This window comes from Podarcis muralis, chromosome 6, assembly GCF_964188315.1.
Source record: "Podarcis muralis chromosome 6, rPodMur119.hap1.1, whole genome shotgun sequence".
Taxonomy (NCBI): Eukaryota; Metazoa; Chordata; class Lepidosauria; order Squamata; family Lacertidae; genus Podarcis; species Podarcis muralis.
The window spans coordinates 17,934,745-18,006,833 of record NC_135660.1 but is presented as its reverse complement, the minus strand read 5'-3'; the positions used below and the strand labels follow the sequence as shown (position 1 = coordinate 18,006,833).

At 44.9% G+C, this 72,089-nt stretch overlaps 1 protein-coding gene across 4 annotated transcripts; it reads right to left on the bottom strand.

Annotated features, from left to right (window-relative positions):
• Positions 1 to 22,014: 22,014 nt before the first annotated feature.
• Positions 22,015 to 67,454, bottom strand: SLITRK3 (SLIT and NTRK like family member 3). 4 transcript variants are annotated; one of them, XM_028731465.2, is made up of 4 exons: positions 66,555 to 67,454; positions 58,995 to 61,808; positions 23,810 to 23,923; positions 22,015 to 22,977 (listed from the first exon to the last, which is right to left on the bottom strand). In XM_028731465.2, exons 2-4 carry the CDS (start codon positions 61,786 to 61,788, stop codon positions 22,922 to 22,924), a joined length of 2,964 nt encoding a protein of 987 aa, XP_028587298.2. In that variant the 5' UTR covers positions 61,789 to 61,808; positions 66,555 to 67,454; the 3' UTR covers positions 22,015 to 22,921. The 4 variants fall into 4 exon arrangements, 3 of the variants coding, with proteins under 3 accessions (XP_028587298.2, XP_028587299.2, XP_028587300.2); XM_028731466.2 differs by lacking the exon at positions 66,555 to 67,454 and adding an exon at positions 63,721 to 65,615; XR_003706923.2 differs by lacking the exon at positions 22,015 to 22,977 and having other exon boundaries at positions 23,818 to 23,923; positions 58,568 to 61,808.
• Positions 67,455 to 72,089: the final 4,635 nt, after the last annotated feature.

The following is a 72,089-nucleotide window of genomic DNA, read 5'->3' as shown; positions in this document are numbered from 1 at the left end:
TTATTTTGCATGATTGATTCTGCAGTTTTTACTGTTTTGAATAGGCACTTTGGCTCCTCTAGCAAGGAGTCATGCATAATTACTATCTCAGCCACAGCAAAATCTTATTCTCACACCACTTTTGCTTCTGAGATTTCAGCAAGCATTGCTCCAACATTGGGTACACGCACACATGGGGAGTACAGTCGTACCTTGGAAGTCGAATGGAATCTGTTCTGAAAGTCCATTTGACTTCCAAAATGGCTTCTGATTCCTACAGCCAATCGGAAGCCACGGAAGCCCTGCTGGACATTCAGGTTCCAAAGAATGTTCGCAAACTGAAACACTCACTTCTGGGTTTGCGGTGTCGGGAGCCAAAACGTCCGAGTACCAAGGCGTTCGGGATCCAAGGTGCGACTGTACTGCATTAGTTTTGCTGATTATAATACTTCTGCCCCATTTTCCAATGTTGCTTTCACACTGCAGTACCTGTCATGTTAAGGAACTGTGACTTTTTGACCAATATACCAGCATGTTGTATTAAATTCCATTCATACCAGTGGGCATGGTGTGGCACAACGTTACTGGACCACACAGCTATACAACCACCCTTGCATTGCATGGGTGCTTCTGTTGCCCCATGAAAATGCCAGGAAAGAACTATATGCTGGTATACCACCCCAAATTTCACCACTTTATTCCCATGTTTTTTCTGGGTCAATGTGGCAAACAGATTTTTTTATGGAATCAAATAACATAGAAGTGGGAGCTGAACTTCCATTTGGTTTCCGGAAGTGGCATCCATATCACCTGAAAGGTCAAATATGCAGAAATCAACAATTAGAGAAATGTTGGGGAAATGGAACAAACTGCCATGTGACTGCATGGCATTGTCACACAAAATCTGCCATAAGAGCTAATGACGTTCCCTTTTCAGAAATGAAACCTAAAACACCCAAAAGCACATTCTCTGCTTCTGCAGAATTACAGTCACATAGCTATATTCACCTTTCGATAGGTACTTTCCTGTAGATATGTACTATCCTACATAACCTGGGTGGGACGTGGGTGGCACAGTGGGTTAAACCACAGAGCCTAGGACTTGCTGATCAGAAGGTCGGCGGTTCAAATCCCTGCAACGGGTTGAGCTCCCGTTGCTCGGTCCCTGCTCCTGCCAACCTAGCAGTTTGAAAGCACGTCAAAGCGCAAGTAGATAAATAGGTACCACTCCGGCAGGAAGGTAAACGGCGTTTCTGTGCGCTGTGCTGCTTTGCCAGAAGCCACTTAGTCATGCTGGCCACATGACCCGGAAGCTGTACACCAGCTCCCTCAGCCAATAAAGCGAGATAAGCGCCGCAACCCCAGAGTCAGCCACGACTGGACCTAATGGTCAGGGGTCCCTTTACCTTTACATAACCTGGGTATGGAACAGGACTGGTTCCAGGTTCATCAGGAATGACTCTGAAGCAGTTACGACTAAATGCTCCATTCTTAGGCCATGATAATAGAATCATAGCAGAGTTGGAAGAGATCTGGATCATCTGGTCCCAACCCCCTGCAATGCAGGAATATGCAGCTGTCCCATTTGGGGAACGAACCTGCAAGCTAAGCTATCAGGTTATCCTAACCCCATAAAGTTTCTTTAAAAACAAAGCTACTGCAAATCTCTGAAAGGGTCGAGTAGGATTGTCTCCCTTGGTGGTTGCGCTGCTAACATGAAGGGAATTACTCTATGTTGAAATGGGTGGTTGTGCGCTAGAAAAAGGGGTTCTGTGGCAATCAGATTTGTGGAAAAGCAGAGTGTTTAACCTCATCGAGTAGATCCTAGTTTATTTTGCATGTTGAGCAACAGCAGCTAGTTCATACCTTATCATGTTTCCTCACTCTGATATGAAAATAGCAGCATTCAGTTTATCTACTTGTTACAAGCTAATGGGTGGATTCTTTTTCAGTTCACTTATTGAATACTCAGAAATTCTTGGGAGGGACAATGCTAATGGGGGCCTTTGAGTTCCAAAGCCAACCATTGCAGCAAAGCAATCAATACAACACCAGCCATCTATCTTCCTTTTCTGTGCTTGCGTGTGTTTGGTGGTATGGCAAAAGTTCAGCACAGATAGCTTTATTGCAAAGTCCTATTGCTGACTGCAATCTGTTGAAACAAGCAGATAAACAACCATCGACATGGTTATCAGGGCGAAACTACACTATAGTAGCAGACCCTTGTCTTTCAACTTGATACAAGCCAGTATGGTGGAGAGCCACAATGGTGCAGGAATGGTGGTGGTGTCGTGCGAGAGCTTCAGCTGTGGCAGACCTTGGGCTCTCAAATTCCAGTGGTGCCCTGTGTGATACTAAAACTTTGCACCCCTCGCCTCTCGCTCTCCATTCTGCAGCTTTGTGGTTGTGCGCCCTGCAGCCGAACCAGTCATGCTACCCTATAACCACCCCTGGCTTCAGGAATTTCCTATCCCGTTTGCGCATGAAAGTCCATCCTCAGATTGCAGCAGCCCCATGTTTTGAGACCCATTTCTGCCACAATTATCTACGACTGGCCCTTTCTCTTGCATCAAGAAGAAGAAGAAGAAGAAGAAGAAGAAGAAGAAGAAGAAGAAGAGGAGGAGGAGGAGGAGTTTGGATTTGATATCCCACTTTATCACTATCCGAAGGAGTCTCAAAGTGGCTAACATTCTCCCTTCCCTTCCTCCCCCACAACAAACAGTCTGTGAGGTGAGTGGGGCTGAGAGACTTCAGAGAAATGTGACTAGCCCAAGGTCATTCAGCAGCTGCATGTGGAGGAGCGGAGACGCGAACCCGGTTCACCAGATTACAAGACTACCGCTCTTAACCACTACACCACACTGGCTCTAACAAACCCCATGCTCTAATAATAGAGGTGTAGAGCTGGAAGGGACCCTAAGGGTCATCCAGTCCAACCCCCTGCAATGTAGGGGCTGGGGACAATGTTCAGCTCAAGGGCCACAGTCCCTTCTGGGGGCTGCATGCAAGTTGTGGACCGTACCAGAGGCAAAAGTGGGTGCAGCAGCTGATGTAAATGTTTCCCTTTTATGGTAGACTAATTTCTCAGTACATTGCTCTCTGCCTTCCATCCAGGCAAGCAAGGGACATTGTAAGAGTTCAAGGACAAATAGCAGCCAGGCAAAGACACCCAAGGAAGGTGGGGTGCAGGGCCAGAGAGGGGTGTGGTTGGGGAGGGGATATGGGGTGCTGTGGAGAGAGTCCCAAGTCCCAGATAGAGAGACTTGTAGGGTCTCATTTGACCCTTAGGCCTAAGATCCCCCACAGCTGATCCAACAGTAAAATCTGCCATAGAAATATGAGTGGAACTGAGAGATGACATTTTATTTTGACACTTCTGTGTTAGAACGTTCCCTTCAGTAGTGAAGGAAATGGGAACGGAAAGTCTCAAATTGCTCTGCAGGTACCGTGGCAAAAATAACATTGTGTGCAGCTGGCTCTTAAACCCAATTCAAAAGCATCAGAGTGACAGACTCTCAGGAAGCTAGTCCCTGTGGTTTTTAGAGGCATTGTTTCACTACTGCATCTGAACTGGCTCAAGTTCCCTTCTCCTCTGTGCTGAAACACACACACCGGAAAATGAACAGCAAACCTGGAACCATCTAATGCTGCAGGATACCCTGAAGTTAGGAATATTAGATTAGACAAAAGTTTGAAGCATGATAAGAGAATCAAACTGGGTCAGAGTGTACTTCTGTGCGACTTACACATACCTTTCAGTTATAGAGGGGCAAAGTAATATATCACCAGTTATTCTGAGCACAACAGAATCAGAAAGATATCCATTCTATTAATGGGTTGGGGAGCTTCTTTTATGAAGAAGAAGAAGAAGAAGAAGAAGAAGAAGAAGAAGAAGAGGAGGAGGAGGAGGAGGAGGAGGAGGAGGAGGAGGAGGAGTAGTAGTTTGGATTTGATATCCCACTTTATCACCACCCGAAGGAGTCTCAAAGCGGCTAACAATCACCTTTTCCCATTGTTGGCCAAAAACTGGAAATCACAAGGAGTACCAACAGTGGAGGAATGGCAGATGAAGATGATGGAATTTTTGGAGCTAGCCGACCTGACCGGAAGGGTCCACGACCAGGAGGAGGAGTACCAAGAGGAATGCAAGAAATTTAAAAACTATTTAGTCAAATATGTTACGCTAACCTAAATAGAATTACTTGCGAGTATCAGATAGGCCTAGGATTTAAATATGTGATGTTATAGAATACTAAGGTTAAAAGCTATAATGAAAAGGAAGAAAGATGTTAATGGACTAATAAATTTTTGGGAAATCGGTTTTGGAAAACCGCTAGTGATGTATATGGAAACTCAGCCAGGGGGATTCGAGGAAGTCACCCATCAATGTTAACAAAAATGGAATTTTTACAGTTAGGAATGTTTGTTTGTGTGTTTTTTTATGTTTGTTACAAATTTGGAAAATTAATTTTAAAAAATTGAAAAAGAAAACAAAAACAAAACAATCTCCTTTTCCCTTCCTCCTCCACAACAAACACTCTGTGAGGTGAGTGGGGCTGAGAGACTTCAGAGAAGTGTGACTAGCCCAAGGTCACCCAGCAGCTGCATCTGGAGGAGTGGGGAAGTGAACCCAGTTTGCCAGAGTCCACTGCTCTTAACCACTACACCATATGATGAATCACCCAACCAGTTCGCTTAAAAGCAGCGGCTTGACATATTAAGGAAACCCACTTCTTTGTTTGTATTTACATACCACCCTTCATAGGAGGCAGTCATTGGCTCATCTCGCTCAGTATTGCCCACACTGATTAGCAGTGGATTTCCAGTAGGCTTGCCATACACCTGGGAAATCCCAGACATGTCCTCTTTTGGGGGGGGGGGGGGCAGAGACATCACCTTGCCAACAAAGGTCTGTATAGTTAAAGCTATGGTTTTCCCAGTAGTGATGTATGGAAGTGAGAGCTGGACCATAAAGAAGGCTGATCGCCAAAGAATTGATGCTTTTGAATTATGGTGCTGGAGGAGACTCTTGAGAGTCCCATGGACTGCAAGAAGATCAAACCTATCCATTCTGAAGGAAATCAGCCCTGAGTGCTCACTGGAAGGACAGATCCTGAAGCTGAGGCTCCAATACTTTGGCCACCTCATGAGAAGAGAAGACTCCCTGGAAAAGACCCTGATGTTGGGAAAGATGGAGGGCACAAGGAGAAGGGGACGACAGAGGACGAGATGGTTGGACAGTGTTCTCGAAGCTACTAGCATGAGTTTGACCAAACTGTGGGAGGCAGTGGAAGACAGGAGTGCCTGGTGTGCTCTGGTCCATGGGGTCACAAAGAGTCGGACACGACTAAACAACAACAACAAAATGCCCATCCGGTGGGATTCTTACAATTTTAAGCAAATAGGTGGCCTTGGATGAGGCAAGCATGCTGGCCTGCCCCAGTCACTGCTGCCTTGGGGGGAGGCTAATGAAGTCTTCCAGAGGTGTGGTGAAGGCTCCTTTAAACTTCTCTGTTGAGGGGTGTGCAGCCACGCACCCCTCAATGGAGAAGTGTGATGGAGCCTGCACCTCAAAAGCCTTGCCAGGGACAAGGTCCATTAGACTTCCCCCCTCCCCGCCAGGACTCCCTCCCCATCCTCTTCTTTGGCTTTCAAGATATGGCAAACTATCTTTCTAGGAGCCTGGCAATGCTGAGGATTAATCCTTCTGCATAGATGGCAGATGTTATGCCACTGATATATGGCCATTCTCCAACATGGCCTACCAAATGTTTTGAAATCCAATTCCCCTCAACCTTGATGATTCAGAATGACTTGAGGTTACCAGTTTGGGGAAGGCTGGTACAAATATTACAGGCAAATGAGGGGAGGATCCCCATAGACAGCTGAAATGTAAACAGACCTTCTAGTTTTTTAAGAAAAACATTGGTGGATCCTTCTGTCATTCATTCAGCCAGTGTGGTGTAGTGGTTAAGAGCGATAGACTCGTAATCTGGGGAACCGGGTTCGATTCCTCGCTCCTCCACATGCAGCTGCTGGGTGACCTTGGGCTAGTCACACTTCTCTGAAGTCTCTCAGCCCCACTCACCTCACAGAGTGTTTGTTGTGGGGGAGGAAGGGAAAGGAGAATGTTAGCCGCTTTGAGACTCCTTAAAGGGAGTGAAAGGTGGGATATCAAATCCAAACTCTTCTTCCTCTGTCTCACACATGGAGATATGGGTGATATTCAATATTAGTTAAGCTCAGGGTAGACTGTCTGAAATCAACAGACTTACTGCTCTAAAGAAAGTCGCATTACCATTTCATGGCAATTGCAACTGAGAGAGGAAAACCTTTAACAATTTGAAATATTCATAATTACCCAGTGAAATCTACACTCTTTGAATATTTATTTCAGGCTGGCATCCTTTCGTAGTTTGTTCAAAGATTTAACTTTTGTTAAAGGAGGGGGAGAAATGACAACAAACAGATTTAAGGTATTTTGTATGGTAACTTTTATGGTATGTTTCAACAGTTTTAGGACCTTCTATAAAGAAATTTAAGAGGTTTTGTTTGTAATGTCTTTCCATTAAAGCTAATGTATTCTAAGAAGAACGGGTCTTCAGGGTGATCTGACCTTGCATTTATATGTAGTTCTATAAGGTCATTTCAGAGGGAGAGAGAGAGAGAGAGAGAGAGAGAGAGAGAGAGAGAGAGAGAGAGAGACTAATCTAACATAACTGAGCATGGCTTCAAAATTGTAGAAGTTAGAGCTCTTGGTGCTTCTTAGCAACTCCAGAAAAGTCTTCATTTTTAGACCCTCTGACTATTTGCATCTTGGGATATAGAACATTGGAGCAGAATTTCAAAGGAATTTACTGCATCAAGCCCTGGAATAGGTTGGGTCACAGACAGAAAACTAAACTTTTTTTTCTTCATTTTTACTCAGCATTTATGAATCTGAAACAACAATCACATCACTACTTTAACATTTCTTACACATAATGATTAACAACAGGGACTTAAAACAGGGGGGAGAAACCACTGGCCCTCGAGATATTGTCAGACTCACACTCTCACCAGCCCCTGTCAGCATGGCCAATGGTCAGGGAGGAGGGGAGTCCAGAAATATTGGGAGGGCCACATGTTCCCATCCCTGTTTTTATCTTTACTTTACTCCTGCCTCAAAAGAATGGGGGGAAAGCCTGTTAAATTGTAAGTACTCTGGGCTATTAGTGCCATTTATTGATTGGTTATTTGTTTGTCTGAAAGCATTTCTACACTGCTTACCATTTAAAATCTCTAAGTGATGTACAACAAGAATAAACAGTATCATAATAGCAGAGATTTAAAACAAACAACACCAAAATCTAGTAGTTAGGAAAAGCCTGAGCAAATCAGAATGCCGTTACATGACATCTGAAGTGACTGACGGATGATGGTTCACGTATGGCAGAGGGAAGGGAGTTCTACAGTGCTGAGTGCAATAGAAAAGTTCAGCAGGTACCTGGCCCCTGTCAATTAATCTGGAGATGGTGTCACTGTGTCTACAGTTGCTTTACACAAACTTGGCACCTGCCATTTCTCCTCCTCAAATTTGGCCATTTATTGAAGGAAGTCAAGTACCCAGAGCCGGCCCAACATTAGGCAAGGTGCTGCTTCTGCCTCAGTCAGGGCAAGCCCCTCAGGAGACATGCCCATGGGTGCCCCACCTGCCCTGCTGCCACTGCCAGAGGCAGAGAAAAGCCGCTGCCATCTCACCCAAAATCAACACCAAGATCTGCCAAAATCTGCAGGGATGTGAGCAGATGCTCAGAGAGAAGATATTAATCTTTCCGTGCTCATGTTTGTGAGTTCAGCAGAGTGCCATCCCTTTGTAGCTTAAAAGGGAAGCTTAGACTAGTTTTAGCCTTTTAGTTTAAGCAATCCAGGACGATTTAAGGCAAACAGGATTCTCCAGTCATTTCCCTTTTTCTCTCTCCATTAAAACAATAATCACACAAACAGTCTAGTAAAAGGTAAAATTAACATTTACTCATTCAGAATACTTGTTGAAGAGTAAGAGACAGGGCCAGATTTAGGTTTGACGAGTCCCTAAGCTACTGAAGGTAATGGGGTGCTTTTATATGTCCAGCTGTCCTTTGACAACAAGAAATTGTCACTGTTTTTTGTGCTGAATATATGCTATATGGTAATTTATGGACCTAATATGTATCTTAAAGCCAAAATACGTATTTTATGAAAGTAATTGTTGAACTGAAATACAATTAAGAAGAAGTATATTAATAGTGAAATACATGCCATGCAACCAGTCCATGCAGAATGTAGGCACCCTATATATAGAAATGGGCAAACCAGTGATAGTTTAGGGAGCAGGCTAGCAGGTGGGGCCCATGACTTACCGGTACATCATAGGAGCCTACACAACACAAAACACTGTTGCTGTATGTAGGTTTAATTTTATTTGGTTTTTATCTTATACAGTGGATGCTTCGGTTGCGAACGTGATCCATGTGGGATGCACGTCCACAACCCGCAGCATCCGCAACCCACAGCGGTGCATCTGCGCACACGCGGCTTGCAATTCAGTGTGTCTGCGCATGCGCAAAGCGCGATTTAGAACTTCTGTGAATGTGCAACTGCCGAAACCTGGAAGTAACCCGTTCCAGTTGGCGGTAATTCAGTTACAAGGACATACTTTGGTCTAGTTTAAAATGGTGTCTGGGCATTGGAGCTGAGACACAGCAGATGTTCTTCACATCTCTGGCTTGGTGGTGAGATGAAGAGAAGAAAGAGGATGTGCCCAGTCAGGTAGGAGAATATATGTCCTCCCCCTGTTTGGGCACCCCATAGTTCTCACCCCATAGTTCTCTCACATAGTTCTGTCTAGCAAACTTACAGGAAAACTCTGTGAGCTTCAGCTCCTATCAGGTGCCTATCTGGGAAACCTGGAGTTGCTGGTTTGACTGCATTGTAAATATCCCACACAATTGATGGTGCTGCTGCTTCTCTGCTAGGGTACGCAGGGGCAGCGGAGCAGTGGAGCAAGAAGATGATGGCAGCAGTGGTGAAAGTAGCACAGCAAAACAGCACTTCCTCTTCCACCTTGAGCAGCAAAATGGGTTGCACCGCCCAGATTTGAGCAAGGTGGGTGCGATTTGCCCCGGGTGCCATGCCTGGGGAGGTGACATCGCCGTGGGTGGCACCTCCCCCGGGATGTGCACCAAAGCTGCCCCCCCGGAATGCCCACCAAAACCACTAGCTCCTCCTCTGCCCATCCCTATGGGCGCCAGGTTCCACGGCCCGCCCCTAACCCCTATGGGCTCCGCACGGCATGCTCCACCCCTATGGGCGGTTCGCCGTGCCCCTGGGCACACTGCCCCAGGTGCCTGGGAGACTTCCTCCAATACTGGCATCCACCCAGCTGCAAATTGACATCTATGGGAGATTGTTTTGCCCAGTAATCAGGGGTGGTGTGATTGCTGCTTAGAAGACTTATATTGAGAAAATGGTGGTGGAATCATGAAGCCGAGCATGGATTAATAATTTCTGATGGTAGCCATAGGATGCTGCCTTATACTCAGTCACATCTGTGGTCCATCCAGCTCAGTATTGTTTACACTGGCTGGCAACAGTTCTCCATCCCTTACCTGGAGATGATGGGGATTGAACCTGATGCATTCTCCATGCCAAGCAGATGCTCTATCATTTAGCCACAGCTTTCCCAAATTGTCTGGTCCTTAGGTGCATGGTAGATGCGCCCACATTGGACTTCTGCTGCTCCTTAGTTACCAAATTCCTTTCTTTTTCAGTTACTGCTCAGCAAAGGCTACCAATCAATGAACTTAAAATGCCTGCAACTCTCACATTTCTTTCCAGAAGTGGACCCCAACCAGGCCATGGAAATTCTTCCTGAAGGATATACTAGTAGAAGTCTGAATAGCGCTATCACAAACTTCTTCTTTTGCCAGCTGTTTGGTAATAGTTTTTAAAGCTTTGCATAATAACAGTTACTCATCTTGCCTCTGAAATGCAGTTCCTCTTTTTCCATCAAAAAAGACCAGCATTGCGTTGTACATAACCTTTTAGGCCATCTATAGTCATTTAAATCTCATAAAAGCCTAGACTTTCTTCGGGGGTGGGGGAGCACAAGAGCAATGATTTGGCTGATAATTGTGGCAATAAATATTGGATGCCTTGAGCAGTGGCTGCACATGCCACAATGTGAACAGGCTTGATCCTTTTTCAAGAACTAAAATAGCCAGTGTTTTATTGTGCTAATTTTGAAGGGGAAAAAACCCCATAAAATGTTATTGTTTTCCAAAAATATTCTCTTAAAATGTTCACAGTCTGAAGTGTTTGTAGCTTAGGACTAGTCAATTTTCTTCCTGTTTTTCAAGATGTTCTTTTGCTCTCTTAGGGAGCGATTGTAAATATAGGAAGCTTAAGTTACACTGGTTTAACTTAAGCTGGTGCAAAAAACACCAGATCCAAACTCTGTTCAGGAGCAGGACTCCTGCCAACTGAGCTGGCCTAAACCTGGCAGAGGGGAAACAAGCCTTTAAAACAGTGTTTGAGTTAGACCACCCTCCTTTGCTTGCACTAAATTCCTCCAGGTTGCCAAACAGTGACTGAGCTGAACAGAGGTAGGATCTAGCGTAGGCTCCCACTTCTTAGTCTGAGCTCCACCACTATCCTGGAATGCTTTTTTTCTGGGCTTATGCCAGTGTAAGTTCCTCCAGGCTTGGCTCAGCCCCAGTTGAGCCAGGATGGGGGGAGCTACACTGGCGTTATCTCCAGCTGAGCTGGAGTTAGGGACTTATGATAGTGCCAAACAGTTGAGTTGGAAACCATCCAGCTGAACTACAGATCCACCACATCCTAACTTGCTCATCCAATTGGATCTAGGGTTAGAATTGTGCCAATGACCACCCCAAAGCCAATCTTTAGCATTTACCTTTAAACTTGGAATTTTGAAAGATTCTTATTGCCTGCTGTACATAAGGAAGCAACATTCAATCTGTTTAGGGAAGTTTTTAATGTTTGATGTTTCTCCTCCTCCTCCTCCTCCTCCTCCTCCTCCTTCTTCTTCTGTTGGGAGCCATCCAGAGTGGCTGGGGAAACCCAGCCAGATGGGCAGGGTATAAATAAATTATGATTATGATTATGATTATGATTATGATTATAAGTATGATTATTAAAACTACAGCAATTAAATTGTTCCAGAAATCTTTGAACTTTAAGATTTCTGGAACAATTCAATTGTTGTGTTTTTCTTCTTCTTACAAATTTGTCATCTATTTATCTCCATTTTACTTACAAGTGAAAGAATGGGCAGATCTTTCAACACACACACACATATTTGTTTTGCTGTTGTTGTTTAGTCATTTAGTCATGTCCGACTCTTCATGACCCCATGGACCAGAGCACGCCAGGCACTCCTGTCTTCCACTGCCTCCCGCAGTTTCGTCAAATTCATGTTGGTAGTTTCAAGAACACTGTCCAACCATCTTGTCCTCTGTCATCCCCTTCTCCTTGTGCCCTCAATCTTTCCCAGCATCAGGGTCTTTCCCAGGGAGTCTTCTCTTCTCATGATGTGGCCAAATATTGGAGCCTGAGCTTCAGGATCTGTCCTTCCAGTGAGCACTCAGGGTTGATTTCCCTCAGGATGGATTGGTTTGATCTTTTTGCAGTCCATGGGACTCTCAAGAGTCTCCTCCAGCACCATAATTCAAAAGCATCAATTCTTTAGTGATCAGCCTTTTTTATGGTCCATACATTACTACTGGGAAAACCATAGCTTTAACTATACGGATTTTTCTCAGCAAGGTCGGCATATTTGTTAGGGCCTGATAAAATTGCTTCAGGAACCTGATTTGACTCCACCAGGGCTGCATGCACTGTGTTGCTTGCCATGTGTGCCTGTCATATGCCGAGCTGACAGGATTTTTGTTGGTGCAATATACATAGAGAGAGTGTGTGTGAAAGAAAGGAGAATTCCTGGATGCAAAGATCCAATTAGGGACAAATACTATTTGGAGAAAGAACTCAGACAGAGATTTAAAATCACCAAACCTGCAGCATGAAAAAATACGCTGTAAACCCTTTAGAATGTGCCCCTCCAAATGTGTTCCAATTTTTTTCCTTTAAAAAGTTTCTTTCTGAAGTTTCCTTCTGCCAGCATAGGAAAAAGACCACATGTTTGGTAAGTTAAAAAATGATTTACTTACAAACTCTCCAAATGTCAGATTCATGTGCTTTTCCATACATCTGTACTGTATCCATATTCCATACATCTGTACTGTATCCATATCTAAGAATGCATTAGCCCCTTCCACAATTCCTCTTCAGGCATGTATGAATTTGCAGAGAGAAGTGCAGAGCACTGTCCATTGACCATACCTGCAGTATTGCCGTTCAGTTGGATCTACTGTCCATGCATTTGGTGCAAGAGACAGCTGATGCACATTAAGCTGAATGCCCGTAGGGTCCTCCAAGCAAACAAGCCTATATGCCTTTGACAGACATACAATTTATTAAACTTCCCTTCTCAACAACACCGTGTTGTTTTGAAATTTTGAAGTCTGAAAGCATGAGAGTGGGTGTGAAATGTCACAAGTGCAGTGACTTCCTCATGGAAGCTCAGGATATTAATATGTCAGAGTAAATTGCAAATTATTCAGCCTACACTATACATGCATTTTCCTCTTTTTCAGAGCGGTGCTGTGCTCAGTGCATGCAGAGCCTGGACAGTTAATTGACTGAGGAGGGCAACCTCAATTTTGAGTCCATGGTTTCAATCCCTCTTTTTCTACGGTTCATTTATATAAGCAGAGGGAAACCTGCCATGGTCCTCCAGATGTTGGTGGACTCCCATTCCTATCAGCCGCAACTAGCTTGGCCAAAGGTAAAGGATGATGGAAATTGTAATCCAATCTCTGAAGGCTTGTAAAGGCTGCAAATATAAATGCCCAATTTATATTATTCTGGGTGTTTTAACTGGTCCACGCCCTACACACTGTTGCTTTGCTTTCAGTTTGTCTTCAGATACCAAGTAATTTTTGCTTCTGGAAACTTTGTATCTGATGTCACAGAAGTAACACTCTCCGTGCTTCTCACATATGAAGGGAGAACTTTGCTTCCACCATAGCTGTCAACGTTCCCTTATTCTGAACAGGATTCCTCGCAAGAAAAGGGAAAAGTTGACAGCTATGGTTTCCACCCCTTTAGACTCTTCCCCCTTTGGGGAATCTGAGGCTCTCCTGATGTTGCTGGACTGTACCTCCTATGAGTTCTAGCCAGCATCGCCAATGATCAAGGATGATGGGAGTTGTGGCCCAACAGTGTTTGGAGGGCAACAGATTCCCTGCTACTGCCTTACAAAGACTGAGGCCTGAGATGCAAATGGAGAAGATCAGTCAGCAAGGTTAATGTTGTAATTAACTTTATTTTTGATCATATTTTGCCTATGTGGCACTTAAAAGTTATGCATTCCTATCCAAATATTGCATTAACATGCTTTAATTATTACTTTGCATTTAATGCCTTCACTGACAATCTTGGCCATAGTAGATCTCAAAGGTGTGTTAGAAACAGAGCTTTGAAAAGCTTCAACAGACACAGCTCCAAATTGCCTTCATAGCAAATCAGGAAAAATGAGGTAGATTTTGTCCTGTGTTTGGAAGCTTGTTTATCTGTGGTCTATCAAGTTCCTCCATTCTTGTGAATCCCGGATCCCTGCTTCTTAGGGGACAACATCTTCCTGGCTCCTGCAGGTTGCAGCTATAGCTATCAAACCCAATTTCTTTTAATTACTCAGAAGCATATTTTGCTTGGCTATGCAAGTAACCCCCCCCCCCCCATTGCAAACAGCAAGTGTGGAGGCGATTTTGATTGGAATCATGGAACTATGATTCAGGTTTCCCTTTGGCCCTCCATGATGCAGGTAAGCTACCTCCCACTCTTCTTTACTGGTTAAAGAAATGTCAACTATGCAAAGGGCAACCTTCGTGACAGATGTCATGTCTAGTTTGGTCCTGCAAGGAAACTTTCAAAGCCTTCCCAGCTCCTAGAGATGAACTAGGCAGCTCTTATCTACCACACCACTGAAATTCAAGCATTTCCAAACTGTTGATAGGCTCCCAAATAAATCAGCAGACAACAGTCATTATCAGAGCAAAATGTGATAAAGAACAATCATTGTCCTTTGTAAGCAGTATAAGTAACCATATCAAGAGAAGGCTGCCTTGTGGAAGACTATGTTTATTCAAGTTGTTACTTAGTCCCTGGAAAATCAGATCTCATTTCCGTATCACAAGGACTGAATACTCTCCATCGGTCAAGGCACACAATGTTGTCTGGGGCTCAGATAACAAGCTGATAAGGAGAAACAGTCTGTAGAGCATTAAAACTTCTCTCATCAATATGCAATTGCAAGGGAAATATATTGCCTCCGTCTTGGAGATGGATGAGTTCAGAAATCCATCTAGGATATAAGGATTTAAGGTGTCCTGTTCCCAAGTAGTTCAAGACTTTGTATATCAGCAGAAGAACCTTGAACCTGATCCAGTAACCTGTTGGTGGCCAGTGCAGATGTTTTAGTCAAGGTATCACATGCTGTCAGCCGTTTGCCCCCATTCATTCACCTTCTTGCATCCCATTGCAGCAAGGAAAACCTCGCTTACCAGTCACCTGCCGTCAAAAGCAGACTGAACTTGTGGGTAGGAACACATTTGGTTAAGTTCTTATTTTAATGGGAACCTACCTAATTTGCACTTCGCAGTACAATACAGGAACCAAAACGCTGCTTTGGATACACCTTCCAGCCCCGCCCCACTCCAAATCCATGTACAGAAGATAAATGTACTGGCCTTTCGACTTTACTTCAAGACTGATAGAGTTCCCCACTATGCGTAAGGAAAGCAAGTTAGTTTATTAGGTTTAGGGCATACCATGTGGATGGCCAGCCCAAGGCATTTTGCTGCCTGATGGAAAGGGCAAGATGGCGTCCACGCCCACCCACCATCTTCTATATGTAGAAGATGATTGGACTGTTGACTCTTTGTTTGACACCAGCAATATGATGGTTTCCTCCAATGCACCTGAGGGCAATAGGCTACTTCATGGTGGAGGGCATGACCCACACAACTCTGCTATTCAAGTGTGGCTAAGGAGAAAAGGCAGAAAAAGGTAGGGCTGCCTGCCACTGCTGCCTCCCAGAATTTGCTACCTAAGGCAGTTGCCTCATTCAGGATCATGGTAGTGCTGTGTGGCATGCAGTACTCTGTCTTCTAACAGAATGGAGTGGTTGGTAGGTAGGTTCAGGAGGAATGGCTGGGAACCATCCCAGCTTTTTCCCCCTTTGTTTGTTTGTTTATCACCAAAATACAGACTCCTAGGTGCTTGTACAGTCAGATTTGGAATGCAGGCCTTTCTGTTATGCTTTGCTAAATGAATACACAGTGCAAGCTGACATAGATATGGACCAGCTTCTTCTTCTTCTTCTTGTCATGTGTTGAAGCAGCATCCTCTATTATAAAAAAGTGAGTCTTTTCAGAAATTCACTGACTGTCACAGAGGCCTGATATTCCAGGGAGGCCATTTGAATCCCCTGTGGGGAATCTCCTCATGCGCCTCTGTAGGAACTCATTTGCACTTCGAATTTGATCGATTCCTAGCAATACATCAAGTTCATTCTTGAAATTTAATTGAGAATCGGGGAGTGGGGGTGGAATCAGGCTTCCCTCCTGAGGGATTACTGCCTGTATCACCTAGTTTCTGAGTGTGGGTTGTTTAAATTCACTTGGATTATCCCTGATGGTGGAATTTAAATTGCTATTATACTCTCAGAGAAGGAGTCATTTCAATGGGGGCACTGATGGTGGGAATGAAATACTGTGTGTCTGGATATATATATTTTAAAAAGTGTGCTTTTCATTTTATTTGAAGAGGAGGAAGGCGGATGCTCAGGCTGTGTGTGTACAGATTTGGGGAAACAGAGTACAGAGAATCCTTGTGGGAGATAGACTGCAACACTTGGGTACAATTTTCAAGTGAAAAATCTCTTATGGGTATTGCTTCCTTGAGGGATTTTCCTCTTAGTTTTAGCTCATTAATTAAATCTTTAAAGTGAGTATAACTCAATATATGATGGTCTCAGATTTTGTCTCCAAATAATTCATTTCCAAGTCCTAGCAAAACACGGGATAAATCTCCAAAGTTTGTCACACATACAAAGACAGAACAAACAGTATAGCAAAATACACAAAGACACCCTCTTCTGGCACAGGGGCTCCCATTCAATGGCCCACATGGCCCAGCCATGACACTTCAAGCTTAGTTTAGTGTCACAGCTGCTTTGACCTTAAAACTGCTTCAAGTGGCTACGCTATGTATAAACTCCAAGATCACTGCCTTTCAATCCAAGGTTATGGATCCATTCCAGAAGCTAAATAGCTGCAGGATCAAAAGGTGGAAAAAATAGAATGTGTTGTGGCATCCTGTTTTTCCAAGCAATTAAGGATCTGATGACACAGTTCCCAGGGAAGAAAGGAAACCCTTATTGGCTCAGTAAATATGAGCCAACAACTAATACAGAGGTATCTAACCACATAGGTCCTATACCAGTATAGTTCGCTTGTGTTGACTGATCATATAATTGTCATTATGGTATCCTGAGCAAAAGCAAGGACCACAAGACATCTTAGCAGCTATAGCATTTGATGATCACTGTATTATGCAAGAGGCCCAAGCTTCTTTCCTTTTAGAATTAGCTTTAACTGGTCTTTTTACCTTCTGTTTTGTCTCCACTGAATCAAAACTTTTTTGGTTACCATGCCTGGTGAGTATTAACAAGCTAGCAAGTACCTGAGAGACAGGAGATAACTAAGAGCAAACAGGACAGACTTTGGTGAGTCAAGATTTGTAGAGGTCAACATTCCACAGGAAGGACCTCACTCATGCTGTGTTACGATATGCAAGACCACCGCTTTTGAACAGGAATTTCAAATGTGAAGCAAGTGTTCAAAATTTGTCAATGTGTTCATTCTGTGATACCAACTGGTAATATCTGAGCGATGGCTGGCATATTGATAGGAAGGAAATGAATTTGGACTCTCCTTCCTTCCAGATTTTAAGCAGAGTTTGGATGGCCACGTGTCATGGATGATCTATTTGAGATTCATACAATGCAGCAAGTTGGACTAGATGAGTAGGAGGTCCCTTCCAAATCTACAATTCTATGATTCTAAGTTCAAAATGCTTTAGTACCTAATTTGGTAATCCACCTTGGGTTGAGGGTTTTAAAGAAAGTTGAGATATAAATATGGTGCAATGACAGAGAAAAGGAGAAGAAGTATAAGATAAAGAGAAAAACAGCTTTCAGACTTTTAGAAGACATCTGAAGGCAGCCCTGTTTAAGGAAGCTTTTAATGTTTAATAGGTTATTGTATTTTAATATTCTGTCGGAAGCCACCCAGAGTGGCTGGAGAAACCCAGTCAGACGGGCGGGGTATAAATAATAAAATTATTATTATTATTATTATTATTATTATTATTATTATTATTATTATTATTATTATGCTAATGTAGCTTAGTGGATGGATTACAGCAGAATGGAGCATTCAAATCTGTACTAAGCCATGATGCTTGCTAGATGTCCCTATTCCAAGCTGCTGTTCCACCCACATGCATAGACACAGGGGGCCCCTGCATCTCTCCCCCAAGTTTGGGAAAGCAGTTTTGAACAAGTGATTTTGAACAAATAGTAGGAAGAGAAGCGATTAAACAACTCATTCACAGTCCCATCATTGTTCATCTCCTGATAACAGCCTCTGAGTTTCCTTTTCAGTTAAGAAAAACATAAGCAGGTAAAAGAAACATGCGGCCTTTTATATTGTGGCATATAGTTGAACAGATAATTCCTCACCTGCCTGGGAGCACTTTTTGTGTGTGTACACATGTTCTAATGACCTTGTCTGATTGATTTTATATTGTGTCAGAGTTAATTGCTGGGCAGGTTGGTGGTTTTAATATATTTTAATACGGATGTTTAATTACATTCTGCTAAATGCTGCCTTGCACTCATGTTGAGACTCCTTTGTGATGAGACATCTCCCAAAGCCAACTTGGGTGAGTTCTCTCAGTTGCCAAACATTCTACTGTTCATTGGAGAATGCTCTGCCATACATTGATGACCGGCAGCAGTTTTCAGCTTTTTGATAGGCTATTGAGACTGTAATGACCTCAAGGAAATTAAAGAGAAATTACCCTTTGCTCCATGTTTGGTTTATGATGGACTATTTTAATTTTAAAAAACGTGCCTTGTTTGGCCAGGATTCCACACAGGTTATGCAGAATGATTGTTTCAAATTAAGTGTTCTGTATACCCGCTCTTAAATTAATAAGCTTAGCCCTTCATTTCAAAAAAGGTAAATGTTAAAGAGGAACAAGAGGATGCATGTTACATAAAGAAAATGGACAAGACTTCTCTTTTAACCATTGCCCCCCAGCTCCAAGCCAACTTGATTACATGCTAATTCGTTATTGAATTATAACCTCTTTTAGATAGACTGTGGATAGGCTTTCCCCTTTCCTATCCAATGGACAAGCAAAGAGTAGCTATTCGCCCCACCCATGGGTTGTAATGACCTTAAAGCCCTTGGTAAGTTTGGTATTACCATGCAGAGAGAAATATACCAAGACTACTCATTTTATTATATTTATCACTGTAAATCAGGCATAGGCAAACTGTAGCCCGCCAGATGTTTGGGACTACAATGCCCATCATCCCTAGCTAACAGGACCAGTGGTCAGGGATGATGGGAAGTGTAGTCCCAAACATCTGGAGGGCCGGAGTTTTCCTATGCCTGCTGTAAATGTTACATCTGGCAGTGATCCAGCCTTACGCTGTCACTCAATACACTCTCAAATCTGCTGACGGGACAAGAAAGAATTTCACATTCTCCTCCTGACAACCAAATCAAAGTATGATCTGGGTATTGTCAGCATACAATAATTTAGTGCTGCAGATAATGTTCTCTTTGATGCCGAGAAAGAACGGTAAAACAAAAACGACTGAAATACTTCTCTTGTTTTCAAAAGAGAGACTTCTTCTGTAGTGAGGAAATTGCTAAGATCGTTATTACCGTTTTGAACATGTGTTTTTTGACATTCGAGAAGGTGTGGAAGATCTATTGAAAACATAATAATTTAATGAAAAGATAATACAGGCCCAGATTTAAGGTTGTGTTATTCTGCGCAACAGTACAGTCATACCTCGGGTTACGAACACTGCGGGTTGCATGTTTTTGGGTTGCGGACTGCGCTGAACCTGGAAGTACTGGAACTGGTTACTTCCAGGTTTTGGCGCTCACACATGTGCAGAAGCACAAAATGGTGTCACACGCATGCGCAGAAGTGCTGAATTGCATCATGCGCATGCGCATACGCAGCACCTCAGGCTGCGAACACTGTGGATTGCGAATGTGCCTCCTGCATAGATCACATTCACAACCAGAGGTATGACTGTATTGGAGAACTGGGGGGAAACTGCATGAGGGTGCTGCAGAATGCCTTGGAATTCTAATGTTTACCTATAGAAATATAGCAATTAGTGCCAGCTGGACAACTGTAACAGCCCTGTCATTGTGACCAGCTATCTCAATGACTCATTGTCCAGCTGGCACTAATTGCGCTGTCTCTTTGGCCTTGCTTGAACCTATTTGGATCAGGTGTTTGGGTAGATATCCCTGTCCTCTTCTGGGTAACATATATTGACACTTATTTTGTAGTGTATGGACACTTGCATGCATGTACCAAGGTGCAGACAAACTGGATGGTATTCAACTAAATAGAGATGTTCATTAATTTCAGTTGATATACTCTCAGTAATACTAAATTGAATACCATCCACTGTGTACTGTGATTGCTCTGCTCTGAGTCTGAAACCCTGATGCAACAAAGCAAAGCTTTTGTTTCGGCAAAGAATAAGGGATCCTGAAACACTTATTGTGTATCTTGCAAGAAACTAATTGCAGTGCCTTAGCCTGCTTTAATTGCTATGGTAATTTAAATGACTTGTGCATTTTGCTGTAATTATAGTGTCATTCAGGCCACAAACCTTGCGGAAGCAAAAAATAAATATTGCCTCGTTGGTAAAGTTGTTCAGCCTATTATGCCAGCGATAGCGTTAAGAGACCAACAGGGGTTCATCAATTTAGTCCCCATTTAAGCAAATTATTTAGGATTATTTTTGTTCTATTTATGTTGAATAATTCACAGGAAATAATCAAAGTAGTGCTTGCTGAAGTCTGCTTTACATATTCTCCTTCTCCTCTCCATCCCCTACGCATCTAAAGACAAGTGTCAGTACAGTCGAGCAGCATAGCAGCACCCCTCAGAAGGATTAGACCAATTACTACTTCATTGTGCGCATTCTAGTAGTTTATTGCAGTTTATCGGCAATTGCAAGTGACACTATGATGAGGAGTTGCTTGGCACTGTGTGGATTAGTAAATTGGTCAGCAGTAGTAAGGAGAATTATGATGTGCATTACTTAAAATGGATTTATGCAAATCTTCCATTGGATCTGTGACTTCAAATGGAATCTACGCTAAGTACTAAATGGGGTGGTTGCATGGAGCTAGCAGATTAATAATTTAGAAAATCTTAACCTTACGACATGTGCATATCCATGATCCTGAATATGTGGCATCACTTTCTGGCGAGGCATACTTTTTTAAGGTAATAATGGAAGAATGGGATCTAATAGAATTAGGGGACTCTCCTAAGGCAAGATCTGATGGGATGAGCAGCTTAGGATGCAGCTGATCTTTGGCTCAGCTGACTGATTCCTAGCTCAGCTATGCTCAGCCAGCAACAACTTTGTTGGGTACAACCAAGTGGCTGTGGTTTCAGAGTTTATCCAATGCTTATAAAGGTAAAGGGACCCCTGACTGTTAAGTCCAGTCACGGACGACTCTGGGGTTGCGGCTCTCATCTCGCTTTACTGGCCGAGGAAGCGGACGTTTGTCCGCAGACAGCTTCCGGGTCATATGGCCAGCATGACTAAGCTGCTTCTGGCAAACCAGAGCAGCACACGGAAACGCCGTTTACCTTCCCGCCGGAGCGGTACCTATTTATCTACTTGCACTTTGACGTGCTTTCAAACTGATAGGTGGGCAGGAGCAGGGACAGAGCAACGGGAGCTCACCCCGTCGTGGGGATTCAAACCGCCGACCTTCTGATCGGCAAGCCCTAGGCTCTGTGGTTAAGACCACAGCGGCACCCATGTCCTATCCAATGCTATACGCTCTCACAAAATAATAATGATAATAATAATTTTATTATTTATACCCCGCCCAACTGGCTAGGTCTCCCCATCCACTTTGGGCAGCTTCCAGCACATATAAAAACATAAAAAACTGCCATACTTTAAAAACTGCCTCCAGGTGTCTTCTAAAAATTGTGTAGTTTTTTATCTCCTTGGCATCTGATGGGAGGGTGGTTCACAGGGTGGGCGCCACTGCCAAGAAGGCCCTGCTCCTGGTTCCCTGTAACTTCACTTCTTACAGTGAGGGAACCACCAGAAGACCCTCAAAGGTGGACCTCAGTGTCTGGGCTGAATGATGGGGGTGGAGACTCTCCTTTAGGTATACTGGGCTGAGGCTCTTTAGGGCTTTAAAGGTCACAACCAACACTTTGAACTGTGCTTGGAAAAGAACTTGGAAATATGGTGAAATTAAAACTAGGTTGCAATGAAACCCCTTTTGTGCGTGAAAACATTGAAGTGATTCCATCCACTCATGCACAGACCTAGAACTCTTCAACTCAAGTAAGAAACCATCTGCTGGGAAGTTTGTTTTCCTTAATCTCTGCATAGGGTGCCATTTCAGTTCTAATACCATTCTCAATTTTAATCAGTTACTGGATTTGTCTCTTTTGCTCAGCCAAGCTGCCTAATGGCTATTGGATAATGGTTAGAAGAATGCAAAGAGTAAAGGAAACCATGGCGGCTCATAAGGAAAACACCAAAATCCATATTATTGTAAGACCTTTATTAGGCCAACCAAAAATGTGTGCAAACTTTTGAGTTCTGCAGAACTCTTCATCAGGCTACATGATAAATGGGGCAAGGCTGGCAATGGAGAGGGGGGCACAAAAAAAAGTGAAACAGTGAAATGTGCATCTGGTCACACCTTTAAGATGGAATGAGGGAGGAGGTAGCAGACATGGAAATGGGGTTCTTTAGGTGCTCTGCAGGTTTTGGGTTGCACCCAGAGCTGCTAGGAAGACAAAACTGCTTCTGAGAGCCATCGCTCCGTGGTAGAGCATCTGCTTTTCATGCAGAAGGTCCCAGGTTCAATCCCCAGGAGCTCTGGGGAAGTCCTGAAGAGCTACTGCCCAACAGAGTAGAACATTTTGAGTTAGTTGGGCCAATGGTCTGACTCAGGAGAGGGCAGCTTCCCATGAAAATACAGTGGTTCAGGCCCCATATATGAAAATACAAAATCCAGCTGTTACTCAGGAGAATGCAACAGCAATCTTTTTAAAAAAAAAAAATCTGGAAATTAAATGTGCCATGTTGATAATGGTCCTGGTAGTAGCTGCAACCTGGAAACAAAAATCAAGATCTTCATAAGACAAATCCCCTGTGCTTTTGAAGCTTAAATAAAATAATATAATAATAGGCACAGTCCACAGGGAGCATAACCTGAGCAAACCATGAGTTTCTGCAGCTGCCATTCATTGCCCTGGAACTTCTGCAACTGTTCTGTTGGGTTGCTTCCCTGTTGGGTTGATTCACCATCGGGAATCATTGTAGAGCCAGAATTCTTCTTGGTATTGTTGCTCCACTGATGGGAGCAGGTATTTTGCTGCAGGATAGTGCATCCACCTCTGAAATGAAGATTCCCATCTTCATGATGAAATGGTAGGTCCCAGAATTATCTCCTTGATTCATTCCTTATCTTCTGCCTTGCCTTGATTGATCTGTAAACTGCTTTGGGCAGCTTTTTCTGGCTGAAGAGAGAGAGGAAATATTTAAATGAATAGTAATAAATAACCAAACTTTTTGTTTTGTTTTTTTAAGGATGAAATTACAGTTCTAGAAGTCAGCACCCCTCCCAGGCCTTAGTGCTTCCGAATGATGCAGTGATTGCATCCACTCATACTGAGACCTTGAATATGTCCACTAAATTAAGAAAATAACCTTGAATCAAGCTATCTTAAGTTCTCAAGGAATCTGTCTTCCTTAGTGCCTCTCCACACTTTGGCTTAATGTGGATGGTGAATCCTTGTGCCTTTTTGTCTGTGTGGGTTTCTCCAACTACTGCTGCTCCACACTTTCTCCCTCTAAATTAAAGGATTGCCTGATACAGCTCTCCAATTTGTAATTTGTAATTTCAGAGCATGCAAACCTCTGGATTTAGGGAGGAGAAATTGTGGAACAGCAATAATTGGAAGAGAAGAACACATGGATGAGGGGAATTTAAGGAGACAGAAGGGGTTCACAACCCATATTAAGCTGAGGTATGGATAGGCCCTTAATCTCCACATAAGTGGATGCCATTTCTTTTCATCATCTGAGTACTATTCTTCAGACTTTTCCCACTTCTGACTCTGTTCTGAGTTGTTTCGATTCATGGCAATGAAATGCAACATTTATTCTGTGGCCTGCAAGATTCATTTTGGTGCCCTTCCTTAAACAATTGACGCCATTGCTGGGATGTTGGTCTATGCAAATTTAACAACGTCATCATTTTTAACTGAAAGTTGCTTTGATTACATTTTGGAGAAAAGCCACACACAAAATACTACACATGAATGAGTACATATTAATTCTTGAACTGACAGGCAGTCTGGTCCAGTGCATAGAAAGCTTGCGTCAGATTCAAATCCGTCTTCAGCCAAAAGGTCATGGGGTATCCTTGGACAAGTTGCTGTCTCTCAACTTCTGGTGCATTATCTGTAAAAAACAGTAATTATTATTGCTTTACAGCAGTGATAGGCAACATTTTCTCTGTGGGTGCACCCCTCTCCCAAAGTTCATTGCCAGCTGCACATAGTTGTAATGCAACTGCTGGGGCTGGAATCAGGAATTCATGGCTACGCCTCAGGTGCTGAGCCAAGAAGGCAAAATGTTGGAGCAGATCCCTAGACCAGGGATCACTGGCATGGGACCCACTTGCCAGTGACTCCTCATGTGTTTGCAAAAGGTCTCAGTAAATATCCCCTCAAAATTATACAATATATGAGGAACTGCTTACTCTTCTAGTTTGCACCAGCTCAGCATCTCTTACACTGAACGCATATCACAGGAGCCTGCTGATCAATAATCACATAGTCCAAAATTGGAGTTAGTTGACTCTACAGTCATACCTCGGGTTGAATGTGCTTCAGGTTGACTGCTTTCGGGTTGTGCTCCGCGGCAACCCGGAAGTAATGGAGCATGCTACTTCTGAGTTTTGCCACTCACACATGCACAGATGCTCAAAATGACATCATGCGCATGTGCAGAAGTGGCAAAACATGACCCGCGCATGCGCAGACATGCCGTCGCAGCTTACATTCTATTCAGGATGCGAACAGGGCTCCGGAACAGATCCCGTTCGCATCCTGATGCACTACTGTATTAGCAAAAACACAATCTGCACAGACTTGGTTGAGCGCCAGGCCTAATGAGCTCACTCCTGGTGGTCTTACTCCATGAAAATTAGTTTCTGAGACTGAAAGCCCCCACATCCTCACAGCCATCTAAGTTCCCTCCTCTCCAGGGCTTTTTCCAAGCAGTCAGAGACTGTGCCTGAATGTAGCCAACCTCTCCTCCACCCTCTTAATGCCCCTTCTGGTTCTGGGAGACAAGGGTGGAGCGGAGCTTGTTGCAGCAGAAGAGGGAAACACCTGTGACTCTTCACCAGCCTGACTCATCTCTGCCTCTTGGGCTCCCTCATCCCACTCTCCTGCTTCAGCTTCTGCCTCTGATTCTAGACTTCTCTCTGCCACCGCCTCTCCCAGCTCACTAAACCCTGTTACTTCTTCAGCTTCTGACACCTCCTCTTCCTGGTCTCCTCTTCTCCCTCTGACCATTCATCATTGTCCCACTACCACTCCCCGGGCTCTGAGGATTCTTCCCTTGGTGGTTCTCCAGCTGGTTCCTCTCACCGTTCCTCTGCATCCAGCCATTCCATGACAACATGGCACCATAAACATGCCCACATGTCACTGGATGCCAGGAATGGACACCCACCTTCCCATCTCTTCTGAACAACAGAACTCCAAGAGGGTCTCTCTGTAAGTGAGTGCAGGGATGGTTGATGTAGGTCCCCATATTTATGAGATGGCTTACAGGGAGAGGGCATTCCCAAACCAATTTGTGCTATTATATCTATTTCTATTATTTGTGCCAGCCATTAGGCCACACACATTATGTCACAGTAGCTATTTTCTGACATGCCAACCCTCCTTGGTACCCATTTGGTGTTGTGCCATGCCCCCACAGCAGGCATGCTGTGGCTGGAAATCATGGCATTCTGAGAAAGTTCCACATGTGCTCACTGGCTCAAAAAAGCTTGGTGACCCCTGCCCTTGGCAGTAAAAGATGTTTAGATACTGTGGTGAATTGTCTCTCTCAGGCTGGCCATTGACTGTTCTCCACAAGAAGACTATAAATCCCAGTGTTGTACCAACATCTGTCCTCCAACATTTTGGAAGTATTTGTCTCCTGGGAAAGAAGTTTCCATTTTTCTGCCTCTTTCTCGGGGTTCTTTAGAATTTCTTTAGAATTCTGCAGACAGGGAAGAAATTGGTTCACTTGGCATTGGAATGTGAACTTCCCCAATTTGCAATTCCTGAACCAATAAGCCAACCAAAACACAGCTCTCCTTCAAAATTCGCACTTCTCCAAATTTTGTGATGCAGTTCTCTAACCCAGAAGTGTGCATCAAAATGCATATATTAGTGAAAATAGCATATAAAACATATCAGAGAAATTTGCTTGCAAAAAAGGTGTCTATTAGGCCAAATTGCAAACAAAATTGCATATGTTAGGAAGAATGTGTGCAATATTTCATGCTGTTTTTAAAGAAAAAAAATGCAAATTGATGTGGCAATGTGACAAAGCGAGTTTAAGATTGAGAAACTGAGAGAACTTAAAACTGACAATCCTATGCTCACTTAACTTGCTTCTGAGTACAGTAGACTGTAGTGTAGGATATTACTGTAAAGATATTTCCACACAACAGAAACCAAAATTGCACATCATGTAATAATAATTTATAATAATAATAATTTATTATTTATACCCCGCCCATCTGGCTTAGTTTCCCCAGCCACTCTGGGCGGCTCCCAATCAGTGTAACACACACACACACACACACACACACACACACACACACAAACACAGCCTTTTTGCTTCTTGTCCTTTAGATGGCCCTAATACAGGTGTGCAGAAATGGCCTCTCAAAATTCTCCCCCCTATTTGTGGGCAAAGAAATTGGAAATAACTTTTCCACTGAGTATCTCCAGTGTAGAGGTCAGGAGAGAAATTCTCCAGCAGTTTCTCAGGGGTGGATCTCATCATTAGCAGAGGCATGTCTGGCCTTAACACTAACCTCTTTCTTTCCTTCTTTCTTTGCTACTCCTGGACATGCCCAAGACCTACACCAATTCTCAGCCATTTTGTGAATGGTGGGGCAAGTAGCAGTGTCAGCCCCCACAAACAATGATGGAGAATATTCAGTGAATATGCAATGCCTTGAGGACTGCCTTGCCCCACATGAACCAACCTGGGTCCTTCTCCATGTGTCTCCTCAGGGGGTGGGTGGAGGGGGGCGGTGGCATGAGAATGAGTGTTTCATGTAATGTTGTCCCCAGTGGCCCTATCACTATTTGTTTTTAGTCAACAATCAAAATCATTTTTCTTCAGCAGGCCTTTGGACCTTAATTTTCTGGTTATTAGTGGGGTGGGATGTTAGTGGGCTGTGGACCAGTGGCGGAGCTTCATGCTCAGGCACTGGGGGGCGGAGAGCAGGCGGGGGCATGGCACTCCACCCGCAGAGGTGTGGCGCACGTCCTGGGGGTGTGGCGTGTTGCCCGCAGGGGCGTGGCGTGCGTCCTGGGGCCGGGCACACCGCCTGCAGGAGCATGGCACCCAGCTCGGATGGGGGAGCAGCCGTGATAGCACCCAACTGGGATCGTGCTGCTGGGGGCGGTGCGCTCCCCCCCCACTCCTCTTCCTCCGCCAGTGCTGTGGACCTGTCTTTTATCCATATTTTCAGTGAGTGGTTTCAGATGTTATTAACTCTTGTTTTTGCACTTGCTTTTAATATTAGGTTTTGTAAGTGTGGGGGGACAAGAAAGAGCTTTTAAAGAAATGTCTTCAGAAAATTATCTTCTGAGAAATTGTAGCCCACAGCACAGAAATGTGTTGATTATGGTATTGATGGCAGTGCTTCCAAACAACCAGCAGTTTTACACTGTAGAGGTGGTTTCCACATTACATCTATCTATGTATCTATTGGATTCATACCGGTTGGCCTTCAGTCTGCTCATCCCCCATGATTCACTTTTCAAAATGCAGGTCAGCCAGCTCAGAGTTAGTGCTGTGACATCATAAAACAGAGACCTGTGCATCAACATGGAATTACGGTGTCCTCGTATCATAGGATAACATAGGCCATGTTGATATGGATTGTTCCTGGCTGTGTGACAGCACCCTTAAAAAAACGCTTTTCTTCCTTCCTTTCTTCTTTGGCAAGATTCCCCGCCCAAAAGTGAGGCAGGTGAAGAATACGATTTGCTCCCTTGTTGCCAACAGGTTTAAGAATAATCAGCAGATGGTTTCTGAGTGAATAATCCAACTGGAATAATGTCAACACCACTATTGAATTTGCTCCTCTATTGGATTATTCTCAAGATAAACTACAACTTGAGCTCATTAGGTACATGAATTTCAATCCCCCTCCAAGTCGAGTGATGCATCGAGGAGAGAACAAATTAAAAGAAATGTGGCCAGCAGTGGAAAAGGATTTGCAGAAATGGCTTCTAAGAAGCTCTTAAATATTAAATGTTATGTTTAAATGTTACCAGCATGCATATAGAGCAATAAGTCTATTGGCACTGGGAATCTTTGTGGAGTGGTCTTAATAATTTAAGCAAAAGATGTGCTCCTTTTTTCTTAGACCAGGTGCAGGCAGTCCCTCCCCTCCCTCTGTTAAGGCCTTCATTCCCTTGGAAGTTACATCCCACAGGAAGTAATCTGTCAGGGGCCACATGCTAGTAATAGGTGGGGCCAGATGCCAGATACAAAAGTGGGTGGGGCTACCACATTTAACTCCTTCTTTCTAAGACCTTTCTTCCTGCTCTTTCTCCTCTCCCACTGGGCTGCTAGGCGAGGAACAAATCACTCTCACCAGGGAGAGATGGGGCAGTCACAGGGACCCAGTGAGGTAGAGGTAATTTATCTGCAACACAGTGGAAACATAATGGAAGCTGGCATGATAGATCATGTGGTTGTGCTGGATGTGGACATCCAAAACTTTTGCAACATATTATTTGATCCTGTTCAAGACATTGCCCAGCTGTGGATGAACAAATTTATTGTTTACACAATGGCTACAATTTCCTTTTTCCAGTGAGCATGTAAGTAAATCAAGCCATTCAGTTGTGTGTATTCAGTTCTCAAGCCCTCTTTAGCAGTTGGTTTCTTAATAGCTGAGAAGGTAGCAGGGTCCCAATACCTCTTAATGGATATATTCAAGATTAACAGTCATTCCTATGGATATCCTCTCAGAAGTAAGTCCTATTGAATTCAATGGGACATGGTAACTTTAAATCACCCCCAAAGAATTGTGGGAACTGCAGTTTACCTCTTTCATAGCTACAGCACCCTTAAGAAACTCCATTTCCCAGGAGCCTGTGTGTGTGTGCGTGTGTGCTTTAGATGTGATTTAAAGGCATGGTTTGTATTTAGCCTTATTCCCAGGTATGCATATATAGAATTGCAGCCTAAAAAGATGTCCACAAAAGCATTGTATTTCAAAAGCATAAGTTCCATTCAATTTTAAATTTATTATCTATAAAAATTGGGCATAGAAATGTGTTCACACACAGTATGAAAAACAGAGTTGGTTGGGTGAATAACCTGCTAGAATCTGGCCTCTAATTGTAACGGTTGTCAAGCTGGCAGTTAATTTCTTTCCTTTTCTGACAATAAAAATTCCTTCTTTTCACAAGGGAATATTAATGCTCAGAATTCTCTAGTGATGGCCATTAGCCTAAATGGCTTCTTCAAAAAGGAATGGACAAATTAATTGCAGACAGGTCTATTTCTGGCCACGATAAATGAACTGAGTGCCCATAGTTCTGAGGCAGTATATTTTTGAATAGCGTATTCTGGAGAAAACAAAACTGGATGACAGTTAGCTTCATAACCTCCTCCCCACCCCATCGCCTTTTGGGGAAGGGCTATGGCTCAGTAGCTATGAACCCAAGAGTTCCAAGGTTCAGTCCATGGTATCTCCAGGGTGAGGCCCTTCTCTGAAATTCCAGAAGAGCACTGCTATTGAATGTTGACAGGGTGCTAGACTACAGTTCCCATCATCACTGACCATTGACTATGCTAGCTAGGGCTGCTGGGGATTGGAGACCAGAAATATCCACCTCTGGTATCGACAATATTCAGCTAGATGGACCAATGGTTTTACTCTGCAAAACACAGCTTCCCACGTTCCTACTGGAACATGGATTCAGTCTGAAGAGGTAAGTGTAGGCTTTGCTTTACCTCAATGGCATAGTGTGGGTTGCCAGTGCCCAGGGCAATGTAAGTATTGCACCCATTAAGGCAAGTGTTGCACACCCTAACCGGCACCTCCATGTGGCAGTGCTGCTGCTGCCAGACAGAGCTGCAGAGCACCAGCAGGACATACATGTGCACCTCCTCAGGTTAAGGCACCACTACCACCACTGCTGTGAATCTCGCCATCTGCCCACCTCCCCTGCCATCAAGGAATGCTGTGCTGCTGAGAGATACAGGAGCCCATCCTCTCCCTGCTCCTGTTTGGCATGTTGTTCAGGTGCGGGATGGAGAGCACCTCTGGTTGGGGTGGCAGCTGCAGAGGTGTGCCCCTCAAAAATTTTGTGCTCAGGGAAATCGTCCTGGAAGGTACACCTCTGCTTTAACCTATTTTTAAAAGGAAGTTATGGTGGCATTTTAATTCGGCTGTTTTCATTTTCATTTCATTTTTTTTAAATAAAAAAGCACATGTTGAAAATGTTTTCCATCCCTCACTGAGCTTTATCTACTCACCTTACATAATCATGATGTAGCTGATAACAAAATGCCTTAATAATGTACTGAAAGTATGAGATACTGGATAAATACAACATTTCCCAGATTAATTGTGTTTGTGAGCATGTGTGCATGTGTGGGCGTGTTATAAAAAATAAACCCAAAACTCAGTGAAAGGTTTGCTTGGCACTGTGTATGCTATCTGCTTTCAGCATATTCTCCACATAAGAAGTCTGACATTTATAGGAAAATGGCCTATATTTTTCTTGAAAATGCCACATGTGCTAAATATCACATTTAAGCACAAAGCAAAAGGCAGCTGTTTGCAAACAGAGAAATCAGAAGAGACCTTAGGAGCTTCTGTTAACACCGAAGTCTTTTTTGCTCATTCAACCCTCAACCCCTTTCACAGTTTGATACTTGCTTTACACTTGCCATTTATAATTTACAAGGAGAGAAGGGGAGGGGGGATTCAGTTTATCTAAGTGAATCCGAAGCTTAAGATACTGCCCCGAGAAAATGTCACAGAATGGGATTTGTTGCTTGTCTCTTGTTCAACAAATCAGAGAATCACAGAAATGTAAAGTTGGAAGGGGCCCAGGGGTCATCTAGTCCAACCCCCTGCAATGCAGGAATCTCAACGAAAGCATCCATGACAGATGACCATCCAATGGGCTGCAGCCTGGTAGTACAGCACATGCGTTGCATACAGAAGGTCTCTGTTTCAACTCTGAGCATCTCCAGGTAAGGCTGGGATTGTTTCCAGTTTGAAATCTTGGAGAGTCACTGCAAGTCAGTGTAGACAAGACTGAGTTAGCTGGATCAATTCAGGATAAGGTAGCGTCATATAACCCTAAAAGGTCATTTTTGGATGCCGCAAAAAAGACCCATGCAAAGAGTAAAAAGGTAAAGGTAAAGGTACCCCTGCCCTTTCGGGCCAGTCTTGACAGACTCTAGGGTTGTGCGCCCATCTCACTCTAGAGGCCGGGGGCCAGCGCTGTCCACAGACACTTCCGGGTCACGTGGCCAGCATGACAAGCTGCATCTGGCGAGCCAGCGCAGCACACGGAAACGCCGTTTACCTTCCCGCTGGTAAGCGGTCCCTATTTATCTACTTGCACCCGGGGGTGCTTTCGAACTGCTAGGTTGGCAGGCGCTGGGACCGAGCAGCGGGAGCGCACCCCGCCGCGGGGATTCGAACTGCCGACCTTTCAATCGGCAAGCCCTAGGTGCTGAGGCTTTTACCCACAGCGCCACCCGCGTCCCCATGCAAAGAGTACATTTGGTTAAAAATGGAAATGGACCACTGTAGCCGCTCATGTAAAACCAAGGATGCTGGTCTGTATCAAGACAGCTCTAGAGAGTCTATGCTGATCAACTCCAGGCAGCATAACCAATAGTCAAGGATGATGGGAGTTGTAGTCCAAAACAGTACCCAGTTTGGGAAGGCTGATATGAGTTCTCTGGCGATAGGGGGGGGGGGAATAAGGGAATTTTGAAGAAAGACATATGCAGCTTCAGCTAGGAAGCTGGAGAGCTAAATCCCATGAATGAATAGTTTGGAGAAGCCTGACAATGCTTCATTTGATCTCTTAACCATGACCATTTTTAGCCAGGATAGATTAGAAGGAACCAGTCTGCCTCTAAGGCAGAGTCGATTTTAGGGCGGTTTTAGTGCAGCTGCACTGGGTGCCGTTCTGCAGGGGGCACCAAAGCAATGCTGTAGAATGTGTGGTTGCGCATCAAATTTTAGCATCACACAGGGCGCCACTGAAATTTAGGAGCCCAATGATCTGTTGGAGGAGCCATGTTGGAGCCTAGGAGAAGGATGGAGACCATCATAAGGGCTACTGGTACACAGAGAGGAGGTTTGTAGTTTGAGTCCTCAGCAGAACCTGAAGAGTTTGGATTTGATATCCTGCTTTATCACTACCCTAAGGAGTCTCAAAGTGGCTAACAATCTCTTTTCCCTTCCTCCCTCACAACAAACACTCTGTGAGGTGAGTGAGGCTGAGAGACTTCAGAGAAGTGTGACTAGCCCAAGGTCACCCAGCATGTGGAGGAGCGGGGAAGCAAACCTGGTTCACCAGATTATGAGTCCACTGCTCCTAACCACTACACCTTCAGTTGCAGAACTCTCCTGTCTTTCCCCACTCAGGACATTTGATTTAAGAGTTATATGCTGCTGCTTCAGCTAGGGGTATGGGAGGATTTATTTATTTATTTATTTTGTCCACTTTTCACAGCAGAGCAAGCTGATCCAACACTCCTGAACTTGCTTGCAGGTCAGAACACAGCTCCCAGTTGGACTGAGCACTTCTGAAGATTTTTAAATGCTGTTTTTGGTACATGCAAAACACCCATTTGATGTAAGAGGTGCATACAAAATGCATGTTTTATGGATGTAATGAACTGAAAAACGTTGGAAAGTGCCTATTTTTCATAAAGAAGAGCATGCAAAATGCGTATGGTTTAAAGGCAGATTTCCCATCTGTTCTTTGGGGGGGGAAATCCATCCAAAATGAGATGGAGCAGACTTATGACTGAAACAGAAAAGGGCTTTGTCCACCCTTTTTCAGCATGCATCTTTCTATACAGTATTGGCTTGAAAATAAAAACACAAAACACATCAATAATAAAACTCCAAAGCAGCTTGAAATAATGCACTAAACATTAAAATGCTGGGAGAATAAAAAAAGGCCTGTTTGCAGAAAGATATTGAAGTAGGCAAGTCTCCCTAGGGAGAGCATTCTGTAGGCATAGTGTCAAAACTGAGAAGACCTTTTCTGTTGTCTCCACCTTCTTCACTTCATCTGCTGAGGGCACCCAAAGGAAGATCTGGGATAGGGGTGGAGCCCACATTCTGGAGCGAATGTGCTTGTTCTGCAGCACCTGAAATAATGTGTGCTGCCCGAGATCTACCTTCTTGGTGGATTCTTCTCTGAGATGGTCCAAAGGGCTGCATGGGAACTTACACTTTTTAAAAACATAGGTAGGGAGGTCTCCCTTCCCTAAAATCGGTTTTTATTTTAATGAGGCATTAAACAGCCATGGAAAATACATTTTGAACCGATGGAACAGAAGAAACAACAGAAGGTTTTTCCAAACATTTTCTCTCACTCTTAAGAACAGAGTTTCCTCTAACGAAATTCTTGTGGCTGTTTAGCTGCTCTCTCTGGGCAAAGGTCAGAGGGGGCAGGGCTTCTGTTGAGGTAGGTGATTAGCTGTGGGAGGAGCTTATCAGAGCTTTAGGGCAGCAGCTGAAGAAGGAACAAAAAGGGTTTTCTTGTGTGAGTTTCTTGTGGCTGTTTAGCTACTCTCTCTGGGCAAAGGTCAGAGGGGGCAGGGCTTCTGTTGAGGTAGGTGATTAGCTGTGGGAGGAGCTTATCAGAGCTTTAGGGCAGCGGCGCGCGCCTAGCGGCGCACGCAGTTTGATCCATATTTTAGATTTAGGGGAGCTAGTCTCAAACATTTGTTGGGGGAGACCTAGGTTTTTTGGGAGGGATTTATTTGTCCTGTCTCCACACTTTTTATGATAGAGGACCACTGTAGTCACCCCCAATGACACGTTCCCAAGATGGAGGGTGAGGGAACAGCTGCAGTCGCCTGTGGTTCCTGCGCAATGTTTGCCATCTTGCCAAAGGTTGCAGGCAGCTTTACCTGCAGCAATTGCATGTTGATTGCCCTCTTAAAAGACAAAGTCCAGCAACTGGAGGAACGTGTAGCTACGCTCCAAAGAATTAGAGAGCTGGAACTCTTCTTGGAAGCAACAGAGCACACCGTCTCCACCAAGGAAGAGACAGGGGACTCCCCTGAGAAGGTGGCTAGTTCACCAACACAGGAGCCAGATATATGGAGAAACGTGACTCAAAGAAGTAGGAGGCCCAGGGTTCGCTCTGATTGTTTAGAAATACGCAATCGCTTTGAGGTCCTTTCCCCTAGCATGGAAGACGAAGAGCAGACTCCATTTGAGGATCTCTCCCTCATTACAGTCGATCAGGTATATGAAGACGAGGAGCAAAGGCAGTCCTCTGGGAATGTCCAGGCGACCTTGGAACCGACAGCTCACAGAAGAACCCCGACCCGACCTAAGAGGAGGCGTGTAGTGGTGATAGGGGATTCCCTACTGAGGGGAACAGAAGCAGTGATCTGTGGGCCTGACAAGATGTCTCGGGAAGTGTGCTGTCTCCCCGGGGCTAAGATCCAAGATGTAACTGAACGACTGCAAGGAATCATAAAACCCACTGACAAACCCCTTCCTCTTGGTTCATGTGGGAACCAATGACACTGCAAGCAATAGCCTCCAGAAGATCAAAAGAGATTACGAGGCTCTGGGCAGGAAATTGAAGCAATTAAATGCACAAATTGTCATCTCATCTGTCCTCCCAGTTGAACGACGTGGCCCAGGGAGAGAGGGAAAAATAGTGGAAGTGAACAACTGGCTTCGCAAATGGTGCAAACAGGAACGGTTTGGATTCTTAGATCACGGAATGCAGTTTCTTGAAGATGGACTTCTGGCAAGCGATGGGCTGCACCTCACAACGGTTGGGAGGAATGTTTTTGCAAAAAATCTCAGAAACCTCATCAGGAGGGCTTTAAACTGACTAATGTGGGGGAGGGAGACAGTGCTCCTGAAGGTAGGAGTCTATCAATTGATGAAGATGATCATCCAAATGTCATAGACCGAATGGAGCAAAGAGCATGCAGACCTAGTGGTGGGAGGAGAAAATCCTTAAATAAGAGACACGGGGGAATGATTAATGGACTTCAATGTCTGTACACTAATGCACAAAGCATGGGAAATAAACAAGATGAGCTTGAGCTCCTGGTACAGCAAACTAAATATGACATAATAGGAATCACTGAAACCTGGTGGGATAAATCCCACGATTGGAATGTAATAATGGAGGGATACAATCTATTTCAAAGAAACAGACCAGACAAGAAAGGAGGAGGAGTGGCGTTATATGTCAGGGATGTGTATACCTGTGAAGAGATCCAAGATTTAGAATCTCAAAGCCAAAGTGAGAGCATTTGGGTCAAAATTAAGGGAGAGAAGAATAACAGTGACCTCATTGTGGGCGTTTACTATAGATCCCCAAGCCAAACGGAGGACATAGATGATGCCTTCCTGGAACAGATGGCCAAGCATGCAAAAGGAAGGGAGATAGTAGTAATGGGGGACTTCAATTACCCGGATATTTGTTGGATGTCAAACTCAGCCAAGAGCATAAGGTCAAACAGATTCCTCACTGCCCTTGCAGACAACTTCATTGTCCAGAAAGTGGAAGAAGCAACAAGAGGAACAGCCATTTTAGATCTGGTCCTAACCAATGTTGATGACCTGGTTAGTGGGGTAGAAGTGGAAGGATCATTAGGCGCGAGTGATCATGCTCTTCTGAAGTTTACTATACAGCGGAAAGGAGCAGCCAAGCATACTAGGTCTCAATTTCTCGACTTTAAGAAAGCCGACTTCATAAAGCTTAGGGAAGTGCTGGGTGAGATCCCATGGACAGTAATACTAAAAGGAAAGGGAGTTCAAGATGGCTGGGAGTTTGTTAAGAGGGAGATAGTAAAAGCACAACTTCAGGCAATACCAATGAGACGGAAACATGGAAGGTGCCTAAAGAAGCCAGGGTGGCTATCTAAAGAACTTTTAACTGAGTTAAGATTAAAAAAGGATGTGTACAAAAAATGGAAAAGGGGGGAAACCACCAAAGAGGAATTCAAACAAATAGCCAGCACGTGTAGACACAAAGTCAGAAAAGCTAAAGCACAAAATGAACTCAGGCTTGCTAGAGAGGTTAAAAGCAACAAAAAAGGCTTTTATGGGTATGTTCGTAGCAAAAGGAAGAACAAAGAAACCGTGGGGTCACTCAGAGGAGAAGATGGTGAAATGCAAACAGGGGACACAGAAAGGGCTGAACTCCTCAATGCCTTCTTTGCCTCAGTCTTCTCCGATAAAGAAAACAATGCCCGACCTGAAGAATTTGGAGCAAATGATTCAGCAGAGGAAACACAGCCCAGAATAACTAAGGAGATAGTACAAGAATACTTGGCTAGTCTAGATGTATTCAAGTCTCCAGGGCCAGATGAACTGCATCCAAGAGTATTAAAAGAACTGGCAGATGTGATTTCAGAACCACTGGCAGTCATCTTTGAGAATTCCTGGAGAACAGGCGAAGTCCCGGCAGACTGGAGGAGGGCAAATGTTGTCCCTATTTTCAAAAAGGGGAAAAGAGAGGACCCAAATAATTACCGCCCAGTCAGTCTGACATCAATACCAGGGAAGATTCTGGAGCAGATCATTAAGCAAACAGTCTGTGAGCACCTAGAAAGGAATGCTGTGATCACCAATAGTCAGCATGGATTTCTGAAAAATAAGTCATGTCAGACTAACCTGATCTCGTTTTTTGACAGAATTACAAGCCTGGTAGATGAAGGGAACGCAGTGGATGTAGTCTACCTTGATTTCAGCAAGGCATTTGACAAGGTGCCCCATGATATTCTTGTAAAGAAGCTGGTAAAATGCGGTCTTGACTATGCTACCACTCAGTGGATTTGTAACTGGCTGACTGACCGAACCCAAAGGGTGCTCATCAATGGTTCCTCTTCATCCTGGAGAAGAGTGACTAGTGGGGTGCCACAGGGTTCTGTCTTGGGCCCGGTCTTATTCAACATCTTTATCAACGACTTGGATGATGGACTCAAGGGCATCCTGATCAAATTTGCAGATGACACCAAACTGGGAGGGGTGGCTAACACCCCAGAGGACAGGATCACACTTCAAAACGACCTTGACAGATTAGAGAACTGGGCCAAAACAAACAAGATGAATTTTAACAGGGAGAAATGTAAAGTATTGCACTTGGGCAAAAAAAATGAGAGGCACAAATACAAGATGGGTGACACCTGGCTTGAGAGCAGTACATGTGAAAAGGATCTAGGAGTCTTGGTTGACCACAAACTTGACATGAGCCAACAGTGTGACGCGGCAGCTAAAAAAGCCAATGCAATTCTGGGCCTCATCAATAGGAGTATAGCATCTAGATCAAGGGAAGTAATAGTGCCACTGTATTCTGCTCTGGTCAGACCTCACCTGGAGTACTGTGTCCAGTTCTGGGCACCACAGTTCAAGAAGGACACTGACAAACTGGAACGTGTCCAGAGGAGGGCAACCAAAATGGTCAAAGGCCTGGAAATGATGCCTTATGAGGAACAGCTAAGGGAGCTGGGCATGTTTAGCCTGGAGAAGAGGAGGTTAAGGGGTGATATGATAGCCATGTTCAAATATATAAAAGGATGTCACATAGAGGAGGGAGAAAGGTTGTTTTCTGCTGCTCCAGAGAAGCGGACACGGAGCAATGGATCCAAACTACAAGAAAGAAGATTCCACCTAAACATTAGGAAGAACTTCCTGACAGTAAGAGCTGTTCGACAGTGGAATTTGCTGCCAAGGAGTGTGGTGGAGTCTCCTTCTTTGGAGGTCTTTAAGCAGAGGCTTGACAACCATATGTCAGGAGTGCTCTGATGGTGTTTCCTGCTTGGCAGGGGGTTGGACTCGATGGCCCTTGTGGTCTCTTCCAACTCTATGATTCTATGATTCTATGATTCTATGAAATCAACTAGTTTTATTTATTTTTAAAAATTTGATTCTGTTTATTAATCCATGCTTTAGCAAAAATGCGGTTTTAAAAAACTTCTCTTGTCTTCACTAATAAGGTCTAGGAATGAGCCTATGGCTAAAATGAGTGAATATGTTAATACATTTATAGAGAAAGCTTTCTTTACAAAATGTGAATGTTAGTGTTGCAAGGGGGTTCAGGGCGATTTGAAAGATGCTCTCTGCGTCCTGTCAGGTTTCAGATTCACTTAGTGCACCAGCGAGTTTTAAAACAAGATTTCGCTACTTAGGTGAGCTCTGAATTGGGACTGAGAATGTCCTTGTGAGGAAGGATACATGATGAGGTATCATCTTTCACAAGAATTTTGAACGGGGGCAAAGATGGTTACCTGACAATTTTCAAAAGCAGTCTACACGCAGGATAGTGCAGTAAGCTAATATGAAGCTCACCAGGGCACGGAGAAAGATGGTCAGGATATTTCTGATGATATGAATGAGTGTTGGTCCCTATTTATAGCTGGTAACATTTTTCTGGAAGCTACCCAGGGTGGCTGGGGCAACCCAGTCAAGATGGGTGGCATATAAATAATAAAATTACTCTTCTTCTTCTTCTTCTTCTTCTTCTTCTTCTTCTTCTTCTTCTTCAGAGGGAAGGGTGAAAAAAGCTGGTCAGGGTGGGCTCCCCAAAAAGGGATGGCCCAATGCATTTTGCCGCCTTGGGTGAAGGGCAAGAGATCAACTTGCCCATTCCATGTACACAAGCCAAACGTGTCACTCCAACCTCATCGTTTGTGATGGAACAGCATCCTTGGCTACACTTAAGGGCTTCAGGCTAGCTTAGAGGAAGCAGGGCACAGAGAGCTCTGCCCACTATTTGCCACTCAGCATCTGATGCCTTGAGGTGGCTGCCTCACTCTGCCAAATTGTCCCTGTCCTAACCGCAGCAATAGATGGCAGGCTCCCATTGCACTTATGAGTCTGTTAAAGAGAGTGAGCGCTGTGTGTAGAATCATAGAGCTTTGGTGTGGATACACTTTCTTATCCTTATACAGCAGCATCTGAGGTGTAGACCTAATTAACTGGAGCTGCTGGACCAAGATGCTCGAGTCAAGTCAACATTTGTTACCTGTATGAGCCATGCAGGTCCTGTACATGCTTGAAGGCCCCAGGGATGTAGAGATGGGATTGGTTCAGAGTGGCCATGTGTCCTACTTTAGGAAAGACAGCACTCTATTTGACGGCTAAGGGGTGCCTAGTCCAAGTCTAGTTTCAAAATAAAACCATGAGAAAGACGATATATCTCACAAAATGAAGCAGGATCTGTGAAGTTGACCATCAGTGATTTGCACCTGGACAGCAGACTGAGCAGGTAAACAGACTGAACTAGTAACTCTATTTCCCACTCTGGTGATATGTATTACAGTTCTATTTAAATCACGGCCAGCTTTGTACCCAGCATTGCTCAGAAACTCCAAGAAACAAAAAACAAAACACCACACCAGTGCAGTTTTGAGATACTAGTGGTTGAAAGCATCACAGTTTTGAAAGGTTCTTGATTCAAAATGGCATCCATTAGTATCCAAACATACTCCTTGGTCCCAGGAGCCATCAAGGAAAATGTGGTGACAATATCTTAAGAGATGTAGAAATGCACAGTGATCAAGCAACTTTCCAAAATATATAAGGTATCCAATACTAGTCCTACTCAGAACAGACCCAATGAAGTGATGTGATTAACTTAGGCCCATCAAGTCAATGGGTCTACTCTGAGTAGGACTTAGTTTGATACAACCACCAGTAGATAGGGAGCAGTTTTGTAAACCGCTTTGAGAGTGCCTTTTTAAACAATCAAGTGGTATGTACATTTTTTGAAATAAATGTAGTCACTATTCTAAATTTGCACATCTACATAGAAATACCAATTTTATGCAAACAATGCCCCTTTTCCTCTTGGTTCTGTATTACTTCTTTTTCAGGGGGTGGGGAGTTTAACAGCCAATTGATCGAATGGTGCAAATCCCAGAAAGAAGCGCCATGTCCTTAAACTCTTGATACAAATGATATTTCGGCAAACACAATGCAAAAACGAAGGGCTCAGTTTCGTTAGGCTCAGAAATAAATTGTGATGTGCTTCTTCTTATAAGGCTAGGTAGCAGTGCAAAATCAAGAAAGAAAGTGATGATTTAATAACCTTTTATTTTTAATCCTGTGTAAATATTTCTCATCTCACTGATTCATTCCAATTGATTATTTGTTTTTCATCTGGAAGCCTGTAAAAGTTTGGGGGAAAATATAATCCTCTTCTCCCTCTGTGATTTCCCTCCCTGTCTCTCCTTAATAACATTAGAGTTTGCAAATGATGATAGATTGGCTCCAGCATGACAGTTTCATGATGCTCTGGCAACCATGAAATGAAGGCCTGCTTTACTTTATTTTTAAAAGAATCGTGGAAGAGCTTATTTTGTCCTGGTGGCACCTGCCTAGAGAAAACGTTTTCATGCTACAGCATGTGGTCAGATTATGACACTGATTCTCAGTTCAGGGAGAGACGAGCTTAGGTACCTGATCCACATTGCAATGACCTACTTTTAATCTGACACAAAGCATGTGGAAATTTAGCGAGCAGGAATAATTTCAAGTATGCAGCTTAGGGAGCCGCTTACAGAAGATACAAGTCTGCAGCCATTTCCTTTGAACCATTGCTTATTCTAAAATCCCCGTTCCTTCCTCTGAGCTGTCCCATAGGGCTCATTGGATCCATAGTATTTTGTGGGGTTTTTTAAGAAAAAAAATACCAGTGACATACCTTTGCTTTAAACACCTCCAATGCTCTCTTTTCAGTCATTCCAGCGGTGGCTAACTTGTGACCCTCCAGACCAGAGCCAATTTAATGCCTGCCAGATGTTTTTGGACCACAACTCCTAACACCACGGAGTTGTAGTACAGCAACAAATGGGGGCACCATGTTGGCTAGCTCTATCCCAGATGTTGTTGGACTACAACTTCTATCAGCCCTGACCATTAGCCATTAGATATGATGGATGTTGTAGTCCAAAAACATCTGGAGAGGCACAGCTGCCCCAGATTCATTGCATGATTAAGATATGACAGTGTTTAGGAGCTGTTTCACCACAACCCATACATAGTAGGCATTTACGTTCAACTATTGCCTGCCATTTAAGTCAAAAGCAAAATACCCATCTAAATTTCTCACTGGAATTTCTACATTACCTGGTCATGGGGTTATAGGAAGCTGCCTTAAAGGCTTTGAAACTATTTGTCCATCTATCCCAGTATTATTTATTGTAGTCTCCTCCGACCTGGTGCCTACCAGGTGTCTGGAATCCAATGTCCATCAAACACAGCCAGCATGGACAATGGTAAAGGATGGTGGATGTTACAGTCTAATAACATCTGGAGGGCACTGGGTTGGAGATAGCTGCTCTACTCTGACTGGTTTTGGCAAATAATCTTTTGCAGCCCGGTGTGATAATTCCAGAAATGGAACCTGGGCCCATTTACTGTCCAAGCAAACACTGGCTCCATCTGAACTAGACATTTGAAGTTGGATCATACCCCTCCAAGGGCCATGTATCTTTCTCTGATGCAAGATGTAACGTCTCATCATTTCCACTCATCCTCTCTCCCTGCAGAAATGAAGTGAACCGGTGTCTTCAATTTCTCTGCCCACAAACAGGGTGGAGAATTTTGAGAAGCTGTTTATGCACAGCTCTGGTGTGAGCAACATCCAGATTACATCAAGGCTCCTTGCATTTGACATTTGGAAAGCATTACAGAACACTGGTTTTCTGACAAAATACCCTCCCCGCCTCCCTCTCCTGAACTAAGGTGAACTTGCCCTAGTTTTAGCTGGTTGCAAATATAATTTTGGGGTTGGCCAGGATGTATGCATGTCCCTCAATACTTCCATCCTGATTGCTGTTAACACAAGTGTGGGGCAATGTAGCTTCCTGTGATGATGACCCCCCCCCCAACCTTTTTGCTGTTTGCTACAAATCATAAGAAGTCCTTAAATATGCTAGCATGCTTGCTATGTTGAATGAGGCAGGTCGGCTTAAATGAGAGCTGCTCCCTTACATAGGAATTAAGGTAAAGGTAAAGGGACCCCTGACCATTAGGTCCAGTCGTGACCGACTCTGGGGTTGCGGCGCTCATCTCGCTTTATTGGCCGAGGGAGCCGGCGTACAGCTTCCGGGTCATATGGCCAGCATGACAAAGCTGCTTCTGGCGAACCAGATCAGCACACGGAAACGCTGTTTACCTTCCCGCCGGAGTGGTACCTATTTATCTACTTGCAGTTTGACATGCTTTCGGACTGCTAGGTTGGCAGGAGCAGGGACCGAGCAGTGGGAGCTCACCCCGTCGCGGGGATTCAAACCGCCGACCTTCTGATTGGCAAGCCCTAGGCTCTGTGGTTTAACCCACAGCGCCACCCACGTTCCATACATAGGAATTAGAGATACTCTGTTGGTAAAGTCATCAAACTTCCAGAATTGGAATCTGGCTATTAGAAATGTGAGCTTTCAAAATTACAAACTACTTGCTCCACTTGGATCAGAATGTGAATGGGGAAAGAATTCTTGATCTACCAGCCTCTGTCTGTCCTCGCTGACTTCTCCACTCCTTCCTGAGCCCTAGGACTAGCTCTGGAATTTTCCTCCAGAAAACGATTGAGCCACGCTGAGAACACTCCTGGAGGGCTTGCCTATGTCCAGTATGAGTTTGCAGTATACCATGTCATTGCACAGCTGTTCATTTTGGCTGGCAGTACTTCTCCAAGGTCTGAAGCCAGAGATGGGGAACCTCAGACCCTAATCATAATTGTGGCCCTCCAGACCTCTCTGCCTGGCCCTTAGGGCACACCACCTGCCCATCACACACCCATCCTGAGGCCACACCCCTTTTTATCCTTGCTTTGCCTCATCCCTCCTCTTCTTACTTGGCTGGAATGTGCCTTGAAGTATGATCATGCTTCCTGCTTGCCTGGAGTAGGGTGTTCAAGTGTGTGTAGAAGCTAGCCTAAAGTGCAAAGGTAACATTTGCATTCATTGTCCCGCCCACTTTTGCCTATGACTAGGTTCACTTTTGCCTTTGGTTCTGTCCACTACTGGTATATGGACCCTGAAAGTCTGACCAGCAGGGAAGATGGCCCCCAGGATGAAAAAAAATCCCCACCTATGTCTTGGGCAGAGGTCCTTCCAGGCTGCTACCAGTGATCAGAATTGGAGGTGGTGAGGATGAAATATATGACTTGACCTACATAGGCATTTCTTTTTGATGAGAAGAATTGGTAAGCTATGGAGTTTTGTTATGCAATCCACTTCCAATCCATAGGCATGCAAATCAACACCAGCCAGTTATATTACTTGTGTTGTACCTTTATAAACATGACAAACTGAGCTAAGCGAAACGGATTCATGATTTCTGGTGAACATTTCAACTCTAGTTGACTTATTCATTTACACTGACCTTTGGTCCTCCAGGTGCTACTGAGTGATCACCCTGATAATGCCTAACTGTTAGCCTTGTTGCCTGAACCTGGTAGGAACTGGTATCAAAAAACATCTAGAGGTCCACAGGTAGCCATCCCTGATTTACATAGTGTCCTCATTAGCCCTCAGTGACACCATCACATATACAAGACTTATTGGCTACATAGCATTGTGACACTATACTGTTTACTGCATGGTCAAAGCGAATTTAGATTACCAAACATTCAAAAAGGAGAGATATAGCAGTCATGGGAGACTTCAAGTACCCCAACATCTGTTGTAACTCAAACTCTGCCAAGAATATAAGGTCCAACCAATTCCTCACTTGCCTCACTGACAATTTCATTTCCCAGAAGGTGGAATAAGCAAAAATGGGATCATCTATCATAGCCCTGGTCCTCAGCAACAGGAAGGAACTGATCAACAAAGTGGAAGTACTGGGAACCTAGTATCCTTTGTATTCTATAACCAAAACATGGATGACATTATCGTAAGTCAACAAAAAAAGTCAATTCTGCTGAAGACGCTGTCATTGTTTATAAGATGTCTCTACTTTCAACCATATATGCTGTTATCTCTTGCTTAGCTCTCTTTATGCCTATGAGGAAGCTCATCCTCTCATGTTTCTCCCTCTCTGTGGTGGTTCCTCCTGGATCTGTTATTGGCCCTCTTCTCTGTATATACACTGTCCTTAAGTGACCTTATCAAACCCCATGGCTTCAGTACCACTTATACACAGATGACACACACCTCTTCCTCTCTACTCTTGAACTGTCTCCTCCCTCCAATACCAAAGAATGTAGTTCCCAAAAAATTGTCACCGTCCCTCCAAAGAACTATTTGCATTTTGGCCACCAGACTCGGTATGCTCAAGACTTTTCATCTTTCCTTATACATGTTCCTTGTCCATTTACACATTGCGCTCAACAACTGTACAATCTGTGTGCCTAATAGCTAGCACACAGCAAGTATGGAATCCACCTATGTGTGTACACAACATTATGTATGTAATAGTTGAGCAAAACAAATCATGCAAACACTTGTATGTGCATCAAGACAGCTTGCACCTGCGTTCAGCATAACATGTGAACATGCCTAGTGTTACTTTCCAACCTGGGAAATGCTCTCCTACATAGTTAGGACCCATTTTCTTGTACAGCACCATGTACACCAGTAGCACAATCATCATCATTGTCATCACATCCTAGAAACATAGGAACAATTCACAGAATTGCCATATACCAAGTCAGACTATTGTTCCACCTAGCTTGATATTGTTTGTGCTGACTTTCAGACTTTTCACTAATAGTCTCCACAGACTCTCCAGACTTTCAGACTTTTCACTAATAGTCTCCACAACTACATAATCATGTCCTCACTTCAAACTATGATGCTCGTATACTCTTCCTTATCACAATAAGCCCTAAAAACTCCTTATACACAGACCAAAGGATCTCATCCTGCACCCTGTTCTCACTATAGGAAGGACCAAAGTGCAGCATCACTCTCCTCACTTGCAGTTCCCCAGAACTGGCATTCAGCTCTACCCCCCTTTATCAGATGGGAGATAAATGTATAAAATCCACAACTAGGAGTAGATTATCAGAACACTGCAGCTGCCTTTTAAGCACAAAACTTTGGGGGAATCCAAGAATTATGAAAATGAATGAACATTTGGTTGCTTTTTAACTGCATTCTCTATCTTTGTACAGTCAGCACACCAAAGGTTTTGGCCTTGAAACATTTGAGATTATTTGGGTCAAATTATGAACTGGGGGGGGGGGGGGAGGCAGTTTATTGATTTATTCAGTGTTTTTATCAGACCCTTCACCCAATGATCTCAAGGTGACCTATACGGTTGGCCATGTGCATTCTAAACTCACAGCAACCCTGTGAGGCAGGTGAGGCTAAGAAATGAGATCTGGCTACCGTTTGTACAGCGAGACACATGGCAGGGGTAAATGTGGTCAAGAGTGGGCATGGCCACCCCACACCCTTGCACCCATTCTCTCTCATGCACACACATGCACACACACACAAGAGATATCCATGCAGATTAGCATGCTACCCATCAAATTATCTGATGACTATGGAGGGGGTAATTTGCACCCAAGGCAAAGCTTTGGTTTTTCTTTGTTTATCATGTTTCCCCAGTATATTTTGCCTAATGGACACATCTTTTGCAAAGCAATTTTCCCTAATATAATGCATTTATTTTTGTTATTTCCCCAGCATGTGCACAATATATGCACTTTTGTAAACATGGAGGGAAGCATGAGTTTTGAGGGGTGGCTACGTTTCGGTTTGCATATTGAATGGTAAAGTCTGAGTAATAATAATAATAATAATAATAATAATAATAATAATAATAATAATAATTTATTTATACCCTGCCCATCTGGTTTCCCCAGCCACTCTGGTGACTTCCAACAGAATATTAAAATACAATAACCTGTTAAACATTAAAAGCTTCCCTAAACAGGGCTGCCTTCAGATGTCTTCTAAAAATCTGGTAGTTGTTTTTCTCTTTGACATCTGGTGGGAGTGCATTCCACAGGGCGGGTACTGAGAAGGCCCTCTGCCTGGTTCCCTGTAACTTGGCTTCTCGCAGCGAGGGAACCACCAGAAGGCCCTCAGCACTGGACCTCAGTGTCCGGGCAGAACGATGGGGGTGGAGACACTCCTTCAGGTATACTGGACCAAGGCCGTAGGCTCACCTGGAAAGGTGAACCGAAATTATTTCCCCTATTCCTGTATCCATCCCCATCAGGGCACTGAGCTTGGTGGTGCTGTTTCTACTTAATTCTGCAGTGGCCGCTGCTGCCCATGTGTGGGGATTGCTCTGGCAGACTTGGCTACAGGGCAAGAAGTTAGCCATCCCTGATCTAGGCAACACAGCACAATGACATGATCAGCCAAACTGAAAAGTGCTATTCTTCTAGGAAAAAAGAGGTGCCGGAACTGACCATGAACGCCTCCCTTGTTCTCTTAGAATGGCAATGGCACCCACCTGAGAGATGCCAGAACTGAGTTCCAGCGAGTTCCTGCTCAAAAAAAGGAAAGCCCTGCTACGAAGAGATTTGGGCCACTGGCAACACAGTACACAGGCATAAGATCTGCAGGCAACACCAAGCCTTTGAGGTGTAGAGGATTATTCCTAGCCTTTTATTTGTGGTTTCTTAGTCATAGTGAGCTTCACTTAGACAATGAAGATTTTCTTGGCATCGGTATTGAAGCTGCAATTGCTATGGAAACTACCATCTGGCATTATATTATTTCAACAGGAAAAGTGGAGGAGGCTAATGTGATGCATTGATGAGATATGTGGCTTTGAGAGAGCACCACTGGATAGAGCAGGTGTGGGGAAGCTTTGGCCCTTTGGTTATCACTGAACTACAGTTCCCATCAGCCCCAGCAAGCATTGCCAATGGCCAGGCAAGATGAGAGTTGTAGTCAGCAGCATCTGCGAGGTCAAAGGTTCCCCACAACTGGGACAAAGGAAAGACACAGACTGGATACGTCAGAGAAAGATTGTAGCTGAGCAGAAGGACATCTGTTTTGCATGCAGAAGGTTCCATCCCTGGCATCTCCTGGTAGGGCTGGGAAAGACCCTTGCCTGACACCCTGCCATTGTGGCGTAATGGTTAGAGTGTTGGACTGGGAGCTGGGAGAGCAGGGTTTGAATCCCCACTCAGCCACGAAGCTTGCTGGGTGTACTTGGGCCAATTGTGGTCACTCTCAGCCTAATAGACCTTCACAGGGTTGTTTGGGGGATGAAATGGGGAGGAGGAGAACCATGGACACCACCTTGATATCATTGTAAGATAAAGGTGGTACATAAATGCAGTAAAATAAATGAATGAATCTAGCCAATACTGAGTCAGATGGACCAAAAAGGCTGCATATAAGTCACCTTTCTGCTTCCCATGGGGTGGTGATGCAAAAAGATTATACTAATGCACTGGGTGTGGTTAAAGGTAAAGGTAAAGGGACCCCTGACCCTTAGGTCCAGTCGTGGCCGACTCTGGGGTTGCGGCACTCATCTTGCTTTATTGGCCAAGGGAGCGGGCGTACAGCTTCCGGGTCATGTGGCCAGCATGACTAAGCCGCTTCTGGCAAACCAGAGCAGCGCAAGGAAACGCCGTTTACCTTCCCGCCGGAGCGGTACCTATTTATCTACTTGCACTTTGACGTGCTTTCGAACTGCTAGGTTGGCAGGAGCAGGGACTGAGCAATGGGAGCTCACCCTGTCGTGGGGATTCGAACCGCCGACCTTCTGATTGGCAAGTCCTAGGCTCTGGGGTTTAACCCACAGCGCCACCCGCGTCCCTTCTGGGTGTGGTTAGGAAATCCTTAAACCTTGTATTGTGGTGTCTTCTCCACATGGCCCCAGCTTCAGTGGTGCAGTTAAGCCATAATAATAAAATCTAAGCCAGCCCTGCTGTGATTGGACTCCACCTGCCCAATCTGCTGAGCGGGACCTTGAGTTTCTGCTGTACTGCCCAGCTCCCCCACCATGCATCCAGGCGTCCCCTTCTTCCTTCCTCCTGCAAACACAGATGCTGTTTTCTCTCTATAGCCTGATAGTGCAAAGTTGCTACAGCCAAGTTCTATGATCACATACAACCATCTTTTCTCACATTGGACAGCTAATGAACAACGAAAGATGAATTGGGAGCTACTATGCCGGCTGGTTATTGGTTGCCTCCTGAACTTGTCTGAGGAAGCATATGGACCACATAAAATTAAATTCCAAGTGAATGTTTTGCCGTGAAGAGCATGCCACAGAAAGACAATTTAGCTCATTTAAAATAACATATACATTCAGCATCTACAATGCCAATCACACTTTGCATCTGTCCAGAAAATAGTTTTGAAAATAAGAAACAAATGAATACCATAGAACCTTGTATGGATTCAAACAGCATATTTGAACTTCATGGTGCAAACACATTGCCTTGGCCTAGGGACAGGCAAACCACTTTCCCTTTCTCCTTTTTTAAAGCTTTCAGTTCATTTCACCACATTTCCTCATCAGTTTGCAATTTTTTAAAGAAGTCCTCGTGAAAATTCATGGGACTTTTCGTGTGCATTTATCTCAGTACACAATTTTTGGCATCGCTTGATAGATACATTTTGCAAGCAGATTCCCCTAATATAATGCACTTGGTTTCTAATTTCTATGCAAAAATAAAATAAAATACCCCTATATTTTTGTATACATCTTCCTCCCAACTGAAGAATTGCATCACAACATTTGGAGAAGTGTGAATTTTGGAGGATATCTGTGTTTTGGTTCAGCATTGTTTCAGCAAGTTCCCATTACATAGGCCCACATTAAAAGGCCTGCCAAACCAAGTTCCCCCCATTGTGTCCCTCTATTGGCAATTGTATGATGTATCCATAATCCATTAATATATTTTTATTCCATGGTAGGAACCTCTAAAGAGATATTCTCCTACTCATCTCCAAAGAGAATCAGTTTCTGCTCATTTCTTCGCAGGCTGTAAACACACACACAGACCCAAAAATTCCATTGGTTTCATTCAGGCGCATAGAAACATTTGAAGTGTGAGCTTATTCTGATTTTCTGAATCATAGCTGGATATTGCTGAGAGCCGAACCACACGCATTCAGAAATATCATTCTGTTCACACCCTTTTTGGGACTCTACCACTTCAGACTGCAGTTGGAGCTTATGTTCAGATTGTCAACCACGCCCCAATAAAAAGGAAATAAAAGAGAGAAAATTAATCCCTATATACAAAAAATTAGCAACTTAATAAGAAAGAAGACACATCTTCACCCCAGTCAAGTTATCAGGGAGTTTTTGAGAAGGGGGTAAGCAAGACCTGTGTTTTGAAGAGGTATAGCCTCTGAATGGTTGCCTCTCCATTATTTTGCTTAATATTATCCTAGTCATAGAATCATGGAACCACACAGGGTCATCTAGTTCAACTCCCTACCAATGCAGGAATCTCAGCACATGGTCTCCCATCCAATTTGAAACCATACTGGACCCTGCTTAGCTTTAGCAAATATGCTAGGGCTGCCATTGGCTTTCTAAGATCTCTGACAAAATATGTTCCAGACTGAGCATCTTTGACAAAGTTGGAATTAAACCTAGATTTGACCTCTGTTAGGCAAAAATTCATATAATCACCTAGGCTACAGCCAATTCACAGATTTCCGCAGTGATTTTTTTCCCCTGCTTCTTTGCCATTTTTTATGCCAACTGACAATGCCAGATCTCTGCAAGGCTTTCTAGGTGAGCAATTAGTGATTAAATTCAAGAAAAAGAGAAATCATTTGGATCATAATTAGTGCAATGCTGTGCATGTCTACAACTAAACTGTAGACATAATCCCAGGTGATTGTGAATAGGATTGCATTATATTTATTTATTTATTTATTTATTTATTTATTTATTATTATTATCATTATTATTATTATTATTTTGGAACTAGAAATATTTTCCTTTCAACTTCAGATTTTCAGGAAAAGAGCTGATGGGCCTAGTGCTATCTTAATATAAAGAATTGTTTTCCAGCATACATAAAAGAGTGAATTAAATGAATGTTAGATTAAGTAAATCCATACTTATAGGAACGGGGGGAAATGCCATTTTCTTCTAAAAGGATAGTGGTGGATCCATTAAAATAAATAAAAATTAGTCACATTTGTTTATGACTAACTAAGCCCAGATCCTTCCCATAAAACTTGAATACAGGAGAAATGGGCAAAATCATATTTTAACATAATTACCCCTAACAAAAACCTTGCTTTCCCTACATAACAAGAGAAAGTTGACAATTAACAGAACAGTAATTAGGAACATCCAAGGTTTCACAAGCTTGCCAAGTGGTTGAACTTTGACCTTGAAACTGATAATCACAGTAACTACTTCAGATTCTCAGCACACTTTGTACACCTGAGATTTTTGCTGGCCATCTCGCTTACGGTGATCAGTTGGTTTTACATCAAACATATTGATTTATAAAATCCCTGAGTCATAAAATATAGCCATAACCTGTATCCTCAGAAAGTCATACATTTTCAGGCAACATGCAGAGTTATTTCAGGAGATTTTATTTTGCGGGGTGGCAATGGGGGATTTGAATGATCTTAGGTCCTACTTGTACTGTGCATCATATCATATCACTTTAAGCAGTCATGGCTCCCCGCCCCTTCCAAAAAAAGAAAAGAAAGACTCCTGAGGACAGTCCTTTGTTAAGGATGCTAAGAACTGATAGCAGACCCCTCTTCCCATCACAGAACTACAATTCCCAGAGTTCCCTGGGAGGAGGGATTATTAAATCAGTTCTGTAAGGGGAATGGGCAGGGAGGTCTCCTAACAACTAACAGAATCATAGAATTGTAAAATTTGAAGGGACTGCTACACCAGACACCCTTAACAAACTAGGGCTCTCAGCATTCTTTGGTGGAAGCCAAAATAGTATATAATACTGCTTTAAATAGATAAAGGTAAAGGGACCCCTGACCATTAGGTTCAGTCATGACCGACTCTGGGGTTGCGGCACTCATCTCGCTTTATTGGCCGAGGGAGCCGGTGTACAGCTTCCAGGTTATGTGGCCAGCATGACTAAACCGCTTCTGGAGAACCAGAGCAGTGCACGGAAACGCCATTTACCTTCCTGCCAGAGCGGTACCTATTTATCTACTTGCACTTTTGATGTGCTTTCGAACTGCTAGGTTGGCAGGAGCAGGGACCGAGCAACGGGAGCTCACCCCGTTGCAGGGATTCGAACCGCCAACCTTCTGATCAGCAAGTCCTAGGCTCGGTGCTTTAACCCACAGCACCACCCGCGTCCCTGCCTTTAAATAGATAGCACAGAGCTAACTCCTGCCTTAGCTCTTGGGGGATTTCAGGCAATTTGTGACAACTTTCGCTCGGCTTTGAGATCTCACTTTCAATGCTATCGGAAATATTTTTGCACCTGTCCTTTTTTTAAGCGTGCTTTAGTATGCTTTGAAGATTCTGGCTAATATAGGATTATTTAATTGGCTGGGCAAAGACTTAGGAAGCCCAATTGCCCAGCTGCTTATTCTATACACTCTGTTATCATGCCCTGCCTTGCTCAATGCCCTGCCTTGTTGCTTTGTGTTAGTTGGGGGAAGTGCTCCTCTTCCAGCCAGCTTTCCCCATGCTTTGCACTTCAGATTTGAAATAGCGAATTCTTTTTTAATCTACTGAGCTCAGTTTTACATTGCTTAGGTTTTTTGATCGTTACGGATGGTGGTATTTCAACTGTTGTGGGCTCTGAGTAACACAAACATGTTGCAGGTATGAGGCATAAACAGCAGTGGACCGTGTGGTGGCATGAAGAGGATGAGGGGTGGGGCGGCGGCAGCAGGGGCAGCGCGGTGTAAACGTGCCAACAGGCACACCATATTGGCTCTGCATGTGCATTTGCACCATGCCAACCTCACTTATGCCCCATCCCTCGCCCTCTCCATCCTGGCATGCAGCAGTGACTCAGCCAGGTCAGGTGAGTGGCACAGCTCCAGCACACCACCTGCGACTGAGCAGACATTTCAAAACAAATACAGCGGTACCTCGGGTTACAGACGCTTCAGGTTACAGACTCTGCTAACCCAGAAATAGTACCTCGGGTTAAGAACTTTGCTTCAGGATGAGAACAGAAATCATGCGGCGGTAGTGGGAGGCCACATTAGCTAAAGTGGTGTCTCAGGTTAAGAACAGTTTCAGATTAAGAACGGACCTCTGGAATGAATTAAGCTCTTAACCCAAGGTACCACTGTAAATAAACTAAGCAACTCCAGAGAAAGGAAGGACAGCAAGGCCCCCTCATTCAGCTGGGCTCTGACCAATTGCCAGTTGCCTCTTTTCTCTCCCGTAATTTTCTTGTGCAATTGTCACAATACCTGTGTTTTCTTTTCTTTCTTTCTTTTGGTCTCTCGCCTTGCCCTCTTTTCCTTTTGTTTTGAGCCCATTGCATTTTAGGCTACTGCTTTAAACTGAACTGCTTGAAGCACAGGAATGTGGTATATAAATCTTTAAAAATAGCTCAATAAACACACACGCAAACTTGGTGGCCTCTTATCAACTGCTTTGCACAACACCACGCCCCCCGGTGCTGGAGAATCTGCCATACTCTCGCCCTCCCTCCTGCCCAACGACTAGCTTTTCCCATTCAATGCAAAGAGTTCTTGTATTCAGCATAATACATAAAACTGAACTTCCGTCAATACACAGTAGGTAACCAGTTAGCATTTCATTTTCCATATTACATCAGCAGCAATCTGAATCTCCACAAAAGACACAATTCTATCACCGGTTGTGAAACCCCTTCATCCTGCTCACACCATTGCAGTTTTCATTAATAATACTTTTATAACATATGTGCAGCGGAAGTAATATTATTCTTATATGTCTTTGACACCTTGGAAACTTTTGTTCCATTCATTTGGTAGAAGGTTAATTAGTAAATTATACCAATCATTCAACTGTTTTGCTATAACTGTTTAACCATGAAAACAGGAGACTAAGAGGAGATATGATTGCCATCTTCAAGTATCTCAACAGCTCTGACCATCCAAGTTATTCCTGATGTTTAGTCAACATCTCCTTTCTTGTAACTTGAATCCATTAGTTCAAGGAGAAAACAAGCTTGCTCTGTCTTCTACGTGACAGCCCTTTAGAGATTTGAAGATGGCTATCATATCTCCTCCCAGTCTCGTCTTTTCCAGGCTAATAGTCCTAAGCAAGACGGGATTTACTTAGGTCCTCTGCTTTTTATCCCTGTGATGTCTGTGCTCATCTCTTCTGCGCCTATGCTGAAGTGATGCAGGAGTTCCAGGGTTGCTAGGCAACCAACATTTCTCCACCGCCCCCATCTGTTCACCAGACTACACCTCATCCTCCTCACTTGCTTACACATCACACATCCCAGAGAGGGTCAGGATTCAAAACATTGTTTGGAGAAACTGAGCTCTACAATGTGGTTTAGCACAAGCCCTGACCAAACATCGCATCCATTTGTTTCAGAAGCACTCTAAAAAAATTATACTAATTAGAAGTGTTGAAGCATTTTCTCAGGGGGGAAAGGAAGAAAGCATCTCTCCTGTAGATGTAGATAATCTCATTTTATCCCATTCCTTCCAATATTCTAATAATGATGCTGAAAGTGATAAATCATCTACACTAATTACCCATCACTCAGATTAATGAATGAAAATAGCCACTGATACAATGACCCACTTCTGAGAAACCCGAAACAACAGATTTGTTCATTAGCAACTCAATCCCAAAAGCATTATGAACCAATAAAATCCGACTATTATACGGAGAAATGTTATAGCTATATATTCGTACCCCTTATGCACAGCGGGTATTAGTGTAATTTTTAACACACGAGAGAAATTGCCTGCACAAGGGAACAAAAAATATAACTCAATTTTAGCCAAAAAAGTATCTCTTTTAATACAAAATTTCATTCTCATAAATTTATTTCCACTGAATAAATAAGATCGCTTCACCATTTTCAGGTGAAAATTGCACCCTATATTGGAGTTGAGATGCGAGTATAAATAAAATATAAACATTATTTATAACCATTTATTCCCGCTATACTTTGATGTGTGCAATACTGTATTTAAAATGTGTTCAGCACCTTGTCATGGTAAGATCTGCAGTTTAACCTGCTCTGTACAATACTGAATGGTGTTCATGCGTGTGTTGTTATCAATAGCTGCATAATGACTGCCTTTCAGAGGATCTGGATCTGCTTTTCCTGGTTTGTAATTTTGTTCAACGCATGCAAGCTTATCTGTACCAACAACTTATTTTGAGAGAGATAGAGAAAAAAGTGCTTAATGCGATAGCAAGAAAATCTATATTGTAAAGACAGCTGTGTTATAACTCAATAAGGTGGGAAAGATTGAAAGATGGGTCGGATCCAACAACCCTCAACAAATGGGATTCCCATTCCCCCCTTTCTTCTGCAGCCCCCCTGTCTGTCTCAGAGGACCCCCCAACCTTCCACAGTAGATTTTGGGGGTGCATGAGGGCTCCAGAGGGAGAGGAACGGGAAGTAAATTGAGCAAAAGAGACACCACAATTGGATATCATAGACTTTTTTTGAAGAGCTTCCAATATCAAAGATTTGGGGTGCAATCCTAACCCCACTTACCTGGGTGTGAGCCCCACTGAATTAATTGGCATTAGTATCTGGGTAGACCTAGTTAGTATTGAAGTCTTAAGGACCAAGAATAACTTCAGGAACCCTGATAGGTTCATTCCCAACGGGTCACACACCCAATGAACCTATAGGCGGGCTTTTTGCATCTCCTTGACCTATGACTTCAAGACACATAGAGAACCTCTGCTTCTAGGTGGCCATAATGCTCATATTCCATCTGTGCCCCAATAGAAACATATTCTGAGTTTCCTGCTAGCCAGCCTCCCTGGATTCAGCTCTCTTCCTCCATGTGGGCCTTTGGGATGCTGATTCCCTGCTATCGGGGAAAAGGATCACAGCCATGTTTTCAGATACAGTACGCAGAAATTTAACGTGATCAATCTAACCCCGTTGGCAGCGTAAGGATGCTTTCTGTAGTGTGGAGGTTTTCACAATCACCCCACAGCTGAAAGGTCCCTAAATCCAGGTGTTTTTTAAATCCTTTTAGGGAAGGGGTCATAAGTATCAGAGCCCATCCTGTGCACACAGAAAGCTCCAAGGCTCAACCCCCTTGCATGTCTTCCATGCATGGCTTTCAGGCAGCCTGCAGAATCGCTGTGGGTCAGAAGATAAAATATGCCGCGAGATGCGACCTGACAGCTTCCTCTTCCCCCATCTAGGCCCATCCCCTGCGCCGAGGAATTCTTAGAAGCTAAACACCCAACGTGGCAGCCTCCCTATCTTGTAGCAGACTTAATGTAAGGGTTAATCCAGCCCTGGTCACAGCCATAACCCACCAAGCACACTGTTGTTGTTGTTGTTTTGCAGAGAAGGTGTCAGCCTTTTTGCACAAGCTTCTCTTGGGGCAGCAAGATTATATGCAGCAGGCACAAAACCTCCAACCGCACATTTGCTACCTGTAGGCCTTTTAATCAATACATAATATAAAAAGCCCAAAGGCAAGAGAGCCTAAACTGTGCACATGGGCCTTTCTCAATCCATACTCTGGCATACTGAAGCCTAAATTCTGCCACAATCCCCCGAGTGATGCTGGGTTCTTTGGCTATCGACTAAAAAATAAAAGGCCCAGTAGAGTTAAACCATTTTACATTCTAAAGCTCTCATTTTTAAAAACTGATTTGTACATGGTTGTTCGTTGGGCAGCTCTACCGCATGTACATAATATTATATATACCAGTTTTCTTTTTTAAAACAGTATTTTCAAAAGAGCAGACTTTTCCTTAAAAGAAAATGAGCACGTATATGACATTGTAGCATGGGTAAAAAAAGTCTGACCCTGGCCTAAATTGCTACGATTTATGCTTAACAAGATTTGTTAGAAACACCAATGAGCATTGGAAGCAGCTTTTAAGTGTTTTTCTCATTTGCAGCAGAAACATTTCATTTTCCCTGGATAACTTTTTTTTTTAGTAAGACAAATAAAATATATATTTTGCAATATTTCATTTCTAAATACATTTCCCTCTTTTTCTGCATCAGTGTGCAATGTGTGTGTGCATGTGTGTGTGCGTGCGCACCAGGGTGTGTGTCTGTGTTTGCGTGTATAAAAATCTTCAAAATAGAGGATTTCCCCGTTTCACATCCGTACACACCAAAGGAGCTAATATCCACACTTTCCCTTTAATTATATCTCTATCTCGATGTAAGGCATTAGTGACGTCTGCTGAATTACATTCAATGCGATGATTTTTCTATTAAGGGCAGATTCAAGAGTCCAAGTGGAAAGCACCGTTGATGGGCTGTGCACAATTCAAAAGTAACCTTGGGTCTCTGTGAGGCAATTGCTGGAGCTCTGTCGCCATCTACTGGCCATACTGGAAGGTGTGAGGTTTTTTGTTTTGTTTTTCCGCCACCAAACAAAGCTTTTTCCTTCGGCTTTATTCATGTGTCAACCCAGTTCTACAAGAAACAAGATACCAGCTAGATACCTTGGAAAGAAACGAAATAAACAAAGCATCTTTTCCACTTTATCCCCCTCCCCCCCACCTCTCTCTCTTCCCCTCTTTGGTTTTACTCTAACCTAAAGGGCTTAAAGAATAACATGCTCCACACAAATCAATTTGGCAATGTCATAGCGACTGAAAAGTTAAAAGAAGAAATATCTTAAATAAGAAAATTCCACACACAGCACTACATTGTCTCACATCTCCAGCTACAGTTTCAGTGAAAACGAGTGTGAGATCAGAGAGGCAGAGACTTGAACTCATGCTATTAGGCCTAATTTTCTCGATTGTTTTAGTTTTTATCAAAAAAGGGGGGAGAAATGCAAACATGCCCAACAACTGCTGTTGCCCAAAATGCAGCAATATATGCTTGCCATCCTGCACACACACACACACACACACACACACACACACACACTCCTCTATAAATGCATTTCCTTCCATGTACTTTTAAATATTTTATCCAATCTCAACTGCAAATTGTATCTCATATTATCATTTCTTTTTTTCATATCCTTGCAGCGGAACATAATAATCCTAGCAATTAAAAGGAATTAAAATAAATCTATTGCATATTTTCATCTAGGAGGGGTGGGCGGAAACTCACCAAGAGAGATGGATAACAAATTGAAATGGAGGGAGGGGAAAGAGAGAAACAGAGAGAGAGAGAGAGGAAGAGACTGGAAATCTGAATTCTAAAGTCCAGAACCATCTTTTTTATATATAGAAAAATTGCACCGAGAGTTATTTTTTGTTGTCCTATACCTTGCTAACATCACAGTGGATTGTTGTTAATAAAATAACATGTGGCCTTAAAAGGGGGGGGGAGGGAAGCATTGGTGTGAAAAGGGTATAGTTGAAGTTTTAAGATTCAAGCTTTTTCTTTTAACTTCTAATATATATCTATATACCTATATCTATATATATTTTTTCAAAACGTTTTATTAGGAAAGCTATACCAGACGCATCACTGTACAATGATTAAACATTACCTTTACAATTTATATTCACTTGAAAGTACAGAATAAATATATGCACAATTGTATTTGTGTGTGTTTGTGTGTTGTCTGCATTTGTGAGCGGGGGGGGGGGGAGAACATTAGCACCTCTACTCAGAAGGAAGCCACACTGATTTCCATGGGACTTACTCCCAGGTGAGGGGGCACAGGACTGCAACCTAAAAGGGCTTCTTTTACAGAGACACCGGTGGCAGCTTACCAAGCAAATGTCCCCTTTCCAATGCATTTGTGACGTCCGGTTCTCTTTTTAATTAGAGGTGCAGCTGTCCTCCAGAAAGGAACACAATCAAATGGCAATGACCTTTCCTTTCCTGTAGGGCAGCCACAGAAGGGAGCAAATAGACAGCTCCTTTGCTGGAGAAGCAAGCCAGTGACCTCCCCTCTGGAATAGACTGTGGTACCCCATCCCTGCGGTGGGGGGAGAGATGCAGAAATAGAACAGGGTGCAAGAAAATTGGGATGGCTAGGAGGCTGATTGCAGGGGGTTTAGGATACAGAGTGGAACATAATAAGCGTTTGGACCTGTGTTTGTATGTGTGAGAGAGAGAGAGAGAGAAAGAGAGAGAGAGAGAGAGGAGGAGGAGGAGGAGGAGAAGCCAAGAGAGTGAGAACATTTGGGGAAGAAAATGACCCCCCTCCCCGCCACTGCCTGCAGTTCCCAGACATGCAGAAAACTGCAATTTTTTGTTGCTGTTCTTGTGGTTCTCTTCCCCACCCCAGACACCCACCACCCCTTCAAAGTAATGTACAGGTTCTGTGCCATGATGAGGGAAAGAATAGCCAAAGCACAACCGATGTTGTCTTTTTAAAAAAAATCCACCTCCCTCCCCAGAGCATTAAAAAAAAAAAGATAGAACAGAAAGGTTTCTGTTTTGTTTTGTTTGTTTGTTTTTTAAAAAACTACAACAGAAAAAAACAAAAGCCTGCAAGAGAGAGAGAGGAGATAGAGAGAGTAGCGTAACACACATAGAATTTACTGTCATCAGGACCGAGGCAAATAACCCCCCCCCCATGATACTAATTATAATAATATTCGTATACCTTAGACAACATGGCACAGTCAAAGTCTCCATTTTTTTTCCAGTATAAAAAAATAATGATTGATTAACATCTGCTGGCAAAAGTCTGCAAAAGGCACTTTATCGATTCATGATCATCTGAGAAGGGCCTTTCCTCCAAACCATCATCTGGCAGGGGGAAAGCACAGAGCAGTATCCTCTAGTATCAGCATGCGGTGGTTTGGGGGCAGGAAGGGCGGGGAGCCAAGGAGTGGGGACTCAGGGGGCCGTGGGGCTGTGGGGCGGGTCTGGGATTTGGCTGTAAAAGCTAGACTTTTGTTTTGTTTTGTTTCAAAACCTATAAGTGGTCTTCTCCAGGACTTCGAGGTAATCCGGCTTGGTTTGGAGTTTGGCCCTTAACTCGAGGTATTCACTTTGGGGGGGTTGGTGGTGGTCTGGGAAGCCCTTACCAGCCGAGAAGAGGAGGGTCTCTTTCAGCCTGGCGTCCTGCTGCAGGTCTGGATATTGCATGCCAGGGGGGTGCACGTGTAGTTCCTTTAATTTGGGCACCGTGCCATAGAGGCAGTCCACAAAGCCCACCGTGCACGGTGGCGCCAAAGGCGGCCTGTCCCTGCTGTCTAGAATGGCACCACTAGGGGGGAAGAGCACCACCCCACCGTTCTTTTCGTGGTGGAAGACAGGCGGCACCAGCGCTAGCTCCCCCAGGAGAGGCAGCCCCCCTCCAATCCCCCCGCCGGGCGGGTGCGGGTGATGGTTGGTGGTCACTATGGTGTTGAGCTGCGAGCTGGACACGGCCAAGCTCCACTCCTTCTCCTTCTCCAGCAAGGTCCTGTAGCAGCTGCTGCTCCCACCGTCCTTTGTGGGGTCGGCAAACTGTTCCCCTGCACAGCCAACTCCTCCTCCACCACCACCACCACTGCCAGCACCACCACCACCTCCCAAAAGCATGTCCCCAGGTTGCCCCGGCTCCCCCGCCACCACTTCGTCCTCCTCGCGGGGCTTGTAGATGGGGTTGTTGCACATCTGGGTCACTGGATGCGGGATGTAGTCGTAGACGTGCCCCACCGGGGGTGCCTTTTCCGGGGAGGCGCTGAGTCCCCCGCCGCCTCCGCCGCCTCCCTCCTCGAAGAGGTGGTGGCACTGCATCTGGATTCCCGTCAAGTCGAGGGTCTCCTGCCGCTGCTTGTTCCGGAAGGGTAGCTTCTTGTGACGCCTGCGCAGGACGAAAGCGAAAAGGCCCGCAGCAATGAAGACCGCCGAGAAGAACAGTACAAGGAGGCTGAGGATGAGCACGGAGAGGGGCACCGGGCCTCCCCCAGCCGGGGGGAGCTCATAGGGCGACGGGCTGGTGGGGCTAGGGTGGCCCCACGCTGGAGGGGCTGGCGAGGCAGCAGCAGCATGCAACATCTCTGGGCAGAGTACCTCCAGCTCCACAGAGCGGATGTCTCTGTGGGTAAGGTTGTCTGGGCTGGCGCAAAGGACATCCCCCACCATGATGACGGAGCTGATGGCCTCGATCCACTGCTTGAGAGGCACCAGGTCACACGTGCAATCCCAGGGGTTGAGCTTCAGGTCAATCTGCACAATGGCGTTGAGGTGCTCCAGAACGCCAGCCACGGGCAAGTACAGGAATTTGTTGTTCCTCAGGTTGAGCCTGGTCAGAGAGGTGCCTGCAAAGGCATCTGTAGGCAGGTTCCTCAGGAGGTTGTCGTTGAGGAAGAGAAGCTTCAGGTTGGGCATGAGACTGAAGGCAGCGGGCTGGATCTCCCTGATCTGGTTGTACTCAAAATAGAGATAGTGCAGGCTCTGCAGACCCCTGAACATGCCTGGGGTCAGCTTCTCAATGTCATTGCCGTTCAGGTACAGGCTCTTCAGGTTGGGCAGGTTGACAAAGGCCCCGTCCTGAACGTAGGAGATCCGGTTGTTCCCCAAATGCAGGAGATCCAGGGAAGAAAAATTCCAGAAATCGGAACGGTAAATTTTCTGTATCAAATTACCGCTCAGGACCAGCTTCTTGGCGTTGACGGGCCTGGGCAGGAGCTCGGAAATATTGTGGAACCCTCTTTCCTTGCAGTTGACTGTCAGGCCCAAGTCATTGATGTGCAAACTGCATGAGCAGCCAGTAGGGCAGATGATGGGGATGGGTGGCCTCGTCTGGTAACCAGCTATTGGGGGCTGGTTGGGCGCAGGATATAGGCCTCGAGGTGTCGGGGGTGGCTTGTGTGCCCTGGGCTGTTTGGTGGGCCTGGGCTGCTTAATGGAAGTTTTGTATTCGACAGAGGAAGCAGTGAAATGGAAAGAGGACAGCATGGAAGAAGGCTTAGTAGGCCACGCGTTCTCCTTGCTCGAGGGCAGCTGAGGGGCACCGATGCTGACCAGCTCCGAGTCAGACAGCATTGGGCAGAGTTTATTCCTCTTAATTTCCCTCAGGTCCTTCCCGTGGAAGTGGAAAGGGGTCTCACAGGTTATGTCTCCCACAAGGGCAGTGTAAGGGATGCGCTCCAGCCAGCTCTTCAGCTGGACAATATCACAGGTACAGTTCCAGGGGTTCTCCTCCAGCTGGATCTCCATCAGGCTCCTGCCAATGTGATCCAGCATCCCTCGGTAGGAGAGCACTTTCAACCTGTTTCCACGCAAGTCCAAGTGAGTTAAGGACACCGACTTAAACAAATTGGTGGGGAGGATGGGGATAAGGTTGTCGTTCAAGATCAGGACCCGGAGCTTGCTCAGGTTTCGAAATGCCCCGCTCTCGATCCGCTTAATGACATTGTAATCTGCCTGCAGATATTCCAGACTCTCCAAGCCCAGGAAAGTGTCGTTTCTGAAGATGTCCAATTTGTTCTCATGCAGGTACAACCTCTTCAGGATTCTGAGGCCATTAAAGGCTCCCGTCTGAATGTCTTGTAGTGCGTTGTTCCCCAGGTTGATCGAAACGGCGTTGTTCAGGTGGAGAAAACTGTTAGTATATAATCTCCTCATGGAGTTCCTCTGCAGGTAAAGTTTGAAAGGTCTCGACCAGGACTCCGTTATCTGGCTAATATTTATAAATCCCTTGTTGTCGCAGTGTATGTGAAAAAGGCTTTCTTTGACTTCACAGTAACAAGGATCGAAGCAAGACTCCTCAATCTCCTCCGAGTCCTCTATCAAGGGGATGGGGGTAGTCCACGCTACAGCAATTGTGCTTAGAAGAATAATCCACAACATCCTTCTCCTACGGGGAGGGTCGGCTGTCGGAGACTTCATGGTTGCGACAGATTACAAAACTGAAACAGAAATGAAAACACAAATGGATTACGGTCGATCAGCATTTTATCGGGCTATTTTTATATTGAACCATGCATCTAGAGCATCTAACGGGGTTTCGTGAGGTTACTTGGAAGTTTATTACAAAAAAGAAAAGAAAACTCTAGCATTGCTCTTTAGAACCTCTCCTGGTTTTGACTTAAGTGATACTGAAACATCTCATCATGCAACAGCCTTCTTGTTTCCCCATCCTGCTCACCCCTCTCCCAGGCTACTTAGTGAATGACATCCTCATGAAAAACAGCAAATGAACCTATAGGGCCTATGTTGTGAAACATTTCCCCCGCCAACACAAAGACAAGGAGTGTTTAGGAGGAAGCATATGGGAGATCATCTCAGTCTTACCTCGACACCTGCATCAATCACAAGAGTAAGGAGAGATGAGGTGCAGGAAGAGATTTTTATCTGGCACACACACACACACACACACACACACAACCATGCAGTCTATACATTGCATCCTCATGAACACACAAACGCTTAACTTGGAAGTTGTTGTGTTTTTTATTATTCAGGCAATGCCCATCTAATGCTATGATACAGCCATTATTTAAGGAAATGGGGACAGACAAGTTCCCAGAGCCCCAGTCCCTGTAGGAATATCCGTAACTGGGATTTTATCAGTATACAAGGGTTAGTAGCAACGGTTGCTTCAATACCGGGGGTTGGGAGAGAGAGAGAGAGAGAGAGAGAGAGAGAGAGAGAGAGAGAGAGAGAGATCCTTCTCTCCCAAGCACACAAAATGGATTAACGCAACTGGTATAGTATCAGATAAATGCACACTCCATATTAGTCATTTCAGCTGATTAAATCATTTAGAGATGATTAATCTTCGGGAGGCACATGCCTCTGCCATCCACATACCCAAGGGGGAAAGCGGCAGTTGCAGGGCTACGGATGGAAAGAGATGGTGGAATGAAAGGGGGCAATAGGGATGGGTGAGGGGAGACTCTGGACGTGGGTGTTTTCTGCCTGTAGAACCATCCAGGAATGATCCAGCAGGACAAAAGAGGAGAAGGGGGAGGAAAAGTAAGAGGGGAAAAAAATACCTTTACACTAAGCCCAGGAGAAATAACCCTTGCTTTACAGCAAAAGCTCACAAAAGATTCCTCTTGGAGGGGACAACTGGACCCCGTGACCTACAGCCTCCTCTGCTTGGGGCGGCAAAGGGAGGGCATTCTCTTTTTCTCCTTGACTCCTTTTGCCCAGATCATTCCAACACAGAAGAATAAATCACTGTTAAAGACTATGACTCCTGACAAGGATGGCTTCACAGCCCCTACTTGCTGCTGCTGCTGCTGCTGCCCATTTCAAACGGGTTTGCCAGAGTCCTGGTATTTATTTCTGTTCTCTTCATAGCAAAGGAGCTTTACAGATATGGATTATCGTGCACTCTCCACTCCACCCCCACACCCCAACACACCCATGCAGGCGAAGGGAATTCCTCCCTCCCCGTTATGAAAAAAGAAAGCCCTTAATAGCAAAAGGACCTAGTTAGGGAAAGAAATGGGAGGCGCAGGTGGGGGCAGGGTGGAATGAGAGCATTTCATTACAGAAAAATGAAATAAATCGAAGCAGAGAATCTATTTGCAAATGAAGGGAACTGGGGGACCCGGTGGAAGGAAAATTACCAGGCACGATCTGAATGAGGAAAGAGGAAGGGGAGAGGTCTGATTTTTTGCTCTTTGTCTCAGTAGAAAGATGGATAGATAAATAGAGATGGACGGACAGAGAGATAAGCTACTTAAGTTCTTTTCCTCTTCTGCATTAAAAAAGGGGGTAGAAAGAGATGCTCTATCCCAGCAGAAAAGCGGGGAGGGGGAAGGGAGGGAGAAAGAGAGATCGAGAGATCCAGAAAGAGCTTGTACTTACCGGTCCGAAGGAGATAAATTTTTTTAGCACATTTGGAGAGAGCCGGGAAAGGAGAGAGGGTAGGGAAAAAATAGCCAAACCCACTTGGAAAAATAGATATCTACGTACGGAATTTTCAACGGCTTTTAAAAATAAAATAAAATAAGGATTCCTGGTTTCTCTCTTTCTCTCTGTTCTGGTTCTATACTCCTGCTGAGGGCTGAAGCAAAAGGAAAGGGGGGGGGGGGAAGCAAGCAAAGATGAGACGTGCTAGGAATGCAATGAGGTTCCTTAGGATGCAGAGATGCTGCTTGGCACAGTCAATGGAGGAGGGAGGCAAAGGGGGCTGCTGCAGCCTCCTAGATCTGCCGCTGCCGCCGCCGCCGCTGCCTTCTCTGGGTACCACCAGCTCATCTTTGAGAAACGAGGCAGGGAAGGTCTATGGCAGGAGGTTCAGGCTGGGGCTTCTCATCCTTTCGCTCCTTCTTCCACTCCTTCCCTTTTGTGAGTGTGTGTGTGAGAGAGAGCGCATTGTTGCCCCTGAATCAGGCTTCCCCCACCACCACGTCATGAATTTGAGCTTGAAGAAAAGGGGAACAAATGTAGGAGGACGCACTTGGCACCAGGTGGGGGGGGGGCACGTCTGGGAAGCCCTGACTGTACTGGGCTTGCTTTCTACCCCCACCCCCCATTCCCCGCCAGGAGGAGGAGGAGGAGGAAGAGTTATTTGGGGGATCAGGAGCGGGGGAACCCGAGATGATGGAGAAGGAAGCAGCAGCCAGAAGCAGAGGAACAATCCCGGTGGTGGCTGGGTGGTGGTCTCCTACGTCCGCCCCCCTCTGGAAGGGGGGAAAAGCCTGGGATGGAAAAAAAGGATCATAATAGGGGAATGTCCCCTGGGCCACCAAGTGTGCATATTCCAGCAAATCCTTGAGAGCTGCAGCCATTAAGGGGAGAGGAGATACCCGCCCCTCTCCACATAGCCAAGAACTCTCTCCGCTTGCTTCCAAAGTAGTAGGCTCAGTTGAGCTCGCTCGCTCGCGCGTTCTCTCGCTCTCTCTCTCCCGCCCTCGCCTGCAGTTCTCCATCAAACCTAAACCTGTCCCAGCAGAGGTAAAGGAAAGGGCAGCGCCGGGGGAACTTGGAGGAGAGACCTTCCCCTCTCTTCCTTCATGCTTTCCTCGTCCTCCCCACTCCTCTTCCTACTCCCCACCCCCCTGCAGCTGAAAAGGCTTCAGTCCACCCCACAACATCCAACAGGCTCTTATTTCTTCCCAGATATTTCCCCCCTCCTTCCTCCTTTTCCAAAGCTCCTAGCCAAGTGTTGAAGCCACTTGGGTGACAATGGACCATTTTGCATCTTTTCCTTCCAGAGGGAAGGGGGGGGCGGCGGCGGCGGAGGATTTAACCGCTCCGTTGCTGCCTCCCTCTCCTTATTTTACCTGCCTCGCCTCCTTTCCATCCTTTCCATTTCTCTCTCTCCCTCTCCCCTAATTGTGTTGGCTTGGACTTGCTATCTGACCCCAGAGAAGGAGAACCTATGCCTCGATTTCTGCCTAGATCCAAGGGAGGGGAGCCCCCCCCCCCCCCGCCGCCGCCGCCAATCTCCAAAGGTAAATTGAACAGCTCTCTCTTTCCGTAGAAAACAAGAAGGCAACCAAAAGGAGCATATCTGGAGCTGGAGGGAACATAGAGAACAAAGATGCCTGGTTACTAGAGTGCAGGAAAGATTCCCTAACACAATAAGCTCCCATGCTTAGTCAGCTTCGCCTAGATTAAGTTGGCAACCATTTGCCCAAGTTCCCTTGAAGGTGGTGCGTTGTTTGGGCCCATCATCCTATTGCTTTCATAGACCCACTCTCTCCCACACGCCCCTCGCTTGTCAGAAGCCAGGTACTTTGGAACGGAATACCCCCAGATTTATTTTTAATAATGCCTCTTGCAAATCTATTTCGCTTAGGGCAGGGAGAGGCAGGGCAGGATGCCTCCCCGCCCGGAAGAGCTGGGTTTGGGTGGCCGCCTCCTGATCTCCCCCTTGAGGAAAGGAGGGGAGGTGGGGCTGGCAGGTGGCAGCTAGAGACATCCCTCCGAGACAGAAGAGGCTCCGCTTGCGCCTGGGAGGAATTCTGATGCTTCTGTCCCCACCGCCCTTGCAGCCCATCATCTCTTTGGGGATTCTGCTACAAAGAGTGGAGAGCTGGCAAGCTGGGAATCCGATGGGACAGCAAGCACACCCACCCACCCCTTTCCGTGCCTCTTTGCCCCGACGCGGGTTCTCTTAGGACCCAACAAGGGAGCAGCCAAATCTCTGCTCCCCACCGCCACCTTCAAATCGCTCTCCTCGCCAGCGCTGCTCCTTTTCAGAACCAAGTCCTGTTGCAACGTAGAAGTGGCGATCGCTGTCGATTACAAAGCTGCATAGCTGCTATTATCATTACAAAGCACGAGAATCCTGCGTTTTAAAACGTGTGTGTGGTGGGGGGAATAAGGATCCGTGAAATGTTTATGGAGTTGTTGGCGGGCGGGGGCGGAGATGAAAGGAAGACACTAAAATAATAACAGAAAAGAGGCCGGTGACAATGTATACATTGGAAGAACATTGGCTTGGTTATTATTTTAAGGGTCTTCCTTCCAGATCCTTCGGGGGGGGGGGGTGCGTCTTGCAAATACAAGCGAGAAACAATGGCAACAAAAACATCGCATCTCTCTCTCTCTCTCTCTCTCTCTCTCTCTCTCTCTCTCTCACACACACACACACACACACACACACAGTGGCCAAACCCCGCAATCGCGCCTCATCCCTCCGCCAGATCAAGAAGCGAAGGCGCAAAAAACCCAGGAAGGACAGCGAATACCTAAGGAGATCCGAGCGCCGGGCTGGCTGCGAGGCGGAGCTCCCCGGGTCTCCCCGGGCGGCGTGGCTTTGCGGGCCGACGGAGGAGGAACTCTTGCCGGGCTTCTTCCTCTCCTTTCCGGAGCGGCTGCGGCTCGCTGACCCCCATGGCGGGCCGCGGAGCGTGCCCCGGGTCCATGTCAGCCTCGCCGACCCGCCGCCTGCATTTCAGCGGCGAGGCGCGCACCCAGGCGCGCGCGCGCCCTCGAGCGCGCACGGAGACACCCTCACGCGCCCCTCCCCAGCCCAACGCGGCTGTCTGCTTCGCCGGTGTAATCCTTTTTCGTCGAGGCGGTTTTCTCTCCCCCACTCAAGTTTTGCCCAGGAGGAGAGAAGCGTCGGGGATCGACGGCGAGGAGAGAGCCAGGAAAAGCGAAGGCGCATCAGAGGAAAGAGCGCCCGGTGCGCGGCGCCCAAGCTGGGCATGGCGCCTCCGAGGCGAAAGCGCACCGCCTTGCTTCAGTAGGGCGCTGCTGCTGCCGCCGCCGCCGCTGCCTTAAGCTTCCCAGAGCAATCGCGTGGTTCACTCCGAGACGCGGGAAAGGAGGGTTGGGCGAGCCGGATCCCGGGTACCGGATCTCTGGATCACGCATCTGGGCGCCTGGCTTCCTCCACCTCTCTCATCTGTCGGCGAGGAGGGGAAACTCTGCCCGGAGCCTCCTGGAGTCCTCTGGAGGTGGGACATCAGCCTTCAGCTTCTTGCTTTGCTCGCTTGTATCCTTCTCTTCTGGTCTGATGTATCGAGAGAGAGAGAGAGAGAGAGAGAGAGAGAGAGATGGTACTAGTGGGTGGATCTCTTGTGCGAGGCGCACAGGATAGAGCAGGTCAGCTCCTCGTCCCAGCCTCAGGCAGAAAACAACATGGCTTTAAGGAGGAAGGGGAGAGGGAGAGAGCGCATCTCTTTTAAACAGCTCGATTTGGGGCGGGGTGGGGAAACCAAAGGAAGCCCGCAGTTTTTGGAGATCTGCTGCAGTTCAGTTGTATGGGGAAGTCAGAGTTCCTCAGGAACAAGAGTTGGGGAGATGGGCTGTTTTTCAGGTAAACAGCTTCAGGTCTATGGAGGTCTGGGAATGGGAGGACGGAGAGGGCTTCCAGGAATGGGAGGGTGAAGCTCAGAGGCGTCCAAAAGGAGTCACCTGCAGCACACCACAAGTGCCACTTGATGATGACCAGGAATGAAAAATGCACACCCTGGTGACGATGAGAAAATGGGAACCTTCATTTATCTGTGTTGCATAGGGTGTGCCTTGCACCAACTCACTCTGTTCTTGCTCTCTGTTGTCTATGCTGACCACCAGCAGCTCTCCACTTTTCAAGCAAAGCTTTCCCCTCCTCCACCCTGCTGAGATAAACCAGAGATTGAACCTGGAATCTTCTGCCGGGCCCAATTTGGGGGTGGGGAACCCAGTGAGGTAGCTTAAGGCAGAGAGATGTGACTTCCTCCTCCAGGATGATGATGATGATGATGATGATAATTTATTATTTATATCCCACCCATCTGGCTGGGTTTCCCCAGCCACTCTAGGCGGCTTCCTACAGAATGTTAGACTACAATAGTCTATTAAACATTAAATACAATACATAATTTAAATACATTAAATACAATAGTCTATTAAACATTAAAAGCTTCCCTAAACAAGTTTTAGCAACTTGGATTTCCTTGCCACCCACCTCAACTTCAGGGAAACTGGAGGTCCTCTGGATGTTGATGGACTCCAGCGCCAATCATCTCTGAGGGTGGCCCAGGGCTAGTGAGAGTTGGGAGTGCAATAAAATTTAGAAAGTCCTAGGTTCCTCATCTGTGATCCCCTACTGCACAGGCTTTCATAGCTCCTGGAACACCTCTACTTGAAACATTTCTTCTTTTTCTCCTGATGCTGTAGGACATCCTGAGCGAACATCAGGAGATGTTCTCATCAGTCCATCTAAATTATAGTGTGCAGCTCCTTAGGGTTTGAGACAGGGTCCTTTCCCAGCCAGACTTGGAGATGCCAGGGACTGAACCTGGGACCTTCTGCATGCTAGGCATGTGCTGTCCATCCTTGGCATGCAAGGCATGTGCTCTCCATCTGAGGTGGAGCCCATCCTTGTTGGCAGAATGAACCTGGCTCTGATTCCTCTCTTCAAAAGCATAGAATGAATTCTTGGCTTCCCCCAACATTTTAGAACCCACCCCATTCTCTTGACTGTAATTTAACTATTTTTTACTTTAGAATTGTTGCAACCTATCTTGGGAATTCATGATGAAGCTTGGGTGGTGAATCTAAATCAGTGGTGGGGGTGGGGTGGTGATAATAGTAGCAATAACATAATGCTCAGCAGAATCTTTCACCTTGATCCAAGTTCAAGTTCATGTGCATTCAGTTCTTGGCTGAACAGTATTCACATTTTTGGGCTGTACTCTACCTTGGGCAGTGTCCAGATAGCAGCTTGCTGAGATAGTACTGAGGTGAAGCTGGAAATGATTGTGTGTGTGTGTGTGGTCCTCTTTTGCAACTATGCCACCAGTTCTGATCCCTGTTCTGCTGTTCCAGCACACCTGATACATAATACCTGAAAGAAAGAAAGAGGTTTATCTCTGGAAGCACCAGAACAGTGTGTTTTCCCCCACCCTTTGAATCATATTCCTTTGGAGGCAATGGAATTCCCATTTGTTATGCACTGCAATCACAAAATGGCAGTCTGAAGCTAACACAGAGGTTGTTATTCCAGAATGTTTAGTGCAGGGTAGATATTTGGTCTTGATTGTTGTTGTTGTTGTTTTGTTTTAACAGGAGCCATCTTTTGAATTGAGCTAGGTCTGAAGATATTGGTCATACTCACTAGCTTAGAACAGCATGGGCTGTTTGTAGTGCCATGGTCATTGTTGTGGGCTAGGATTGTGGAGACTTGGGTTCAAATCCCTACTCAGCCCTGAAGCTCAATGGATTGACCTTGGACAAGTTGCTGTTGCTTGGCTTGGCCTACCTTGAATTTTATTAAGAGATGATAGATAGATAGATAGATAGATAGATAGATAGATAGACAGATAGAGAGAGAGAGAGAGAGATAGAATTGTAGAGTTGGAAGGGACCCTGAGGATCATCTAATCGAACCCCCTGCAATGCAGGAATATGCAGTTGTCGCATACAGGGATTGAACCTGCGACTTTGGCATTATCAGCACTATGCTCTAACCAACTGAGCTGTCAAGGACAAGGTGGGTGATGATGAAAGAATCATGTATGCTATACTGATCTCCTTGGAGGAATGTGGAAATAAATAAGCAAGCAAACTCTCTAGTGTAAGAGAAGAGTTTCTATATACATTGCATTTTAAATCTCTCTCTCGATTGCCATTTGCCTTCATTATCACCTGAGGTTGTGAGGGGAGATCTCTGAGTGAATCTCTTGTGGCTCATCCTGAGGGATGGTGGAGAGAAGGACCTGTGTGGTTTGGAAGAAACCAGCTCAGATGCATAGCAAGGATGGAGGTCTTTGCATTGAGGGACTATGCTCAGAGCCCAGCAAGAAGTTTGGGAGCCAGGTAGATCCTGAGGCCATCAGTTGACTATCCCAAACATATAGAGCTGCTGTCTATTCCTTGAACCTACATGCTACACTCACAAGAAGGAAATCCCTGACAGAGGTAAACATAGAACTGACTCTTTCCCTGGTGTACTGCATTACTAACCCTCACCCCATCCCTCTGAGAGTATTTTGTTCCTTATATAATCTCATCAAAAATATTCATGATAAAACAATTGAGCCTTGACTATATGAAATAAAATGGTGTGGGTTTTTTTGTGATATTAGGAAACAAAACACACAACTCCAGCATGTATGCCCTTTAGGGTCCTATTGACCTTGAAATATATATTTATTATTATTGATGATGGTGCTGCTAACATAGAATCATGACTGCCGCTGCTTCTTTTTAAAACTAATCTCTGCTGTGCTGCCTTTCCAGCCCGTTCATCCATCTATCTGTTGCTGATGTTTAAAAACTATCGATTGCTTTATGGCCACTATTTTTATATTGCTATCAGTTGCCACGAGCCTCAGCAGAGAGAGGGCAGGTTATGAATCTGAATAAATGCCTTGTCTTTCCAGGAAATAAAAGAATACTGACATGGTAAAAATTAGATTAGCAGGGAACCATAATTATCAGCAGATCTCCCTGAGTTGCAGCTGGAAATAGTAACCCTCTTTTGGCAACCTCCCCTCTTAATTATGGTGTTCAGGTGACCCTGCCCAGCCTTCTAAAAGGAGCACCTTTGGGCACCCTTTTGCACGAACCAGATAAGGGATCTGGCCTGGGAAGTGCCCCTTTTCTGAGAGCATTATTAGAGCATTGCATTTCCACCGGAGGCCACCATTAGCCTCACTGCAGTCCTCCTTAATGCAGTCGTTTAATGCTCCATTCAATCTGCTCTGTAAAAGCAACTCCTTGCCTTTCCTAACAGGTCCTCCCCTGACACTTCTTTGGGGAAAATCACCAGGGAGAGGGAGAGAGGAGTGGGAAGCTCACCACCAAGCAGTGGAGAAGATAAAGCAGCTGAAGGGAGGAAAGAATTATGCCAGGGATGGATCTTGGGAGTGACAAGGTCGGGGCATTTGCAAGCACCCAAAGATCTGCTGGCAGAAGACTGCCTCACCGGTGCTGTTGCTATTAATGCAGGCAGGCTCCACAAGAAGCCCAGTGGCAACGCAATATAGTTCACAAGGTGCATGTCCCACTTCTTAATGTTCTTATTTATTTGCATTTATGCCCCACCTCTTTCTCCAAGGTTCTCAAGGTGTGGTGTCCATGGTTCTCATTTAACCCCCTACTTGTGAGGTACATGAGGCTGAGAGGCAGTAACTGACCAAGGTGAGCTTCATGGCTAGGTAAAGATTGTAATTGTGATCTTTAGGTCCTAGTCCAGCACTCTAGCCACTGCACCATGCTGCTGGATCAGGTCAAAGGTTTATTGAGTTTAGCATCCTTCTTCCCACCAGCCAACCTGAGGCCTCCAGGAAGCCCACGGGGCATGAAAGCAATAGGCTTCTCCTACTGTTAATCCTCTACAACTGGTGCTGAGTGGTATACTGCCAATGAACTTGGTTGTTAATGACTGGTAGCCATGGATAGAGCCTTCCTTCATGAAGTTGTCTAATCCTCCTTTAAAAGGTATTGAATTATAATGGCTTTCTCTACCAGCCTAGCCCCTGGGTCCACCTGCCTGTCCCAAACCAGCATTCTCGTGGCTTCTACAGGGCAATTGTTTAGATGAATCAGTGCTGGTTTATGTCATTCAACCATGTATCCTGAAAACTTAAGAAGAGTCCTGTGGGTTCAAGGCCATCTGCAATAGTGGCCAAAACTGTGGAAACCTTTTGGGAAAAGTGTATTTCTGAGATTTGATGCCTCATAACACCACTTTTTTATAGTAATACCATAAAATTATATATCAATGGAAAGATAATTTAATGAAGAATGTAATGCAACAAAGTTTGTTCAATTATCGGTATTCTATA

Coding starts and splice junctions, on each gene's coding strand:
- SLITRK3 (XM_028731465.2), bottom strand. CDS start 61,788: ATGAAGTCTCCGACAGCCGACCCTCCCCGTAGGAGAAGGATGTTGTGG. Junction 23,924..58,994: donor GACCCTCCTCTTCTCGGCTG/GTAAGGGCTTCC, acceptor TGTTTTTTACAG/ATAATGCACCAGAAGTTGAG. Junction 22,978..23,809: donor TGCACTGGACCAGACTGCCT/GTCAGTTCAAGA, acceptor CTCTCTCTTCAG/CCAGAAAAAGCTGCCCAAAG.